Raw genomic sequence first — 72,089 nt, 5'->3', positions numbered from 1 at the left:
ACAGAACTTGTTAGAGCCTTGAAGTGGCTATTTGCACTTTATTCTGACACGCTGCAGCCTCTTCACAAAAACAAAGCTCCTCCAGAAGGGATGAAACCGTTGAAACCGTGACAGAGACATTCATAAATCACCCGGAAAAAAGGCAAAATAAGCAAAAAAAAAAACCAAAAAAAACCCATAAAACAACATTACAGCAAAAGGCTGCTCCTCAAAAACACCCAGCAAAACCAAAGCAAAAAAAGCCCTGGCAGCACTGATGATGACATTGTTTTGAGATCTTTTTTCCCCAGTTGTGTCTTATAATCACCTTGCAAGCTGCCAGCATCAGCTACCAGAAGGAAATTTGCCCTCTGCCAAGATAATTCCAGGGAACACCTGGAGAACAGAGAATTTAAGGTATAAATGAGCTCATGAACTTGCAGATGTATTTTGTGTCTGAGCTCCAGTGTTTTGTTTGGGCAGTTTTGGTGGGTTTGGAGGAAGGAAAGGGGGGTGGAATGATCCCAAAGAATCCTGCTGGGATTGACGTGGCTCACTGCAGCTCAGGGATCCGCGCTTCCACGGGGATGCTGCCCTGGAGCTCAGTGACTTCTCACAGTTCTATTCTCCAGCACCAGCCCCATCCCCACACCTTCCAACATCAGCTCAAATAACTCCATTTAATTCCAGGTATCGAGCTGGAATATCCCACTCGTTTCACTCACTTCTCACGGAGCTTTTCCAGAACGCGGGAGGCGCCTGCTGATGGAAACAATCCCAGCTTCTGCAGAACCTCAGGAGATAAACAGGGATGGGTGTCCTTGAGGGGCAGCCTTCCTGCCTGCCTAACTCCAGAATATGCTGAGCACACCCGGAATTTTGAGTGGGAGAAGCTGTGCCAAGGCCAGGTGTCGGGTGTTTGCAGGAATAAGGTTAAATCCCGGCACTGCGGAGCCCGTGGAACGCAGCTCCCACTTTCCATACCAATGAAAAGTAATCCAATTCATTTTTTCCAATAATTCAATACTAAACCAAATTCTGATTAGATTAATAGAAGGATGTCAGGAGCTGTCTTCTCAGGGTTGGGGCTTGGGTTTTTTTCCTGTTTAGCTTTTCCTGTTTTTTTCCTTTTAGCTGTCATCCTTGTTTTCTCTGCTCCCAAGATGGGAAAAGAGGACAAGAGGTCAAAACAGAAATATATTACATTTGCCCACTCTCTAAAAAATAAAAGAAAGCCCGACATCCCCAAGCTCTTGCCATGGCTTTTTTTTTCTCCCCCCCAGCTTCTCAGAAGAGAGAAATAGAGAGGAAAACAGGGCATTTCTTTCCTTTTAACAGGCTCAGAGCCAGAGGAGGAACACACAAAAATTTATCGCCGTCCCTTTCTGGGTAATCAATACACCTGAAGAAGCCTTTCCTATCGATCCCCCAGCTCCTGTATCCTTGTGCTGGCATCAAAACCGCATCCAAGGATCCTGGGTGGTGTAGAAACAAATGAAAGGCAACGTGTCTGTCGTGAAATACGGATTAGCTGGCTGTAAAACCATTGGGAAGAGCTCCCCGTGGGTGCCTGCCTTTTACTGCTGTCACAGGCTTGGTGCTTTGGTTGGAAGCCCCCTTGATGCTGGCAGAGATGGGATATTTAGGGAAGTCAGAGCTCTGGGCTGATGCAACGGGACATCTTTTCTACCTCCTGTGTCCCACCTTTCAGAGCTTACTCACACAGCAGCAAGGAACTGTGTCCTCTCCCCTAATTGAATTTATTCAGGTTCAAATGCCTTTCCTTCCTTTTTTTTAAATTTTAATTTGAGTGTTTTAACTCCATCTCAGGCAAGGGAGGGAGGCAGCAGTAAGCAAAGCAGGGACTCACCTTTCCCCCTCCCTGGCAGGATCAGGCACCCCGGGTGAACAGCCCCACAGTGCCACCTTGCTCATTTCTTCGGCAGCAGCTCCAGGCAGGGCACAGCTGGATCATTTCCCTCCTGGCTCGTACACACATCACTCCCCAGAACATATAAATGCATTAAAAAACCCCAAAGCAATAAAACAATCCCACTTTTCCATCCCAGCCTTGGGAATTGGCTTCCTGGGCAGTGTCACCAGGATTATAAAGCCACCCACAGCTTTCCCCCTGCTGACCTGTGAGAGGAGAGGGCTCAAAGTACCCAGAGGACTCTCAAAGAGCTCCTGGGAGCAGCATTTTCCCTCCTAAAATCAATTCATGCCCCAGGGCAGAGCTGCCACGGATATACACACACAACCTGAGGCCCACAAATCTACCTAGGCACTCCTTACCTGCCCACAAATAAGGCAGCAAAGCTTGTGGGGGGGGGGGGGGGGAAAGAAAAAAAAAATCCCTAAGAAATCCAGAGAAATATTGTGGCTATGAGCTGCAATCCAAAGAAGATTCCTGGATAATGAATTAATTAGAATTGAATGACTGAATATAGGTTTTTAAATTTTTTTTAAGTCCTTAAGCTCAAAGCTGTCATAAAGCCTGTGCCACCGCAGTGTCTGGAATACTTATAAGCTGCCAAGGAGAGAACCTGCCTTTATTTTTTATGGATTAATTCCGTGGTGCCGGGTAGGAGGCTTTGCTCTTGTAGGGCCACCTGCTAATCTCATTATGAAATGTCTTGTACCGAGTCAGGACCTGTGATGAAGCACCCAGAGATGCTGCACAGGTACAGAGGGGGTCAGCAGAGCCTCGTCCTGCTCTCTCTACTCACCTCCATCTCTGCGAGGAAAGCAGGAGCCCCACACAGCCCCCTGAAAGCCTCTGTTCACACCCAAAAACATCCACAAAACTCCATTTTTTACTGGGATGCTGCAGAGCCTTTTGGCAGCAGCGGTGGGGGGAGATGGGGCGGTGCCGTGCCTGAATCCTCATCAATCCCAGGAGCTTGGAGCAGCACTGAGCCTCCGAGTCATCCTCCCTGCCTCGGCTCCTGTGGGCTGGGCAGACCCAGAAGCTGCTCTTGAATCCCCTTTTGTCCTCCAGCAGTGAGCCAAAACCAAACCCAGCATTTACCACTCTCCTCCTCTCCCTGCACCGGCCCAGTGAGAATTTCCTCGGGTTTGTTTGCTCTCTGATCCAGCAGAAACTGGAAGAGGGGCTCTGGAAACAAAGTCACCTTTGTGGCACCTGTCAGCAGAGTTTTATTATTGTTTCCATCCCGATGGCTGTCGAGATAAGAGGAGGAGATCTTTCAGATCACACAATGGATGTAATTTAATAAGTGATCAACGCAGCGCTGGTGAGCAAGGAACTCGTACTGCTCTTTCTCCTCCCTCTCCTCTGTGGCCAAGTCATTCATCTCTCATCCCTCCCAATTCCCAGGGTTAATTCTTGTCTGCCCAGGGAGCAAACAGGAGGTGCTGGGCAGAGCCACGTTCCCCACTGTGGGTGGTTTAACGCTCACCTGAATCGGGAGCTCTTCTGGAAAACAAAGATGATTCTCTGGGAAAAAAGAATTGAGGTTTGCACATGAATTTTCCTTCTAATCAGCTATTATATCCCTTCCTTTCTGCAAGAAAGAGCTGTGGTATGTGGTGTCCTCCTGCCAGAGGGACATCCCCACCTGGTTTTGGATTTTTAGCACCCTCTGACACCCTCCACGCACCGAGGAGAAACCATAAACCCCATTTTAGCCTCCTGACTGAAGGCAGCCAGGTGCTGCCAGCTCAGCTGTGCTTGTGCATCCCAAGAGCAATCGGATGGAGTCAAGCACTGGGAGATTTACAGCTGGAACAGCAGCACCCACCCAGCTCCAGGGCTCTCATTTCCCACCCCCATCCAAACACCATCTGCCTCGGCCAGAGCCTGGGAGAGCAGGGTGGGATCACAGGGGCTCCTCTGGATCCTGATAAAACACGCCTGAAAAAGAGCTCCCCGAATCTCTCACCAAGTTTCCTCATTCTGGGCGCTTCACAACCCACATTGACCTTATCCCAAGGTGCTTTTGTCCCCGAGGCCTCCCTGAACAGATCCAGCAGCAGGAAAGCGCTGCCAGCATCCCACAGTAACACCTGAGCCAAGGGAAAGCTGCCAAGGTCCGAACACAACGGAGCTGTCACCCGGCAAATCGGGGACTGCACCAAAAATCCCAACTCCCGAGGAGGTGCAAAGGTAACCTGGGACAGGGAGCAGCTGAGCACCATTCCAAGGGAACAGGGAAGAGCCTCCCACCCCTGCAGGATGCTGCTGGATGTGTCAGCGTTGTGAGAGAGGGGTGGATTGTTCCCTGAATAAAACCAGCTCCCTCAGCTCCTGTGAGCAGAGCCTGGGGGATCCCCTGGTGCCCCACAGCCTGAGACCAGCTGGGCTTCCAGGTGGCAGGCAATGCCAAACCACAGAATCCTGGAATGGCTTGGGTTGGAAGGGAATTTAAATTGGGTCCAGTCCCAAGCCTCTGCCTTGGGCCGTGACACCTCCCACTATCCCAGGTTGCTCCCAAGCCCCATCCAACCTGGCCTTGGACACTTCCAGGGATCCAAGGGCAGCCACAGCTCCTCCAAGCACTCAGTGCCACAGCCTCACCACCCTGACATGGAGGAATGAAACCATGAAGCTCAGGATAGGGTTGGATCTCTGACTGTCCTTCTCGTTTTTGTCAGACACACCCCAGATTCCCCACTCCCTGTCCCGTGGCTCTGCTCCCGACGGATCCCCTCGGGCCACAGACGATTCCCATTCATGGCAGTTTGCAGCAGGGCCAATTTTGGAATCATTTTGGACACTGGAATACTTTGTTCTGTAAATGTTTCCCTGGCACATGTCAGTCTGTTGACTCCCAGCACGCAGGGAGAGCGATCTGCACTCTGGGAATGAAAGGGAAATGGAGACAGGCTCTGCCATACACACGCTCCCAAAATTGCCAGAGCTTTGGATCCAGACACTTGGAAGACATCGCCTCGTTCCCCTGATTTATCTCCTGTTGTTCCAGCCAGAAAAAATAAAACCTTAAATAATTCCATCATTTTTGATGTCCAGCCTTTTATAAATTCCAAGGGACATTTGTGGGAACGCTTCCCACTCAGCTTCTAATTTGATGGAGGTTATTTGAAACATGCTGAATATTTTTTTTTTCCTCCCTTGACAGATAAAACAGCCCCTCCAGGAGGACGTGGAAACAAATAGCAAGCGAGGGAGATGAACGGGAAGCCTTCACTCACAAGGTAAGGATAGGATTTTTGCACGCTATCATTTCTTTTCCCTATGGAATGATGAGCTCTGCAGCAGGGCTAAGTGGCATGAAGAATATTCCTTGTTTGAATCCCGCTGTCAATTTAAGTCTCAGAGCCAAGGGCTGGCAGATTTAACCTGCTTTGCTCCCTGACTCTGACTGCAGAGACAATCCCTGCAGGGACGTGAGCACCGGTGGCCTCGGCAGCTCCGAGCCATCCCGAGGATGGGATGAGCCGGAACAAAGCCCCGGAGGAGACAAAGCGCCGCTCTCAGCCGTGAGCACAGAGGCGATTCCAATCCCATCAGCTCCAGCAGCCAGGACTTCTCCCGAGGCCACGGGAATGAAGTTCTGCTCTAAAGGAGACAGACACACTTGGGACCATGGGAATACAAGCCCAGGCTCTGGAGAGACACAGCTCTTCTAAAACAAGGGAAAAGAGGCAGGGACACCTTCCAGTATCCCAGGTTGTTCCAGGCCCTGTCCAATCTGACCTTGGACACTCCCAGGGATGCTACAGCAAAAGCCCTGCTGTGAAGGACCACGGTTCAGGCAGTGCTTGTGCTTCCTTTTGCAGATGATCATTCCCCAAAAACCTGGAGAAAAACACACCGAAGCGTTTTCCACAGAGCAACAAAACAAACCAATTGGCCAAAGGCTTCCAATCCCTAAATCCCACATAACCACTGAACACCAAGGGATTTTGAGGGCTTTGCAGCCCCCCCAGGAGGGTGCTGGCCACCACCCTCAGCTCCCACGGCGCCTTCCCAGCTCCACCATCTCCCACACAGCACTCCCAAAGCACAGGGAGAACCTAAGCACTGTAAAAATCCATGGGGTTTATAATCAAACTGCTTCAGACAACGCAGAACCACCACAGTCACTCATTCTTTCCACCAAAGCACAACCAGTTGGTCAAAATGTGCATTTTTGGGTGCGTTTTCCACAGCACAGCCCTCAGCTCACTCAGTCTGACGCTTCCTTGGGGATGAATTCAAATGTAAAGATGGATTCTGGTTTATTTCTTCAGGGCACGCAGGAAAAGGGAAAAACCAGGAACCCACGTTAAGCCCTCAGCATCCCTAGGTTTGAGTAACTCCTTAATATATTTATACAGCAATGAAGAAATGTTTCTAACAGAATTTTTTCCATCTGCTCTACTGGGAAGCAACAGCAATTAATTTTCAAAATATTTATAAATTTTGCTATGCAATTACTCTGTGTTTTGGAATTATTTGTAAGCTGTCCATTTCTGTAAATATTTATTCTTAGAGATAGCGATTTGGCTATCCCTTAGGAAAATATAATTACTTTTCCTCATTTGTGCAGCCACTCTTAAAAAGAAAATCTCTTCTGAGGGGGAATCCCAGGATGGTTTGGGTTGGAAGGGACCTTCAAGACCATCCAGTTCCCAGCTCCTGCCACGAGCAGGGACACTTTCCACTATCCCAGGTTGCTCCAAGCTCCATCCAACCCGGCCTTGGACACTTCCAGGGATGGGGCACAGAGGGAATAACAGAGGCAGCTGCTTCCCTGTTTTTGCCCCGTGTCTCATCCCTGGAGCTGGTCAGACCCTGTCCCATCTGCTCAGCTCAGAACCTCCAATCCACAGGCTCACCACAATGCTCCCACTGCCCTCAGAGACAGGGAAGAAGGGAAAAGCTTAGCTCAGAACCATCTGTCCTCTTCTGGTACCTCCAGCAAAGACATCCAGAATTTAGATCCAGTGATCTGATGGAGAGCACCCTTGTCAAGTTCAGATGGAAGACCCGTGATTAATGAGGATAACACACTGGGAACTAGAGGAATTTCCGTGCACCCTAAGCCAACACCCCGGCTTCACCCCAGGATACGCAGCCCTGTGGCTGCTGAGTGTTCCCTGAGGCACTCCGGGCACTGCTGGGAGCATCCAGCAGGATTTTGCTGTGAGCATTGATGTTTGCCATCCCGTTTATTCCAGACAGATGCTTTGCCAGGGTTTCACCACCCCCTGACAAGCAGGCAGGCTCTGAAGGGAGAGCAGTGGGAAGCATTCCATAGCTCGGGCCCTCCCGCTCTCTCTGCTGCTCCCATTCCCATTCCCACCAAACTCTGGTGGCAGCCTGTCACCTTCCTGTCACTGCTCTGCCAGCTGCCTCCAGGGAATGGGAATGGGATGGAAAGCACAGCCCTCCTCCTGTGCCTGCCAGCACACCCCCAGATCCTCCACACGGGCTGACTGTCCCCATCAGAGGGGTCTCTGCCGTGGGGACAGCGATCCAGTGATGCTCCAGAGGATGGCGGCAGGCTGGGGAAGGAGCTGTGGCTCAGCACATGGGGCACTTCTGTCCTCATTTGAACACAAGCTTTGACTTTGGGTTTTGGTCACTTAATTCCTCTGTAAACAGAGGCACTCTCCAGGTGGCAATCCTGACTGGTAAACAGCTACTCCACACTAACAAGCCCAGTGCTATGGAGCAGCCTGGCCTAGTGGAAGGTGTCCCTGACCGTGGTAGGGGCTGGAACAAGTCGAGCTTTAAAACCCCTTCCAACCCAGACCAAGATTTTAGGATGTTACAAGAAAAAGCTTTAGACCCTACTGCAGGAAGAAAAACTGCAAATGTGAGTTCTGGCATGTAAGTCTTCCCCACAAAGGCACTCACCTCCTGATGTTTTAACCAATCCTCCCCAAAACCATCAGGTAACTTTGGCTGTGAGGCCACCAGACCTCCCTGGAGCACACGGAATGGCTGTGGAATGTGCTAAGGCAACGGGAAAAGAGCCGCAATATCTGAAATTCTGGTCATCTTGGGAGACCTCCCAAAGCTCAGAGCTCCTGCCTCATCCATCGTGAAGGCCTTGCCTACAAGGCAGCACCTGTGGCAGATAATCTCTGACTGCATTTTGCTTCAGAGAGCGCAGTGCATCCTGAGCAAATGAACCTTTTCCCCACAATCCATCTGCTCCGGCTCCGGGATGTGGCAGACCGTTTTGTAACCAGGGATGTGACCAAAACCATCTCTCATGGCCACACTGCCCCGTTCCCTCAGCCACCAACACCCCCAGGCTCCCCCTCCTCGAGCAGCAGGAGATCTGTGGCCACTCTGGAATGTATTTACGTGCCAGCTGCCTTTCCCAGTACACCTTGTGTGGGAGGAGAGCGATTGGAATGACTGCTGTAGTTGAGGAGCACAGCCCATTCTGCTTCTTCATTCTAATCAGGAGTTCTGACAAATCATTTTTCCTCCCAGCTTCTGGCTGGTAAAATCATTTAAGGCATCAGGATTTCAGTGAAGCAGGGTAAAAAAAGGGATTTTTCCCAGCCTGGAGCAATGGCCAGCACAGCCCCTGAGCATCGCTGTTTATTATCCACCTCATTTACTCTGATCCACAGCTAATACTGACCCAAAGCTCAGAGCCTGTCCAAGTCACATTTCCCTACATGGGCAAGGCAAATTGGGCTTGTCAGAAGCAAGCCCTTCATCCCTTATCCAACATCATTCCACCTGGGCTGTTCTTCCTTCCCTTCCCTTAAAACTATGGCTCTTGTACTATTTCTTCTCCAACCTACAGACCAAAAGACTTGGAGCAGGATAATTCAGGTATTTACAAAAAAGTGCTACTATGTTCTGTGCCATTTGGATAACACCTGGATTTCCCCAAGGCTTTTCTCCAGCCCCACCAGCTCCCTCACTCTTTAACCTCCTCCCTGTCACTTTTCCCAGGATTTTTGTCGGTGCCACAGGGGATTTCTTACCTCTTTGTGCATCTTCATCAACAGGACGTGCCCGCAGCAGTGGAACTCCAGGAAACACGAGGCAGAACGACACGGCTGCAAACCCTTGTGCTTCATTTCACAGTCCACTTCCCTGACATGGAAGACAGCTCTGTCTCCCTGCAGCCTCTCAGGCCCATGGCATTCAGCAATTTATATTCATCAACCACCTGACACACATTTTTATGGATTAAACTTCCAGCCTGGAGCCTATTAAAACATCACCAGACAATGCAGAAGTTATTAAAAGCTCTCAAGGCTCTGTCACTGCAGGTAACCCAACATCCTCTAACAGTGCTTTAATAGACACACACACAGTACCTGCACCCAAAACATCGGGGATTCACCTCAGAAGGGTGAGGATTTGGGGAACAACTCACCTGGAAGCAGCTGCAGCAGGACAATCTGGTCCCCTCTGTTTTCTCTACCTTTTCTGTCCTCTCCCAGGTGCCACCACAGACCTGCAGCTTTGCAGCTCCTGCCTTTGCAGGGCAGTTTTTCTAACAAGCTAAATGCTGCTGTGGGTGGAAGCCAGCCCCTGGAGCTTCTGGATCCCCAGGATTTGTTTTTATCTCCTTTGCAATAATTTTTTCATATATATATATACACACACATAAATAAAAAACCCATCAAATAGCATGGCCTGGCACAGGTAAATATCCCACGGTATTAAGGAAGCCTGAAACAAAAAGCATTGCTAGAACAAAGCCACACATTTACAAACAATCAGGAGGAAATGGGTCCTGGGGGGAATCACAAGAATCTTCCCACTGTATATGGCACCATGGATTGTCCATGGCTTACATGGAAATAGCAAGTTGGAATTCAACTCCTTCACGTCTCTGAGGGCTGGTTCATCTCTGCTGATGAAAAAGGACCTGAGGTGCTCAAGCTATAAAACCTGGAGTGCCTTTCCCCCCTGATTTGTGGATTGAAATCTCAGAAGAATCATTCATGTGAAGAACAAGGTCAAGCCAAGCTGAATTCCTTTCCAACCTTTCAAGCACTAACTCGCTTTTTAATTTCTTTTTTAAGCCATTGCAGAATCCATTTGGGTTGAAGCTGGATGTCAGAGCAAAGCCATTAAACAATGCTGAGAATGCTCTGAACAACCTCCAAAGTCGCCTTGGGGAGGTCAGGGTGTTAATTCATCAGGAAACAACATTATTTGTGACGTCTGCTGATTCCCACTCTGCGGCTCATTCACACCTTTCCTGAGTTAGGGATGCTCTGAGGAAAGGAAACACTGAAATCTTAAACTAGCAACAATTCCTCAATACTCACTGACTGAATATGCAATTAACTCCAGACAATCCACACAAATCCTGAAAGGGAAAACGTGTGGAGAAAACACGCTGGTTTCCCACCCAGGAAGGTGAGAAATCCCTGCAGGGGTTTAAAAACATTCCCAGTCCTCAAATTCATCTTTGAGAGAGAGGATGCAGCAGAATCAAGGGGTAAGACATGACCTTGCAGACCTTAAAAGTTATCCCTGCCTAAGGTCACCCTTATTTGGCAAGGCTGGGATGAGAGAAACGGGTGCCTTGGGGTTCTGTGTGCATGCATGGATGTTATTCCCACATCCAAAATAAATCCCTGCCTGCCTGCCCTGGCTATAATTTTATATCACATTTCCCTGCCATCACTGACTCCTTTCACAGCTGCATTTACATCCAGATTTTCTTTCCCTCAGATTTAAAGCCACGGAGAGGCAGCAGATTAGGGAAACAAGGCCCATCCTTGGCACAGCGCAGGGGCTGCAATTTCATCCCGGGATGGGGCTGCTCCACTTGAATCCTGCCTTTGTGCTGGGGGCACCAGCAGGAAACCTCTCCCCAATCCCTGAATCACCCCTCGTGTTCAGTTACAGACAGCTCCTTGCAAACTTGCTTCTCTGAAAGCCAGGGCTGGGCAGGCTCCACCCGGAGCTGCAGGAAGAGTGACTCGGTCCCCCAACTCCCACCTCAGCATTGGCACCCTCCAATTACAATCTGCCAGGGAGATTCCCTGTAAAATAGAGCAATTCCTCATCCTCCTAAGGAAAAACACACATCACCCTCCTCTTTCCCCAGCCTCCCATCCCAAAGCCCGGCATATTCGTGGCTGTGACTTCTGCTCCTGATGGCAGGGGCCTGGATCTGCCCTCAGAGCCTTGCACAACCCAGGAGATGTCAATATGGGAAATCAGTGGGAAAACACATCTCCTAAACCACAGGGATCCTTTGGGATGAGGGTAATGCATGGAAGACCCCACCTGATTTATTACAGAGATCAAGGCACAGGGATAGGGAAAAGGATACTGCAGAAGGGCTCAAATCCCAAGTGCATTATCCAATAATAATTTATAATAAAGAACACTTAACATCCAACAAAACCCCTTCCCAAGGAGGCAGCTGCAGCTCTCTGGGAGATGCCACAAACGTCACTGTGCTTCCCTTCTTTTGCTGTTTTCTTTTTTTTTAGGGGGATGTTATCTGGTGATGAGGGTTTTCTGAAGGTCGCACAGCCCCAGGAGGCAGCAGAAGAACACTTTTCTCAAGAAGCAGGATGCTCCTTCCCGGCTCGCCGGGATCGTGACGCCAGGTGGCAGCACAGCCCCAGCCACGGACCGCAGTGGGAAGAATTGAGGGACTGGAAAACGGGAGGAAAAAAAGATGGAAAGGGAAAAAAGCGGTTCGTGTCTAGCAGACTGTCTCTGCAGGGAAAGCAGCTCTGCTGCGGGAATAGCTCCAACGGGCTGCTCCAGCTTCCAGCCCTGGGAAAAAGCATCCCAAGATGCCCAGGAGCTGTCACAGAGGACAGGGATACCTGGACACAGATGTAGGATGCTGAAACATGGATGCACAGATGTGTTATTCCTCCTCATCTCCTCAAAAAACCAAAAATATTACTTTTAACCTGAAACACCTATTACTGTAAACCTCAAATAATGCCATAAACTTGGATTTGGGAACTCAAAACATCAGCCAGGCTGAGCAGCAGAGTTTGGCTTGGTTTAGGCCTTTTCAACTGCCTTTTAAAAGCAAACCAGCAGACTTTCTGAGGAAAGCCATCCTTTAAACAGACAGCAAGAAACTGGGAAGTACAGAGATATTTCCCAACCCAGAAATGCCCAGAAGTGAAGCAGAAAGGGTTTTCCAGCCACATGTCAGCCAGGAGGGGCTGGCTCCAAGTTTTTCAAGCTCCAGGGTGAAACTAAGGAGCGTTTTCTTCCTGTGATACAAGCAGAAAGCTACCAGCCAAAATCACAGAATGAACCACGGAGTTACTGAACTGTTTGGGTGGGGAGAGGCCGTAAAGCCCATCTGATTCCAACCCCTGCCATAGGCAAGGACACTTTCCACTAGACCAAGTTGCTCCAAGCCCCACCCCACCTGGCCTTGGACACCTCCATATTCCCCTGGTCAAATTTACCTTTCTGTTTTTATCTCACAGGAAAACTCTTTGGCTGAAATCCCTCCCCAGGCCCTTTCCCCACCCTGCTCTGTTGCTGTGTAACCACAGCTCCTCCCAGCCTTTGTCTGTCCACAGCACTGAACGAGCTGGGAATTGGCCTCTCCTTCCCTGAAACCGATACCTTCGAGGCCAGCAAACCCAGTGGCTCAGGGACAGCACTCGAACAATGGGGTGCTGGAGCAGCCTGTCCAGAGAGTCCTTCCCTGGGGATATTTCAAACCATCTGGACATAATCCTCTGGGGAGGACAACTCCAGCCAAGCAGGGATTTTTCTGGGAGATAGGTTGTGTTTCCATATTTCTCACGGAATGAGGCAAAACATTAGGAGGAAAACCCACAAATAAAGGCAGTGAGGAGAGCGAGGGGGCAGCAATGCTTCAGCAGTTATAGGAATCGTGGTGTCCAGCTCAACTGAACCTCCCCAGAAACGTCAATAAGAGCTGTACTGGCTCGCATGACCGGTCCCTTGCCATGGATAATAATCTCTCCCACCACACCTGACATACCTTTCCATGGCCCTGCACTGGGCAGGGACTGCTCAGTGTTCTCACACAGCTCCAGCCCTGAGAACAAATCGCTCTCTATTGGGAAGTCTCTGAACCGTGCAGATTTGGGAGGCTGAAGGAACTCTCCCTTGGCACCACCCACACTGTCCATGGACACTGAGGGGTGGCTACAACCCGGCCTCTGTTTTACACACATCATGGTGGTCCAGCTAATTCAGCCTCAAATATAGTTCAAACTGAGTTTGTAGGCTAAAGGCTCGAGAAAGCAGCCTTCAAAGAGTGACCAGAACTATACATTGCCTGAATCCCCCCAGCCTGAACACTGAAGTGCTTGCCACCCACACAGCTCCTTTATTCCCCACTCCCGTAACTGGGATGCAAACCATGTTCCCAGCCATGGTGTGAGAAAAGGCATCTCTCACCCCAGCATCTCCACCTTGAGAGCTCCTGCATGGCCCAGGGCACCTTGTCTTCTCCTGCACCCCAGCCAGGAGCACAAGGGAAAGGGCAGGAGATGAGGAGCCCCTCCACGGAACAGCATCCAAGATCAACCCGCAGTTGGTGGGAAAAGTCCTTCCTGTGCTGGAGCACACAGAGCACTGAAGACAACCCTTACATAGCCTGGCCAGAGGAAGGCCACAGAGGTCACTTGTTGGCCAGGGCAATGACCTGAAAAAGGTACAAGGACACAGCAGGAGCTTGAGGCAGAGCAGACCCCCAGCACCACGGGGGGACAGCCCCGAAGCGAGCTCCTGAGAGATTCCACAAACCAATTCCTCATGCCATAGGATGGACAGACAAAGGAGGTGGTCACACACTTGCCCTTCCTCCCTCACCCCTCAACAATTCCCTCTGTGTTTTCTCTCTGCCAGCACACCGAGGTGTGCCCTCACCAGGGAAGCCACCCAGGTGGACATGTGCTGACTCCTATGACACAAGTAAGAGCATCCAGCTTTGCCAGCCTTTCCTCCCACACCCAGGAAAGCAGGACTGCCCAGAAACCATCCATAGCAACACATCTGGTGAAATGGTTTGGGTCTGTGGGGTATTTCCTGAAGATGAAGAAATTACCCAAGAAGTTCGTAGCAAAAAAGTTGGTCACAGGTCTGGGAATGATCACCTGCCCTCAAGCTGCTCTTAGATTATTTGATCACTGATGACTTTTTGCTACTTCCAAAAATTGTTTTACCTATCATGTTACTTTAACCCTCTTAACTAAAAGCTTTTTTTATATCCCTCACCTTAATTTTATACAGCAATCCCATCAGGCTCCCACAGATAGACTGGAATGTGTCCGCTTGTTACCTTGAGATGCTCTTGTCTTTACAGCCACTAAACGCACACTTAAAACAAAAACACAAAGCAAAATAAAATTAAAGAAACTGATGAATCTTTCAGGAATCCCAAATGGCACACACAGGTGTGGATCCGTTTGCCTTTTTGGGAAAAGCATGGAGTCCCACAGTCCTCACCACATGTCATTCCTCATTCCTCAGCCCCCGGTTTCTTGGCTGCTCCATCTGCTGTTGTGAGGCTGCTCTGAAAGAGACAAACAAACAGGGAATGACCTCAGGTTTATTCCTGTAGGGTTATTTTGAACCTGGCTCTGTCTCACCTGGTTTGATCGTGGTGCAGCTCCACAAAAACGAGATGTGTCTGCAAAAACCAGGGGCCACTTGCAGTCCACGGCAGGAGGGGTGGCCAGTGGGAAAGAATCCTTAAAAAAGAATGGATGAAGCTCTTGTACCTGAAACCATTCCCCCTTGCTGTACCCAACCATCAAACACTCCAAGTTCTTATCATTTCATCTAGAAAACCCAACTCCAGCATTTTTTTCCAGTAAAAGCCATGCAGATTTTAATTCATGCGTCTCCTTGTCATGCTTTCCTCAGCACCACCAAAACTCCCAACCCTGCACCTCTAACCAGACCAGAGGCTGCAGAGCCAAAACCAACAAAAAAACAAAAGCTAAATCAACATTTCTTTCATCAAGAAGCTCATGGGTGAGGCTTCAAGTGTTGAAAGGTCTTATCTGCAGTGAAATCCCATGTCCAAACTTAAATCTCGGCTTGGAAACGTTCCCTGGGGCGAGGCTGCCTCCACCCAGGAGCCAACAGAGCCCAGGCAGGACATACAGGATAGACAGGAGCTTTCCATACCAGCAGAATTGGGAGGCAGCTATTGGAACAGCTTCTGGCAGAGTTACCCTGTCCCCAGGTGAGTTATCCTGGAAAGCAGAACCAGGAGGGCAGGGAAAGGCCAAGGGGGCTTTGGGGAAATGGAAAATCCACACCTGGCAAGCTCAGAAACTTACACAGAGTAAAAATGCTGCTGAGAGAGGCTGATGTACCAAAAAGGGAAGACATAGAAACATTCAGAAAAACATCCATAAAAGCATAAAAAAAGCAGGGCACAACAGAGTAGAACCTCTTACAGCTGCAGGCAAATGTGTTAATTCCTTACTGAACTCTACTGTCCAAAATGCAAGATTCTCTATAACAGAAAACACTGTCTTTATTTATGTATACAGCTATGTTCCTTAAAAGTAACTTACCTATTTTATGAGATCTGGGCAAGACTTTTTTTCCCCCCTAACAAATGAAACTCGTAGATACTAAATTGCAACTTTGACTGTCAGCTTGTTCTACGTGATTCTTAAGCATGCAGGAATGTAGTAAAATATCTCTAAAAATAAAGCTCTGGTAAAATTTGATCACTGCACAACAATATGACAAAGGAAACGAGACCAAGAGATGCACAGCAAAGTAACACTGTCTCCATTACCACCAGTACAGAAATGCACAAATTGAGATTATTTCAGTCTCTTAGTCTGGAACAAAAGTGTCTGTAGGTGTTGCCTGCATTAAGAGTACCTGGCTGCCAAAAATCTCTGTACTCACCTGCACAAGGCCAAGCCTGTGTTGTTTCTGGCCTTAGCAACTATTCCCCCCACCAGCTGTTACTCCCAGAGATACCATGATTTCATTAAAACATAATTATATTGGTATATAATTATATCTAACAAGTACCATGCAGCGCGATTCCGCCAAGTCAGTGCTTCTCTTTTCCACAGACCAGCACTCCTAAACTAGGGAATGCTGCTGTTTGTGCCTCAAAAACCCGCCTGACAGGCTGGAATCCTTCAATCCCAGCCCACACTGCTCTTTTAGGGAGCAATTCCTGAATTGGCTCAGTAGCAACCCAAGGAAGGTTCAGCATTCCTGAGCTGTTCATTTCCTTAACTACTACTTAACACCTGAGGAATGAAAGCCTCATGTACCTGAACAATTGGATGATTCTATCCCCTGCTCTAATAGTAAATTCCAGAATAGGAGTTGCCAAGGTTTCCCTAAATACTGTTCAACCTTCCATCCATCCCCTCCCTGTATGAGGAACACAATCTTCTCTACCCAATTTCTGTTTCGTTACAGAGTAACCAGGAATGCCCAACATAACAAGTTCCATCATTTTACAGGGAAACAAGATTCTGCATTTGCTGGCTTCTGTTGGAGAAAACACACACACCCCCACAAATCAGGTTTATAACTTTCAAATGGTGTGATTTTCACTAGGACAAGCAAGGCCCAACTGTGGCATTTCCCAATCAGTGGCAGAGCACTGTCTTGGAAGATTAATTCAGTTTCTTTTAAGTGTCTTCCCTGTTCAATAACTAACATTGATCAGAGGGGTGACTAAAGCCTCGGTCCTGATATCGTGATGCAGTCTGGAGCTACACATGGATTTTTAAACCCCTTTTTTAACATTCCTTCAGCCATCTGGCTGGTTTCAACACTGGCTGGGCACCAACAGCCATCACTGCTCCATTCTGTGTCTGAAACACAGGAACAATTTGCTTGCTGTGTGGTGAAAGGGAGATGGAAATAACCACAGTAACAGCTTGTGCTTGAACTCTGAAGAAAGTTGAAACACAACAGGTATTTCTAGAGATGAGGTGGATCAGAGTCATGGGGAATTTGGCAATACAATTAAGGCAGCAACTGCCTCTTCTTGCAAAAGAATTGCAGCAGTTTGTACCTACACAGAGACTACTCAAGACATCCATCATCTCACCTAACATGGCTGTGAAAAGCCTTCCAGCCCTGCTCCTGAAGGGATGAGCTCACCACGTACAGGAAAACAACCAGACTGAAACCACTGTGCCACGTACGTCCACCAACTCCAAAAAAGGTGACTTCTAGCTTCGAAGGAACGTAATTAACCATTTTAGCTTTCAATTCAAAGCTCCTACAGGACATGCACCTACACTCACAAAAAATAGCATTATTTTTGATTTCAAATAGATATCATGCACCACATGAAACACTGACAAGTTGTGTGTACCCCAACAAACATCCACATTTCTGTACACACACACGGTGGGTCCTTTGAGACAACTGGCATTCGGTTTGAACAAAAATATACTTGCAACAACAGAATTTCTCTATTAAATCCATGTTTATTGCTTAAGTTTTATCACAGTGGAGATTAAATTATGCTTAATCATCCGGTCAGTGCTTTTGTACCTTCTTTAATGCCAAAAAAACCCCCACATTCTAAACCAAGTCATTCATACACTCGAAGTCTTCTCACCATCCCACCATTCATCGCCTCTGTGTGCTCCTGTAGTTGCCACGGGCTGCGAGATTGTAAAAAGGTATAGCTAAGAGGCTTATATTTATAATACCATTTTTTTTTTATCTTCAAGTATTCAGAGAGCAGCACGAGTAGCCGCCCTGCGTATTAGAAACGTATCTGCACTGTTATTTATTGCTGTAGGACCGAGGCTCCTGATGGAATGGTGATGAAATATTGCATCACTGTGTATGAAGATGAGCTCAGCATCCCGTCATCATCCCAACTCCTCCCATGTTAGTGAGCGACACAAGGCAAAAAACGGGCTTCCCTCCTTTCTCTTTCAGCCACGGCACCTCCAACTACAAATAAATAAAGCGTACACTCACAACGTGTGTAGTGCAAATTCCAAGTAAACAGAATGACATGGAAATAAAACTCAGAGTTGCCAACTTTGGTTCAGCAGGGCAAGCAACGATTCCACGGCCGGCATTCCCGCCCAGGGAGCGCGCACCACCGCCGGCGTCCCGTGTCGGCGACAATGATTGAAGGAGATGGTTGGAGGGCAGGGGGGGGACAGGGGGCCACCTCTGCACTCGCCAGGTGGCCAGGCCTCACCCCACACACATCCCCCACCAGCCCCGGGCAGGACGGCTGGACACCGCCCGCGGCGCGGAATTCCTATTGGCAACTAGGCGGAACATGGATTGCGTGGCCCAGACTAATAGAAGGTAATATTTCTGTTTTTCCAGATACAACCATTGAAAGAGAACATCTACAACATTGCGATTCAGAAAGAACTTAATGAGAATTAACAGGAAAGACATTCAACTCTGGGGGGGCGCGGGGGGAGCGCTGTGTGGGGGTTGTTCCCTTGAAACAAACCCCCAGGAGTGGTTCCAGTCTGCACAGCTCTGGGCCAATTACAAAACCTTCTGCACTAAGCACAGGGCTAGGTTTTCACAAGTTCCTTTTTTTTTTTCCTTTTCCTTTTTTGTTGCTGTTTTGTTGTTTCACTTATTTTTCTTAATTATGCAAACCTACTTCCCACACAGCCGTATTTGGAACTGAAATAAGACTCCCTAATAATTTCGTGGCATCAATTCTGTATGCAGAGAAAGGCGACAAATCAGAATTTGTCTCGGTTAAAGTTAGGACACACTGTGGACTTGCTCAGAACCCTTTTCTCCAAAGTACTGGTAGCGAGCAGAAGAGTCATGCAGCTTTATCAGTAAAACAAATACATATTTTTGCCATTTTTCTTCAGTGCTCATTGAGATTATTTCTTTTTTTAAAATTTTTTTTTTAACCTCTGTGTTCTCAGTCCACAACTCGCTATTTCTCGCCTAAAGACTGGGGGAAATCCTTTGTGTTTTAAACAGCATTCTTGTACACAGCGGGTTGAAACCTTCCACAAAGGAAACATAGAACTAGCACTAGAGAGTTGTCTCAGCTAAAAGGATGGAGATATTAAAACGATAAAAAAAATAAAAGGAGAACACCTCTGCAAATAAAAAGAAACCTCTCCTCATTTGGGACACACACACTGAGCTTTTAAAAGCTGAAAATTCATAAATACGGTCATTGTACAGAACTTTAGAGAATTAAGGCTTCTAAAAACTTCAGTGCCAAAATAACCTCTCTGCATCAGTATTAAGAATAAAATATTTTCCATTTTAGGTTGTGCTTGCCTTTTTTTTTTTTTCTTTTTTCTCAAGACTTCTCTTAGTTCCGTAGAATTTTGTCACATAATATTACATACTGAAGGGGAGTGTTAGAACTGCTTATTGAGGTTTTAAGTAGTTGTTAGACTAAAGTTACAGCGATAAAATTCGATTACTGATCTGATTCATTGCTACTTTACACGGGGCTGTTGGCTCATTTCACCTTTTTTTCATGCTTAATGTGGCCGTTTCTTCTATACTTGCCATTGGGGATCCCGTTCTGGTAGTGTCCATTAACAGCGCTATGTTTGTCATTGCACCAGAGATGTTTGCTCTGCTTGCAGATTAATTTGGTCATCCTGGCCAAAACATAGTAAAGTAAGGCAGCACCCACTAGCAGGACCAAGGCAATATCCAGTAAGAAATACTGAAAGAGGGAGATGCTGTAAACAGCGGCACGGAGGTGCTGGGCTCCGTTGTGGCGCAGGATGTAATTGATCCAGTACACAGTCCGGTTCACGGGGTGGCCAGGCTGGTCCTTGTGGATCTCCGACAGCCTCTGCGCCCGCTGCCGGTAGCTGGGGGGAAGAAAGCAAACAAGGAAGAGAGGAAAAAGCTGTCATCTCACTCCGTTGTGCAATTCACACCAGAGAAATGCAGAGCAGCGAGAAACCCAGGGTTGATTTTGCAATAAACCATTTCCACCCGGCTCCAGGGTTTCACCCAAAACTTTTGGTTTTTCAACCCAGCAGCTGAACCCTTTCAAATTCTTCCTCTCCTGTCTGCAGGGTTGACAGGTTATTTACACAGCACTTGCCTTTACACTGAGGATAATTGCACAAGGGGAAGGTGATGAAACTCATGTTATCGAGGCTGCTATCAGCATTCCCCCACTCTGCCGCTACCCTGCTGCTTGCTCCTGACAACAATCTCCTTTCCCAGAAAGATTCAGCTCCCATGAAAGCAAGAAGCATCAACAGCTCCAACATTAGGGATATCCCACTTCAATATACTGCCAGCTAACCCCTCGCTATTTTTCATCTGGATATGAGAAGTATTACGAGCCAGAAAAGGAAAATAACACCTCAAATTATTTCATTTTTTCTTATAAAATCACAGAACTTCGAGTCCCTCTTTCTAAATGCCACCCCATTTTAGCTACAACCCAAACCATGTATGTCTATCTTGCTGCAGGCCCCGCAGGCAGCACCACAGCCACACTGCTCACGTGGAGTAATCAAGACAGACACAAAGGGAACCTCGGTGTGCAACACAGAATAAGTCGGGACAGGTTTGTTTCCCTAACCTCTGTGCCCTCCACATGGCAACTGCTACCAAGAGCAAGTGAGACAATTGAGTTTTGGTGCTGAGCAACGAGCCCAGCACCCACACAGAAACCTCAGCTGTTGGGTAATCCTGAGAAACGGGACAAACACCCAGACTTGCCTCAAGTGTAGGCACAAATAACAAAACACAGGTTTTTTTTCCACTGCATGAAGGCTTCACATCCATATTCATGCACAAACAATTGCTCATTCCATACCTGGGGTCATTAATAACTTTGACTAGGGCTTCGTACAGCTCGCTCTCAGTCATGGTCTTCCAGTTGAGCAGTATTCCCATGCCTTTGGCCTGCACACGGGTCATGGTATCGTAGTGGTCTCCAAAGAGGGGAATGCCCACCACTGGGACCCCGTGGTACATGGTTTCAAAAATGCTGTTCAAGCCTCCGTGACTGAGGAAAGCTTTAATGTTAGAGTGACCTGCAACCACAAGAGGCATCAAGGTTACAAAATACACTCCTGCCTCCTTTGTATTAAGCTACCCAAGCACCTGGGTATGACAAATTTATCACCATTCTTCTACGGCTGCAACTCCGGCTGGTAAAAAGGACTGCAGCCTGTTCCGAAGTCCTGCCTTAACCCACTCTGCTGAAATTCCTCACGCATTAAATCATTTCCTCACACACAGAGTAAGAGAGAGAGCAGCCAAAGCAAAGCAAATTCTCACTTGTATGAGGCCTGTAAAGTGATTAATGGAGTAATTATTAAGTATTGCCTGCTCCTGAGCAGCTGCAGGTGGTGACTCCAGCAGGTTCAGCTGTACTCGTGAGCACAGTTTTGTACGGAATTAACTTTTTTAATGGCAGGACAATCCATGTCACACTCCTAAAGCTTCACGTGCCCTTACTTGAGGTTAGCAAGGCCTGACAATCACAGCAACAGCCTCATGTGATGGAAAAAGCAGCCTGCCTCAGAGCAATCCTGTAACCAAAACAAATCTACCTGCTTCAGGAGGCACCTGCCTAATCACTACCTTGTGGGAAATTCTCCAGCTCACACACACACACTGATGTTTAATGCACTCATCAGCTCCCAGTCTGAGCTCTTTTGGGAACACACACACATCCAGGTCTCCTAGAAACAGTCAGATATTCTGTGGCCCCTCAGACCTGCAGGTACCCCCGAGAAAAACTAAACTATCAAGTTTAATTTTCCCCTGAGAACCTGTAGCACCTCGGCTCAACAGAAGGCTTATCAGCTTGTAACACGTGCCCAAGTTCTGGTAGAGCTTCCTTGTATTTATAAAACAATATTTACAGACTCCTAAAACTTATTCTGACGCTCAGTTTCATGACCCCTCCTTGAACAGTGTTTGAACTTAAGGAAAATGTGAAATTCCTATCAGGGAAAGACAATTCACAGAGGGGTATTCAATTCTCTCTTCAGATCCTAATTTAACATCCTTGCTCCATGACAGAAATTATCCTGGTCTGATAATCACTGCTAACTCAGTAGAGTATTTCTGAAAGAACAAACTGAACTCAAGTGAAAATAACCAATAAACAATGGAAGCAGATACTCACCAAGGAGGTCATTTTGTGGTAACCATTCGATCAGCTTGGTATTGTTGCCTAAATTCCTTGGTCTGTTTCCTGAAAACCTAAACCAGTAACATGAAATGGAAACAGTTATCAAACCCTCCAAAGGAACTACTAAAGGATTGAGCTGCTTGGTTCATTAAGAGCACTGGAACTGCAACTTCCCAAAGAATCAGCTACACACTCCCAAGTAAGCAAGACATGCACCTTTGCAACAGGCTTGTACTTCTGTCTGTCAAAAAAAAGCCTACATTATTTATGCTGGTTTAATAAAATCAATTAATTATGTTACTGGTTTGTCCTCCCTAACCAGAAGGGCATAAAGAGCTGCAAAAAAACCCCAAAATTTGGCATTGTGACATGAAGACTGCCAAGCAGTACTCACCACTTTTCTGTCCAACATACAGGTTCAGGATCTGAGGAACAAAACCAAACCCTGAATCCCCAAAAAACTTGAAGTTCCATCTGATTGATATATAAATTACCCAAATTTTAATAAAAGGCATTAAATGGAATTGTTGCATTGGCATTAAAAAAAGCTATCCTCAAGAAAAAAACCTATTTATTTTCTTCCAAAAGGGGATGCTTCCTAAAGAGACATAACCCAGTAAAAAAATAGTAAAAGGACAGCAGAAAAGCACTAAGATAAATTTGAATTATTAATTAGAAACCAAGCAGTGTTGTGGGATCCACAACAGTGTCTCTACTCCAAACAAAAACTGATGTTACCTTCACAACCACAGATTGTGCAGCACAGCCTGAATAATTCCCATTTTTCCTGTTCATTAGCAGGATTTAATCCTCGAACTACACGCAGCAGCGAGGACATTCCCTAAAAAATTGTGGGGAACAAGCCATCAAGACTGTTCATACAACTCCAAGAGTGTGGCAGGGTCTTGAGACACCCTTGTGACGTGTAAGACACTGAGTATCTGAAAATAAAATGTTCACATGAACTCCACCAAATTATATCAGCAATGCTTGACATGAAGCAGAGCTGACTAAACAGTTTGGGGATTTTTACAGGGAGCTGAGAACACTACTCAAGACGTTTTTAGAACTGAGAACGCTTCTTTACTGGTTCTGACTCCTGAAAATTTCTCTTCCTTCAGTTTCTCACAGAAGGACAAGCAAGTGGGAAAATGAATAATGAAAGCCTGTGTTTACACATGGAAGAGGAAAAGGGGCCTAAAAAAGTGAGGGAAAAGGGCAAGAAAAAAGAAAACTGAGGTTTTTCATCATCAGGATTCATTTTTGAGCCCTGGGGTAGCTCCTTCATCAAAAATAGTGTTAGTATATCCCAAATGTTCTGAACTTCTCACTGTCCCCAGACCTTCCAAGGGTATGAACCCACACCTTACTCTGCCATGACAATCACTGCTTCTCCTTGTTAGGAGGATATTGCAACATTTTCATGCCAAGTGTTTTTCCAGAGGATCACACCGTCTGTGCCACCCAGACAGGCTCCATTCCATCTTCCGCATCTCCAGGGGGAAACAAGGCTGCTCCAAACCACCCCAAGTTCCTCCAACATTGCCCTTACCTCCAGATAACCCTCTGGGGCAGCCTTGCCAGGGCGTGTGCCAACTTATTGGCGATCTCTTCCGACAGGTACTTGACTCCAGCGCCGAAGGAGACGAGGACAAAGCCGTTCTCGTGAGCGCCGTTCACCCACGCCTGGAGGTCCTGCGGAAAACAAAGTTCACGCTGAACACTGCAGAGGCAAAGCACAGCAACAGCGAGCAAACACGGCTTAGAAAGAGCAGTTGGAGGCGCCTTGGCTGCTTCAGAAGCAAAGTTCCACAAATCCCAAACATTCCTGGAGTCACCGAGAACAATGGCTCAGGATTCAGAGTCCAGGAACAGCAAAACCCTTCCCTGTTTGTTTTAGGTCCAGAATTAACCACCAGCAGCTTAAAACAATTTGTCCCTCCTTAACTGATCAGTTGACACACATTCCCAAGTTAACAGGCTGCATTTTAACTCAGCAAAGCATAAACAGATGCATCTCATAGTACCAGCTTGGAAGCCCTGCTCAGGAGAAGTGTGAACGAAGCCCGGGACTCATCTGTGTCATTGCCAGCCTTTAGTGAAGTGAGAGAGTGCTTTAAAAGCCTTGCTTTGCTTTCATTTATGGAAAAGGAATAAACACAACTCGAAGGAAGCCAGAGCTTCTAACGACACTGTCAGTTTCTACAGCTCAAGGAGTAAAGAGCACCCTTCACTTTTTAAAGCATTGATTTAAATTCTGGGTTTTCCAGAAAACCACTGTTAGCAGTGGAAACCAACAAAAAAACCCCAACTCTGCCACTGACATATCAATCATATGAAGAATATCTTCTGTTTCTCAGGATATTGTTTAATTCTGGTCTCATCAAGTTGAAGCACAAGCCTGCTCAAGGCCAGTGCAGCAATAGGAAATGAGCAAAGAGAAAATGAAGAGCCGTGCTCACAATGTGCCTCTTGTCCCGGCAATAAATAGGAGGGCAGACAGTAACGGAGTAACGCCGTGCTATCGTATCCCAGCACAAAACCCAGCACATCTCTCGATTCTTCCACATTGCACTGGGGGTTGTGCACCACTCTCTGCTGTAAAGCAAAAAAGATTTCCATTTTCTTTAAAATCCACAGATTGCCCTTTCCCAGCACACTCTTTCCCTTTTTTTATTCATGTGAAGGGAGAGGGAAAAGGCAAAAGAGGGGAAGTGGCTCTGACCTGCCTCAAAGCTGAATCATTTATGAGGGGCTGAACTCCTGACACCAAAGTTTCCAAAGTGGTTTTGTGATTTATTTAAAGCTCGTCCTTGAATCTTACTTCAGGACCTAAGGCACCCTGCAAATGTCATCACATATAGTCACTGCAGTGCTTGAATAGTCACACACCTTGAAGTCTTTCCCATCAGCTGTTTAAAGCTGAAGAGTAAAGAACTTTCTGCGGGCTCTAGGACAAACCTTTCCAGAAATCCCAAAATGCACATGCCCTGGTCTTCATGGAGCACTCAGCCAGCCAGAGGGGCACATTCCTGGAGGTTTCACAAGTGCTTTCTAGCTGACACCCCCCCGACAGAGGTGCTCAGGAAGCCACAAACAAGGTATTGGAGCTGGTTCCCAAATATTCAAACACATCACACCTTGGGACACAAAGGTGAGGGCAGCCTCGCCTGCAGCAACCATGAGATGGAGCTCAGGATACTGAGGCAACAGGGCAGACAACAGCACCATCTCCAGGGCTTCAACAAAGTTAATTCCAACCTCTTCAGAGAGCTGCTTGGAAGAATCCTGTGAGACACAGACCTAGCAAGACAGGCTTGGGAGAGCATGTTCCAGCAGCACTTCCTCCAAGCTCAAACAGGTCCATGCTGAGATGACAGAAAAGGTGTCAGGAAGATAAAGATATAAAAAAGGAAAAAAAACCCATCACACTTAATTCAGGTATGGGTGGAATATCCAGGCACTGCTTGAGCTTGCAGGGATGGGTTTTGTAAAGCCAAAGCTGAACGGGACAAGGGACCTGGCAACAAAAAGTTGAAGGTGCTTCCCGCTTTCTTCATTTTAGCCTTTGTTAGTTTGGCCTTCGGGAATGCCACGTCCCTCAGACCAGAGGGAAAGGGTAAATAGACCAGACACAGACTACTTACACAGGGTGTGATAGGATGCACCCAGAAATGCCAGGTGTCTGGTGGGGAATGGGTGGGGAAACAGGATAAATAGCAAGTGTCACTTGTGTTATTATAGAGGAAAACTCAAAGAGTGGTCTACTCAGCCCAAATTTGATCCCTAGAAAGCGATGGAGAATAATCCTCGATCATCCTGGCATCAGAAGGTCCTACCTGTGACTACCTCTCCCAGGCCAGACATGATTTCTGCTGCTAGAGGTGAGCCTGTTCTAGCTGAGAACTGGCTCCCAATACCACTGCTCCTCTGTGCTTAATGAGAAATTCTGGGGGACTTCACAAACCCATGTATTCGCACAGTAACAATTATACTTCATTACAGAAGCATAGAGGAGGTAGAAATAGTTCCCTGTAATGGAATTTCTAAAACAGCATTCAACAAACCCCCAGCAATAATAAAAAATAGCTTAGTACTTAGAATTTTATGTAGAGGAATAATAATGTAAAAAAAAGGAACTTCACTACGTCACCTACAGACTTCTGCATTTTGCTGTGGAACAGCCAAGCAACCTGCTCTGTGCTGTTACGGTGGTTTCACAGCCAAGCCTCTGTAATCCTTCCCTTTGAAGGTAATCCCACTGCTTCAGTGGAACATAACATGGACAAAGGTGAATTTAAAATCTTGACAGCCAAGACAAGATCCTAGCATCAAGGCTGAAAGCACAGGATTTGTTCATCATATTAAACAGGATTACATTAAAAAAAAAAAAGTGGAATACAAAATAAAATCGTTTCTATCAGCAGAACCTTAATATCCAGACCAGAGCTGGATGATGCCTGGCCAAATCAGAAGCAGAGGAACCTTTGAGTTTCTTTTAAAATGCTATATAAGAAAGCACATAATGAATTCCTCAGGGTCAAAACTGCCCAGTGCCAACCTCAGGGAGACAGGAAGTTTCATCTCAGCTTGCTGTGTTTTGACATCAACTGAAAGGTCCTGTGCCAGATTTTATTTATGTTTTACACCGTGCTGTCCTCTGACCTGCAGCCCCTTCCCCATCTGCTTCCCCAGAGGAATGCTGGACATCACTACTGTGCATGGGCTGCAGAAAATCAACTACAGACTTGTCAGAAGGAGGGTTCTTCCTGCAAACATCTGGGTCATTCGTGGCCTAACACAGCCTTGATTCAAGGGGATCACTACAAATGTAGGGAGCTGGGTAAAAATTAGGCAATGGCAAACAGGAAACTTATACCGCATCCTCTTAGAGCTCCCTGAGTTTGTGATTCTCAGGTTCCTTCAACTTATTATACTCATTTCTGTGACAACATTTTAGCACATTACTTCTAAACAGAAGGTCAAGTGAAACTGAATCCAAGTAAGTGGCATTGCCAGGCCTTTGGTTTTAAGGCACATCTGAACATCCTGGTACAATTAGCCAGGCCGTGGCACAAAGCCTCAGTATTTTCTTGTATTTTGCCTGTTCTTTGTGTAGTATACAAGGTGTAGCTGTGATACCCAGAGCAGATAAAAGAGCAGGCTGTGCTCTAGGCACATCTCTGAAAGGGACTGAATACCTGCCTCAGCAGCACTGTGACTGTGGCTATGTGTGTCATTTAATTCTTGCATGTACACTCCTAATGTTCACAAAAGAGAAGCTGGGAGCAATGCTCACAGAGCCTGAACACGGGAACAGCACACACTGATGCCACAGAACAACTTGGTCTGCCTACAATTTCAGCAGCCTTAAGTCCCCTTCCTACCTTTCAACTCTCTAGGGCCATATTAGCCCTAACATCCCCCACAGCAGCCTCGAGGAAACCACAAAAAAAACCTCAGAGACCCAAGTTCATCCCCCATGAACTCACCCCTCTCTTCCCCTTAAATCCACTTACACTTTTGACCTCCAGCACGCTCTGCCCTGGCGATCTAATTACACTCTGTATGAAAAGGCACTGAGTCAGGATGAGTCATTAGAGCTGCCCTCATTAAAATCAGCATTCCCTAATCGGGCACCACTTCACGGCTCCTGGCTTGGAGCACAGCGACCTCCTTTTGCCCACTTCAAAGGATTTTCAGGTTTCCTGTAAACTCAGGATGATTTTAACACAAGCAAAGGACCATTTTGGAGGTCTAACCTACAGAAAAAATATTGGGGGCGGGGGGGGGGGGGGTTTGTGACATGATGAGCTGCTCTGGCTCAAACTTCAACTGAGCACAGAATTAAGAATTTAATTACAACTTAAGACATATATTATCAGGACATGCACTTCTTTAAATGGCTCTCTCTTCCAGAGGAAGACAGCACCTAACCCTCTCCTTCACCCCCAAATAGAAGAAATTTTCAGGTTTTCTTTCAACTGAGGCAACTTGACAAACCTAGCAGTGAAATAGAAACAGAGGTCTGGCTTTTTCCCTTCCAAACCAGCGACCAAACCTTAAGGAATTATAACCCCCAACCCTTGGTGAACTTGACAGCAAAACTTGCAACAGAAATCCTAATAAAGAATCACAACAGACACTGACTAAGCTTGTGTACATTATGTCCATTACAAGTGTAGGCCTGGCAAGTCTAATGCAGCGCATTCACATTCTGAACTGAATTGTCAATGACATTTTCCAGCTCAGCTTTGTGTTTCATCCAGTTACAGCTTTATACATGTTTATAATAAAGGATCACCTAATACACATACTACAACCAATTCAAATTTTCACTTAAATGGTTTAAAAAAGAATAAATAATGCAAGTATCACCTAACACCTCTTAATTACCATTTTCACAGAAGCTGTGTTAAAAAATGATAAAAAATGCATACTGAAGTATAAAAAACTTAAAGGACCTCTGCTTAGAACACTGCATCCAACCCTGCCAGGTCTCTGCTTTGTTTCCATGTGAGCTCTGTGCATGTCTTTTGGGAGGAATAGTACAGGGCTCAGTGCTTGCATAGGGAGAAGAAGCACTTATTGATCTGTGCTGTACTATAGGAGCGAGGAGGGGAGGAATCAAGAAATAAACCCCATCTTTTGAGCGATGTGAGACAGGAATGCTATTGTGCCAGCCCCACTGTGTGGGCTTTGTTCTGCCCGGTTTTCTAATTAGCCATTCTCCGCAGGCCCCGGTGCCCAACACACAGCTGTGAGCAGGGAGCGAGGGCCCAGCTGGCAGTAACCAGTGGTGCCTAATACTGAGCTTTGTTTCAGATAAACAAAGTGCACAAATACAAACACAAGCGGGTGTAATATCCGAAGCTTTCCCTGTTCAGCTGCTCGATCCAAATGTGCAATAGCACAAACGCCTGTTCTTCCAACATGGTCGCAAACCACCCTTTCCCCAAGGCAGAGCACAGCCAACCTATGCAACTTCTCCTACAAAATGCTGCATGGAGCAGACAAAACCAGATCTATTTTCAAATAAGAAGCCACATTAAGCCATCTTTAGAAAGGAGTCACTCACCGATAAATCAACTCAAAGGTATAAAGACCATGTTTCTGAATACCCAAGCTTTTCCACCGTCCTCTGATTAGTACTTCCCTCACATGACATGTTTAAATTCCGTCTGAATACATTTTTATTTCAGATTTTACCAACACAACATATCAGAACAGGTGGTCTAAGGTCATACAGACGCCCTTAGACAACCTTTATATCACAAAACAAACAGAATCGTATAACCTAAAAGTTATAAAAACACATAATTCCTCTGCAAACTCAGAGAATCTACCACGCCAGGCAAAGACAGCTGTCTGTATTTCCTTGCCATGGATTTTTAAGTCAGTCTAGAACCAAAACCAGGAGTTTTTATTTGCTCAGAGCAGCGAAGGACACAGCACACCCAGCAAACACCGAGGGCACGAGGCAGAGGATGGAGTCAGCCTCCCTGATTCCAGGCACATCCAGGCGCTTGCGCCGGCTCCGCGTGGCCCGGCACACCTTGGGCACACTCCAAAGGTTATTTTCCACTGACTCAAGTCCTGGCTTTAAAAAACTATGGCTACCAAGCAAAAGCAGCTTTTCCCTTTTATCGGGACTTGCTCCTTTCTGTATCATCCATCTTAATTAAGTTCTTAGCGCAATTAAAAGCAGACACCCAGTGCCCAATGAGGACAGGATCCTCCCCCATTTCTCTCTGAATTAAAGACAAGTTACTTCTTTCTCTTCCCTGGGCTTTACTAATGATAGCTACCATACAAACAGGGCATGCAGTCAATATTCACACACTTTTCTCATATTTTGTAATTCATACTGGCACAGAGTAAGGCAACTCCAAAAGCAACACCTTGTGCCCATTAAAGAAGCCTACTCAGACTGTGGCATTAGATAAATCCCTGTTTTCTTGCTGGGTAAGAAGAAACTTCCTACCAGCTGGGAAACAAACTTAAGATCTGCACTGTTTCCTATCAGAACCCCAAGCAGTATTAAGTACAGTCACCACATATTAATCTAACAATGCTGCTCAGTTTTTCAGTATTAGACACAGATTCAGCCCTGCTGAAATACAGACAACTTTTTCCTTTCACATTTCTCACTAATTATTTGATGTTCATACATATACACACACACACTGTGTATCTGCCTTCTCTAAAACAGACAGGGCATTAAAAAAAACCCCAGTCTTTCAAACCTTACAAGGCTTTCCAGTGCCTACAATGTATTTTCTTATCCCAGACCTTGACTGCCTTTTCCCATTTAGCATCCAACAGGGACAGAGAGCTCAAGTCCATTTAAATTTGAAGAGGAATATAGTACACACTCCAAACCAGAGTTAGGAAATGCAGTCCCCCAAAGCCTTTGCTCCCATACCTGAGCTCCCTCTAGAGCTGCAGGGATATCCAGTGAAGCTCCGGGAACACGCTCTACCCAGAGCTAGAGGTCAAGCAGGAAAAGTGCCACGCAAGGACTTGCCTGATGCAAAAATCCATTACTCACCAGACCTCTGGCAAACACCCTGGGAAAGCAACCTTGCCTTTCAAATGAATGGGAGGAGTGGAAAACGAGGAGCTTGCCCTTCAGGAGAGGTTATTAAAATCACTGCAGAGAGTAGCGGGTGCAGCAGAGGGATCCTCAAACCCAGGGTTCCAATTAAAAACCTTGTTGGCATTACCCCACAGGCAACGTTCTGTTAAAAAGTACCCAAAAAAACCTCCTTCCTAAGCGTGAGCTTGCCAACATGCACAGAAAAGTTGATGATTGTCAAAAGGAAATGCAAACCAAGGTTTTACCAACCCTCTAAGTTGATCCATACAGAGCGAAAACCTCCACAGGAATTAGGAAAAAACAATATTAAGTACTGAGTCAGTTTTTACTTACTCTGTCTATAAAACAAAGTCAAATTAAATTGCTGCTAATACAGAGAAGAAGAAAATTGACAGGAAGCTAAATTTTAAATAGGGGCCTCTGTATTACAGATACTGACATACACCCCACCCATGAATCCACATGACAATCTTATTTAGGTGGGAAATTGTGTCTGCTGCTGTTCTAGTATGAGACCTGCACTCCGTGGATGCTAGGAGATAGAATTCTAACCTGCAGCTCTAAATCCTTTAATCTAATAATTGCAATTTCTCCTTCATTTTCCTCTTCAGATATAATAGCTTGTCTTTCTTCCTGGGTTTTATTTCCTCCCTTCTCTTTTTTTACAGATTTATAAGTACATGTAAAGTGTGTATATATATATTTACATACACAACACCTATATACTTTTACATTATATTTATATAAGCAAGCCATCAGTCACCACAATTTCTTTGAAAAGCCAAAAATCAGCTGGCTTCTGAGCCTGTGTAAACACCACATCCTTCATCCAGACTCCCTTTGGTCAGGGTGAGCAGCAGAACACACTGCCAACACAATTCCCCCCATGAACAGCCTGGGAAGGCTCAGGAAAATGTCTCCTTACAAAGCACTTGGCTGGAGACACCTCATCCCCCCCAAAACAAAGTATCAGTTATCCAAATTATCCACTTCACCTTTAAGCAACTAGGACATCTGAAAAGCTGTCTTGATTTAAGATTTATTTTTTTCCAAAGTCAGTAATATTAATAATTAGGCTTGCTACTTGTAAATGTCAAGTTTTGAGCACATCCCAAGGTCCCAAATTATAGGAATATGGTACCCAAACTCAAGGATGTTCCAAATACCTCAGGAAATAAAAGAACACCCTTTGAAATTAATTCCTATCTTCCTTCTGTATAATGTTATAAATCAGAGAAATATGGGAAAAACACTGGCTCATTATTTGCCCTCTGTAGAGGTCATTCCTCAAAACCTGGAAGAGGCACTCAGTTAAAACACTGCATGTTACCAAAATGAATAAATCTTGTTAGTTTGTGGGTTCTAATACCAACACAATAAATTAGAATATTTAAAATCACAAAGCCTGCTCACAGCAGCAGCTTATTAAAATGTTGGTTTTGGGGTTTTTTTTGCAGTATGAATACAAACAACCAAGTACCTTCTCTTGATTTTAGCCTTCATCATCTGACCTACCTGACATCTAAGGTCTGGAACTTTTATTTTCCATCCCCAACACCAACAAGTGCTTGAACTCAACAGATAACCACCCTGGACTGTAATCCATGAACCAAGTAAGCTTGCTTTTTGATAAAGCAAAGCACAGGCTCGCTGAAGGTTTGGTGCTCCTTTGCCCACTCATGGGATGCCAGCTTCATGTAGGACCTGCCTTCCCCAGGAGTTTAACTGGGGATGCCTAACCAACCTCCAAAATCAGCCCTGCACCCTTCCCCCCGTGTCCTGAGCTGAACAGACACATGCTGAGTCACATTTCTTCCCCAATTTCAAATGCAGCAGTACAGCAGAACAGACATGGGTCACCAACCCAGTCCTACTGGAGCAGCTGAGACCAGACACTAGAGTTGGACTGTGGGTACCCGGAGAGCTCACACAACCCTTGTCTGTGGATCAAAGGGTCAAATTTAGGGGAGAAGGAAAAAGCTTTATCTAAAATGCATCTCAGAAGCAAAACACATGATCATACAGCTCACTACAGAATTTATACAATGCTGTATCATCCTTAAAAGACTTTTTGCCTCCCCAGCTTACAGCCACACGCATTTTAGAACAGCTTTAGAATTGCTTCACATCACCAGGAATTTACTGTCCAAACAGGTCTGTAAGAACCATTCCCCAGACCTTAAAAATAATACTAAAATGATGGTGCTACACCAAGCACAAAATCTACTACTACAGCCTGCAAGGGCTTAGAGATGTGTCCTTGAATATGAACGAAGGAGAAAAGCCAAGTTTAAGGAATAAAACATCTCTTGATTCTTCCACCCCTTTTTCAATATAAATACCAGTATCAGCTAACAAACCTAGTTAATTCATAGCTGTCAGCAAGGCTCAGGAAGGAGAAAAAAAAAAAGGAAAAAACCTCAGAAAACCAAACAAACCCAACAAAATACTTTTCAGTGAAGATATTTCAAAGCCACCAATTTGCTGCATAGGCTTTGATCTGTATAATAACGAGCTCAGATAAGACATGTCCATGGAGGAGTGAGGAAGTTCCTGTAATTATCTGTTGACAGCTGTGGCTGTAAGGACAACTTTTTACTCCCAAATGAGAACAACCCTCCTCTGCAGCATAAATTTGGTTTACTCATGAACTGAGTATTTCCCCAGGCAGCTGCTTGTAGCACCCCACGGCTTCCTGCCCCGATGCAGGGATGTGTTTTATCAGGCTGATTAATGCCTAGTACACATCAAACCTGGTCACAAGGTACAAACCCCAGAGGTTTCCCTGTTGGTGCTTAAAAGGGTGTCCCTTGAATAAAGCCAGCTTCATTCAGGTTTCTCTGGAGAAGCATAGTGAGGAAGAGCAGAGGAGCCAGTGATTTTCCTAATGGCCAATGAGTTATCTGGAAAACTCTGCCAGGGAACACCATACCCTCAGTAGTTGAAGTCATTGATGACCTTAAGGGCTTGATAGCCAGTCTGTCTCTAGGCTTTTCATCTTTTAAGGCTAATTTTGTTCACACTGTCCTCTATATATATATAACTCAGCATACACTTTTATGAGTTATGAACACAAATCCTGGACTCTGTACCCATAAATAAGCTAATAAAATTCCACATGCCTGTGGGTTAAGTCACCTTCAGCATCTCCTCGTCTTTTGCTGAGCAGCACAGCAGGCAAGCAAGGAGCACTGGCTAAACCCACTTTTAACCAGTGAAAACGTCACACTGGCTCTCACAGAAGACAACCACAATCGCCTAGGCAGAGCTTCGCAAAGCCACCATCAGCCCTGCCAGCACGGCAGAGCCGAGTGACACGGAGGGCTCAGCTTCACCCACCCGCAGCAGGGACCCCAAGGGGGAATGCGCCGTGCCCGGGCACTTCAGCCGCTGTCTGCACAGGTGAGGCTGTCCCTGCCCTGCCGAGGAGGGAGCCGCAAGGCACCGCAGGGAGCCGGGCAGAGCCGTGACCTCCAAAGGACCCGCTGCTCCCCTCGCCGGCTCCCCCTCCCTGGCACGCCGGTCACTGCGACTTCCCCAGGGACACTGCGCCAAGCGCAGACCGACACCGGGAGCGGGATCCGAGCCTTCCCCAGGCATCTGGGCGAGCTGAGAGCCAAAGACACGCTCGCAGCCTGTGCGCCACAGCCGGGGGCTGCAGCGGAACTGCTACAGAGCTCGGCAGCAGCTGAAAATCATGCTTGACACAAGCGAGCTGTAGGATCAGCAGGGAGGATGTGCCCCAGGAGCGAAATATTAATGCAGATGGGACAGCAAAGCTGGGTCAGGTTATGTATATCTACACACGTACATAGGTAAAATACATAATATTAACACAGATGACCAGCAAAGCTGGGCCGAGTTTGTTTCCCCTCACACATACACGCTGTTACATGACATGAATATTCAGCACCCACTGCTACGTGCTGCCTTTAAAGCTGTGCTTTTCTAACTTTCCTTTCAAGAAGTTCAAGGAACAGGTGCAGAATCTGAGCAGCCACAAAACAGAGCTACCCCATGCCCTGGGATGAAAGAATGGCCACCCTGTGACACCTTGTAAGATCTTGACCTTTATCTCCTCATTGAGTGCTTAATTGTCACTTTGTGCCTCTTATTTTTAAGATGCTGCTTATTAACACAAAGAACCCTTAACTTATGCATAGGCATTCTATTATGGTTAAGCAAATTACTTGGTTATTTTTGGTGAGGGGGGAAAGAAGGAAACAACAGAGGGGTGCCACTACTGAGGTGCCCAGGCAACCTGCTCTGGTATTTTGGACTTGAAGGAACACTCCTGACTTTTTTTTTTCCCAATACTTCTCTAGCAAAGTGGACTAGGCTACTTGTAAGCAGTTTTGGTGAATTCAAGAGACCAGAAAAACTTGTAATAACAACTTTAGTGAGCAAATGGTAGTTACTGTGCCCAGCTACACACTCCCTTTTTCTAATCAGCATCCACAGACGAGAAAATTACTTGAGGGAGCTGCTGAAGCATCACCAATTCCAGCACAGAACCATGAACTAGCTTCTCCTTCTGGCTCACCCTAATGCACCAAACTAGAAGCTGCAGAAAATAAATTGGCCAAGGCTGCTGCCTTGGAGATGCAGCAAGAGCAGAGAACAGCCGCAGCACTCGCTATCTGCACTCGCAGTTTTCATCTGCCAGGACAGAGGGACAGTTGTGACTTTCATCCCATTGCTTGGAAAACACAAACTGATTGCCCAATAATTTACCTACAGGATGCACCACAGGGATGGGGAACAGCTTAGGCATGGATAAATTACAGGACAAAGGAGGAATGTGCTCACTTGGTCCCTCTCTCACATTCAGTGAGAACTCATGTTTTGAACACTAAGGATGCATTGCCTGATAAAACTGAGAAGGTAAATAATGTCTCAGCTCACAAATAATTATAGGTAGTTTCTTTCCCCCACTGTAACAAATATTTGCCACCATTTACTGGACGTACAGGACTGTTTCAAGGTCACTGTCACTCTCCTGTTACAGTGAACATCAAAAGACACAAAACAGACAACGTTAACCTATTACCCAAAACGATTACTCCAACACCTTTTTCTGCTTACTGAAAAAGGAAATAACAGCACTTTCCACAAAAAAAGCAAAGCCTCAAAGAGCCACTTAGAAAAGCAAACTGTTGGGCACTGCAGGTCTACCTAGCCCTTTTCATCATCCAGCCAAAAGCATCCATTAAAAATCACCTCCAATTCAAGAACTGTTTGTTTATGCACACACAAACAGAAGCATAAATGACATGGTTTTCTGTGAGATTGTTCTGCCTGTCGCTCACCGCTGTACTGCTCGACAGAGGCGTTCTTAGGTATAACATATCAAAGATCACTGAAGTAATCAAACTTAATAATTAATCTGTGCAGCCAGGATTTCTGGAGTCAGTCCAGTCACTATCACTGTTTCAGTCTGAAGTTCAGACCCTGATGTCCTGCACGTGCACAGTAAAAATTGGGATCTGAGTGCAGCCACGGTGCTGTTTATGTCAACTCATCTCCATTTCTCACTCAGTACAGCCTTTTCATCTTTATGTACACATCGTCTTGGTCACTATCAAACCTAAGGGAGGCACAGAAATACCATAAAAACACCCACAGCATGAAATTACCTAGTGTAACCTACCAGGCTTCTTTAAGCATAAACAGTACCCATGAATTCTACCCTATGTTCATTTTAGACCATTTTTACTTTGGTTAAAAGCTACTGATGTGATTTCCAAGACAGAACGCACTGTCTTTCACCTCTAGCACAGCATTAAGCACCTCACTCAGAAGCAAAACACTTCCACCATCCAAAAATGCCTCATTTTGTTGAATTTGTGACCCACAGTTCCCCTCAGCACCGCTCAAAGTGACTTCCATGGAACGTTTCACCAAGCAACAACAGAACATCTGAAAACCACTGCTTAAAACCTGCCTCTCCTCACATGAGGTCAAGCAGAAACCACAGAAATTACTGTAAAACTCAGCAAACCTTACTTCTGGCAGGGGGCTGGCCGGCTTCGTTAGGATTCCTCCCACATAAACAACGTTGGGTAGCGTCGGTCTCGGGAACTCCAGCGCTACATCAGTACAAAGCATCCACAGGCTGGATCCGTGGACCAAGTCATACATGGAACGTTCTGGAAGAACCTTGTGTTTCTGCATTATCCTTTCGTATTTTGGCAGAACCAAAAAACTGACGCCAAATCTTGAAATAAGATAAACAACAGTATTTTTAATCCTCTCGAATAGGTTCATGTGATCTGTGAGCAGCGAGTTAAATTCTGGAACGTAGGACAGGGGAGCTGGAGCGCCCACTTCTGCTGGATACCAGAGGCCAGTGGAAAACACGGCGTATTTAACCCCCAAAAGATGGGCTATAACAAATCCACACATCTCATTGGGATCTACCAGGAGCAGGTCAAATTTTTCCTGTTTGAGGGCACGCATGAGGTCTCGGTTGCCGACGATCATGTCGCAGTTCTTGGAATAGTGGTCCAGGATATCGAACAGTTCGAGGGCAGTCAGTCTCCCCGAGAAGATACTCCTCATCTTGGACTGGAGGAAATCATCCGAGGTGCTGCTGTTAAAGATCCCTGGGTAGCGCTGAAGTCTGTAGTGATTAGATGGAGGAATCTCTCTGCCCTCAGAGAGGAGAAACACTGTCTGGTGACCTTGGTCATGCAAGGCTGAGGCCAGAGTCTTGAAAATATAAAGATGGCTTTCAAACATAATTGGCGGCACAACAACGATTTTGGCAGCCCTCGCTATCCCGACAGCACTCCACAGGAGAATGAAGGCTGGAGCGTACGGCTTCATAGCTGAAAGGAGAAATAAGAGCATTACATCCCAGACAAAAGCACTACATTTGGCAGTTTAAGCCCACCACCCTTTCTTTTGCACGGTTATGAGCACTTCCAGTTGTCCTCCTCCAAGCTGCAGCTCTCTACTCTGATTTCAGCACAGTATTTTCTAGGGTTTTGCTGTCATATAAGCGGCCGGGATAGAGAAGATACAGGGCTTTTTTCCTCCCCAAAGACACGTAAATTCGTGCCATGTTTTTCTTTAGTATCAACGCTGACCCGACACATAAGGGTGGAAAGCAAAAAATCAGGCAGGAAAATGCTACCATTGACTAAGAGCCAACTTTGAGCTTCCAAAAACAGCATTCTGCTTACAGGAATGACTTTTATAACAGGAGTTAGTACTGCACACGTGAACACCAGAATTTCCACTGAAGCATTTCAACAGGTACTTGATTCAGAACCTACTTAAATCAGCACTTAAACACCCACTTGAGCACCAGCCCTACCTACGCTGAAAAACCCCACTGCCACCCTAAATGCACAGCTCCTGACAGCAGGAAAAGAGGAAATACTTGTTACACGTGGTTGGCCAATTTAAAATGCTGTATGCAGCAGAGGAAAGCAAAGTGCCTTCAAAGCACAATGAGGACATGTCAAACTCCTCAGTCACCATCACCCTCCTAGGACAGAGAAATGAGTACAAGCCAAACCAAACAATCTGCTCTTTTCCTCCTGCCAAACCAATCCACGTGGAAGCCTGAGTCTGTTGCAGTGTCCTTTATAAATAAGAACAACGGATAACACTGCTTGGTCCTTGCTGTCTCCCTGGTATTGTCATATAACCCTCTTAAAACAGATTGTTCAGGACTTTTCCTTACTTAATCTTACATGGGTTAGCAGCTAACAAATAGAGCATCTCTTATTTTATATAGCTACTTATAAATTACTATATTCCTATACGCTTATGATGTAAAAATTCAAGGGTTTTTCTGAGTTATATTACTCTGTACTAAGTTTTCTGAAGGGTGTCCCCTCCAGGTAGTTGTAGACAGCAGTTAGGTCTCCCAAGGAAAATGATTAATCCAACTCAGAAAAATTCCATTATTGATTCCATCTCCCAACGCTAGAAGCATTCCCACGGTATTGAGTTACTGCTCCTGTCAACAAGAGCGATATTACAAAACCATGAATGGAGGTGCAGGACTGGGAAACTCAGTTATGTTCCTATCAGCAGCAGAAATCAAAGGTTACAGGAGCCTAAGGGCTCATCATGATCCAGCACGTTGCCACAGGCCGGCTCTACTTCCATCTCCTGATCCGAGGCCTAGAGCACAGCACAGAACAGACAATCCTTAGCCCTAAGGGATATTTTCCATGGCTGGGGTGACACACATGCCACCAAAAGCCACGGGATCTACAGCCATCCTTCCCTAGGATGCCAACAGCATTTCCCCTTTGCTTCCCCTCCCCACACTTACCTGGCAGCCAAGTTATAAACAGGAATCACATGGGACATTTTACTCCTTGTGAAGGCATTATAAATTCTAACATGAAAACCTGGCAATACAACTAAAACCATTTACCAAACATTCTTTTTTATCCTCTTGCAGCAAATCAGTGTCAAGAGATGACACAACACACTTCCCTGGCAGTCTGCACCTTGTGGTATCTTCAGAACTGGTAAAACAATCACTTCTCAAAAACCTATTATGCAACTCCCCTCTTCCACACAAGCACCTTCCATGGGAGCTGGAAAATATATGCACAGGATCTGCCAAGTCATAGAGACATTAAACACATGATGCTGTTAGAGAAATGCCGATTTAAGTGACATTTTTACTGGGAAAAAAATCGCATTGACCTTCTACTGAACTTCTGGCAGGAACCTGCAGCCTCATCATTTCATGCCCCGGCCAGACAGAAGCAGGGAGCTCAGGTTTGAATTCTGCAGGAACAAGGGCAATAGGTAACAGCACTCTGTAAGCCAATTAATCATGAGCCTAATTCCCATTTGGCACACTGGGACTGGGGAATGGGTGGGTGCCCAGTGCCATCAGCAGGGCAGCAACACAGCCACCCAAGCTCAGCTCCAGGTTCTCTCCCAGACACTCCCCTGCTCCCAGGTGCTCTCAGCCATGAGCTCCCCCAGCACAGCAGGTATTCCCAAAGGGACAGACTTGCCTATTCCAGTGGGAGTTTCCGACTCAGCTCATCTCCCAAAGCAGCAAGCAGTGCCCAGGCACAGAAGGCTTTACTGGACAATGCCAGGGTGGTGCTCAACTGGAAGCCAGCTCATCACAGCTCCCAGGGGTTCTTCCTACTGACTCCCAGCCACACTCCCGCAGTCAACTCCCAGAACAAATCACTTGCCAAAACAAATAAAAAGGATCAACGTCCAATGCAATTGCCCTCCTTTTCTGCACAGCAGGAGCACAAAAAGGAATTGCCAGGTGTCCTGACAGAAAAGAGGAACGAGAAGCCCAGAGACACAATCACACACTCCTCCAGGATGGTTAACAATATAAAACCATTTTGTACCTCTAACTTAAGTCCTTCTTGTTAGGGTTGGCCTCCATTAAACAAGACTGTTTTGGCATTTGACCTGGCATGCAACATCCTTTTATTGCAGAGGGCAAAAAGGAAAATCCAAATTTGCTAACATTTTAAAAGAAACCCCAAAACATAACATAACCCCCCATCCAAACAACACCCACAAAATGATCATTGAATCGAAGCCATTCCTTTCAGTCAAAAGGCCCTAAAAACAAGGATATGGAGAAGAACCAGATGCAGAACAGCTTTATAGTAGTGAAACCAGCTGCTGATTGGAAAGGGTTCTCCTATTGGAGCACAGCAAGAAAAAGTTAAAGGCATACCATGGAGTTAAACATTAACTTTATGAGTAGTTGTTGGAGTAGGTTTAATGACCTGCATGTGGGGGTTTTCAAATGAAAGAGAAAGTATGAGTTTTCAAGAGTTGCAGAAAATCAAGCACACTCCTGACAGTCAGATTGTTGGAGAGGTTTTCAGCCAACCAAAACACTTCTAAATCATGATTTATTGGTTTCAAGGAAGCGTTTTTCCATTCACCCAGAAGAACCGAGCAGGACCTACAACAGGAAGTGTGACTACACAGAAAATAATGACTTTCAGAAGAAAAAAATAGGAGGATTTTCCACCCCCTCCACTTCCTTCACAAAGGTGTGACACCTGAAGGCTGGACAATGTGGAAATGAAATGAATGGCATTGAAATAGGTGTCGTGCTAGTGGGCCTTTAGAATAATCATTTAAACATTAAGTCTTAATGTCACGTACATAAACATCAAACTTAAATTATTTTAGATAAATTCCAATTAATAATTGGTGCAACAGTCAATTACAGTCCTGGAAGAGGTACCCAAGGTTACATTTAGATTTGCTGCCAATCCTTAATCTGCTAATCACTGCTAATAGAACTTTTTGGCACATCTGCAGGGTTTTTTCTGCTTTACACCCCTGGCTGCCTAGCTGCTATTTCTGACACTCAGAAATAGCTATTCTCAAGCCAGCAATACCATTGCCCATGTTTTCCTCCATCGTAGAGAGATCCAGAAGCAGAAAAGCCTCTCAGTCACCTCCACCCAGCACAGCCTGAATGCAAACTACTCCCACACTTACCACTACTCAAAAGATTACACGGTTCTTAGGCACTTTACACGTAAGGATATAAAGAGTCCTTGTTATTCACTAACCAAGAACAGTCCTGACTTCAAAAGCAGCAAAGGAAGTTTTACAGAGCCCGAGTTCAGGGATGCTATTTGCTTTTTTAAGTTCCTCCCTTGTGTTCAGCCTTTCTTTAAGGTTTGTTGAGTTTACCTGGGCAGTTTGAGCTCCTGAGTTTGCTCTGCCTGGAAAGGTGCCCTTCATCCCAAACAGCAGCGCTCTTCTGACAGCAAAGGAGCAATCTCTGAGCTGCTGATCACTCTCACCTTACCCAAAGGGCTCAAATTACTCATTACCATTTCACAGAGACAGCACAGGTTAAAGGAACAGGCTGCCACCTCTGGAAGGCCAAATCTGCAAGCGAATTAGCAATGAAATAACGATGCCCAAATGGAAAGCTAATGTGTGCATCCCAGGAATATTATGATTGTTTAAAAAGGAGAAACACGAGACTTGCACGCATTTCAGCAAAGCCTGCATACTGCAAATTGCCACAGTTGTGGTAACATGCAGATTTATTCCTTCATCTTCCTCTCACTATTGTCCCAGTCCCTCTACTACGCCTCATAGCACAAAATTCAGTATTTTAGAAGGAAGAACACAAACTCTGCTCTTGGAGCCGTCAGCTCCCCAAAACTTCACTTCAGTGTCTGAACCATTTGGAACAAAAAGGCAGAAACACCACTTAATTTTTTTTTTCAAAAGATGTATTTAATGAGCAACTATACTTACATTAAAAGCTGCAGATCTGATGCAATTTCCACATAGGTAGAGGGCCCTTGACCAGTTTTCAGTTACGTACAGCAACCCATGCCGGGCTCCAGAGCCAGTTCCTGTTCTCCCACTAAGGCATGTCTGACCTGAATTATCCCATCTGAGGTCAAAAACTGGCACCATGAGCAGGGCAGCATCACCTCAGGAGCCAATCCCACCCCTACCATGCCTAACTGCAGCCTCCACCACAGATAAACAGGGTGTTTAATCCTCTTTAGATCAGATGTACTGTAGCTGTTGCAAGACACACATGGTCAAAAGCAGAGCAAGAGAAACGCTGAGGGAAGCTGAAGAATGACTGCCATGGAGAGAGCACTACAAACTGCCTCTGGGAAAAAAACAAAAAAAAACAACCTAAGCAGCTGCTGACTGTGGTTTACTACTGCTCCTAATAAAAAGGAAGCATTAAAACAGGGAAAGAACCAACCACTGACCTCAGATTGTTAGCTGACATTACCCAATTCACTGCCACTCCAGCCCTGCCCACTCCAAACCCCACTGACACCAACTCACTCCACTTCTGTTTGCTTTAGCTGCTATTAAAAACTGTTTTACAGGTAAAACGTGGTACCCATCCTCCAGAGGCTTGTGAACACCTCAGTTATACAAACACAGAGCCAAGCCCTACAACCCAGCTTGCACGACCAAAGGCCCTGTAAGCAAAGCCTTTTATCAAGCCCAAGATAGCCAGGAATGACTAACAGAAGGCACTTGCAGTTAAGCAGAGCACTGAAAGACCAAGAAAACATTTCAAGACAAAGGGAAGGTTTCACTAATACTGAGCACAGGATGATTCTAGGCTAAAAATACTCATGCTCAACCTCAATCTTAGCTGTGTCAGCCAAATGCATGCAGTTGATACTCAAGACAAAATATACATGTACACACAAATATGCAGGAAGTGCATTGATGCCTAACTGTGGAGGAGCCATCAAAGAAAAGAAAAAACTTGCCTTTTACACATCCTTCAGCATCTCTAATTTTTCACATACCCCCCCACCCAACATTTTAAGATTTAAGAGCAATCCACACCAGTGTTTTTTTGCCAAGCACCCAGAAATGCTGCCTAGATGAGGAAATGCACTGACCAAACAACGTCTGACAATGAATCTCAGAAAATAATTTCATCATGAAGACAGGAAGGTTTTAATTAGTGGCACAACAGAGGACAGTAAGGAAGACCATGATCTTAAAGCTAAAATGTGCCTCCTTAACCATTCCATCCATCTGGGAATTGTAAAACATGCTTAACCCATAATACTGTTTGCTCTGCTATACATATTGCAGTGGAAATCCAGAACACTATTCCCCTAATCCTTTAGGAGCATTACAGTAAACCAAGCAGACTTCAGGCAGCAAACTGCAGTTGAAAACTAGGAAACACTTGGTACTAAGCAACCCACATGCTGGAAAAAAAGCACCAAAAATGCAGAAACGTGCAGAGTCTCAGAGCAACAAACCAGGAACTTGACTGGGAAGAGACTCTGGTACCAGGTATTGTACAACCTTTGGATTTATGTCCTCAAATTTTCCCTATCGCACATCCTGTTACTAATTGCTGAGGCACAGTGCGTGCTGTGATTGCAATTCTGTGTTGCAATGTTTTAGATGAGTAGTGTGATCTGGCTTTCAAACACAGGCTCCTTTTCCAACTAAATGAATAAATTAAGAAATTAGTAAGACACGTGTATCGACAAGAGCAGGCTTTTGCATTTACTTCGTACAGTCTCCCAAACAACATCTATCCAGTGATTGAAGCATTTCAATAAGTACAAAAAACATCCCATCCCCAGACAAAAGAGGAAGATCTGTAGGCATTACAAGGTCACTGCAATCCCCTGTCAGCTATGCAGACAGAAAAGGAACGATAAAGAGGGAGTCAAAAGGATATGCAAGTTATAAAATCACTTTTAGTAACCGCTTACTGTATGTGCAACGGGTTTTATCAAACTCTGAAGGGTTTTCCCTATACTTTTGTACTCAACCACAAAGGATTGTACAAAAAGGATTTTAGAAACCCTCACTTTGCAGGTAGCATGGCAGAGGAGGCGCTTCCTCAAAACACAGGTTCTACAGTTTATACACAAAATCTTTTCAATAAGCATGCTAGCAGGTGGAGCCTTCAGAATTCACATGGGAATACAACTCTCATTCTGTCCTACTAGTATGACTTGAAGTGGCCAAACACTCCTGGCAACACTTCACTCTTGCTTTTGGAAACAAGGGCTCTGTGATTCTTCACAGCTACAGAAAACTGTCCCAAACTTCTGAAAAGACTCATCACATCTAAGAAGATTAAATATTTACAAATATTATCTTTATGAAGTGGTTATATTCTAAACCTACTCAGGAGGTCCAAATCTATTAATAGCAATAATTTGAACTTTTAATGTCTAAAGCCAAGCAAGGCCTGCATGCTTTGGGGTCCTAATGCTGCAGTAGTGACCCTATCAGCCAGGACCTGATTTCCCTGAGTAAAGGATTCCAGTCTAATTAAATATTTTCATAATGTGAACTAAGTTCTACCAGGGCAAAGGCACCTTCCATTCCCGTGACCTACGCTCCTTAACACTCTATATACTAAAACTGAGCAAACAACACACAATAAAAATATAAACTGTATTGAAGGTCAGTATTTTACAAGTATCCATTTTCCAAGTTCAGCCCAACTAACTGCATGGAATTGAGTTTCATCAAGATTTTAAAACCTGTGAAACATTAACCTCTGTAGACCAACCAGGTAGGGTAGTCAAAACAAATCAAGAGACATTCTTGAGTCATTTTAATAACCCAAATAAAAACAAATAGAGCAAGAACAGCCAGGTCTTTTTGTCCTGTTTTGCACCGGCCATCTCAAACGGGGCGTTTCAAGATCTCTATAATTTGTAACACTTTTCAGAGTGAGGATTACCAAAGCCAAGGACTCACACATTGCTCTAAAACCCCCGTGCCTTCCACCGAGGGCAACCCGACTCCGAGTGCCGGCGGCTCGGATTTCTCCGCATTGCCGCTCTCCATTATCCAGCTCCGCTCCCCGTTGCCCATGGTTATCCCACCCCCAGCACCTTGGAAAGCCAACTGCTCCCTGCATGCAGCCAAGAGCCATCTGTTTGCAAGCCAGATACTCGTACTCCTGGTGGGGAGATTTGTCTGCTTCGTCCAACGCGACGTGAGAACTTCTCCTGACAAATTACGCCTATTTCAGCAACAACGTTCGAGTCCCTCGACAAGGTCCCTTCAGCTCCTGGACACCTTTCCTCCATGTAGGTCCCCAGACCTGAAACCCTAAGTTCCTCGACCTGCTGCAGCCATTTTGCACCATAAAGAACCAGAAATCCTGCCATGACATCAGAGCTGGGGGTATTAACAGACAGAAGCCAGCAGGTTACTCCACATTTCCACAGGACACCAGCGCTGGTGAAGATGTTTTTTTACCAGCCCTGCTCCTGCTGTGTGACCACCATGACCTGAAGAGCCCAGGAACAGAATAACTCACCACAGGACTAAGTGCTGGAAATAAAAGCAATCTTTCCACCTGCAGAGAGGACGAGGCATCAGTGCCACAGCAGGTGATGAAGACAAAGATGCCTCCCACTGAAGGGTCAAAGCTGCCCACCAAGTCTTTGCTCTCACACTGGCTGGCATCAAAAGACAGGCTGAAATAGTGGCTGAATGAAGTGCCAAAAACATGGAAAAAGGAAAAAAAAAACAAAAAAAAACCCCCTGACTCTGATTCTCAACACTTGAATTAAAGACTGGATCTCCTTTGATATAATGACCCTCTGAGGAAGGGGCTGGAAGAAATTGCAGTGCACTTTGTTATGACCCTAATTCACTGGTGCCTGTAGTTATATGTTACTGTCACCCAAGCATGAATTTTGCCTCATGAACAAGCCTGAGGACCTGAAACAACATGAGTTTTCAACTTCAACCCATTTCACTGGGATTTTCACTTAACTTCAGTGATTATTGGGGGGATGCTTTGCTTTTCACTCCAGCTGGCTTCAGCTTGGTACAACCTCTCCCTGGTCACGCCATCACATGACACCCAGAAGCACTCAATGAATTTCTTTGTTCCGTTTCTGACTTCATCCTATAGCAAATAAGCACATTTTAACAAGCCACACAAACACAATCACAAAGGAAACTATCCCAGGTTTGTTTCGGCAGTGGGAAATACAACTTGGAATAAAGTAAAAGCACTTGGTTTCGTCATGTTTTGCTCTTATTCAGCTCAATTAAAATAATTGCAGCAACACCACACATGCCAAAAACACGTAGCTTATTCAGTCTGTTCATTAATAAGCTCTGTTTTGAAATGTACAGGTTGGTTTTCTTCAAATTCAGTTGTCGGCTGTAGCTTTCAAATTTTTCAAAATTTGTATTTTGAGTGCCTGCTTTCAACTATCTCCTGGTAGAATCTGGGCCTAGAGTAAGGATAAAAGTTGTGTAACAGCTTTCCTGTATGGTTTTAACCTGAGATTCTGATTTTAAGATCAATTCCACATCACTTACCAGAGCTGCAGGGAACAGAAACCAACTTGGCAATCTTCTAAAAGGTGCAAAATACACTCCAGTAAGGTTTTGGGCTATTTTTTTTTTTTGATAGCTGTATAAAAATTTTTAAATACACATCGGCTTCCTGCAAATTTCTAGCACCAGTAGTTGAGTAAGACTAGAGTATAATTCAAGAAAGGAATGGCCTAGAGACAGGGTTTGTAGATTTTTCCAAGACAGTCTGAGACTTAAGTACAATCTGTTAATCCACAAATATTAAGGAAAAGACAAAATAAATCCAAGGGGTCAAGACAACAACGGTTCCCTTATCCAAGACTACAATTCCCAGAAGGATCTGGGTGTAAAACCAAAACAAATTAACAGTAACCCATCCAGGCACACACCAAGCGGTTCTACATAGGCACATGTTTGTTCCCACCCACCAAAAAATGGCACTTCCCAGGTATTCCTTCACTTCAGGAAAACAACTAAAACTTGCTCAACATCAACACTACACAGTGATAAATACCTGATGGGGGTTTAAAACAGCAATAACTTTATAGCCTGTACCTGTAATTATTTCACCAGTAAACAGCTTAAGGCAGGACTGATTGTCTAATAAAAGTATAGTGTGAGATAAAATTATTTGGAATACTCCAATCTTCAAGGGTACTTCCATGAAAATAAAGCTAACTGATAAACAAGTAAAATAATTACCAAAGTGTCACAAAGCACAGTAATTAATCACTTATCATTAGGAGTGGTTAAAGAAATATGACAGCTTTACTCCTATATTTTACACACTCAGATCTGTTATTCAAGATTCTCAACTTGCAAAAAAAAAAATCAATTCAGATAATTATCAACTGTCCTTGGGCAAATTTCCACACAAGTCCTCACAAGATTGACACCAGCAGCTCCATTTAGTTTTAGCCCCACGAGTCATGGATGCCCCAAGCACTATCCAGACATGCCACTGAAACACACGTGGAATTTTGCCCAAAATTTAGACCAAACAAGCATTTTAAGCTTGATTGCTTATGATAAAGTTTTGTGCCCAGGAACCAGGCACCACAGACATCACCACACACCCCTCAGAGTTCAGTTTCAGGAATTAATGATCTTCTAAGGACCAGCAAGGCTTCCTCAGGGGTGCAATTCCACAACAAAGCTCTGCTGGCATTAACATGCAGGTTTTAAATGAACTAAGGTTACTTTGGACTGCGCCAAACCCAGCTCTCCAGTGGCACCAACCTCACCAAATCTCACTCTGCAGTGTCAACCAGACCCCACTTTGCCTCAAATTTGAGTATTTCTCAGTTGAAACATGAAACTGGCAAGACAACCATCATGTCCTGAACATAAAGCTAGAAATAAGCACAAGTAAGAACATGTGAGTACTGTCCATGTGTTTTCTTGAGGTCTTCTTGTTTCTCTTTTTGTTTGCTTCGTGCTAGGCTCTTGTGATTTTTTTCTTTTCAAACTAGTACTTAATTTTAATTGAAAGTATACACAATACTTGTTAAAATGTGTATGCCATGAATTGGCATTAAAGCACCTTATTCATTTATGTCAAACAGCTTTTAAATAGGATGGGAGCAAACAAACCCCAAAACAAATCAAATATGAAATATGCAGATGCATTTTAAGCTAAAATTCTGGATGTCTAAATTTGATGATTGAAGTTTTGGTTACACTTATGCACTCCAGGTATAACAAATAAATTAACTTTTTCCAGACTGCTGGTGAAACTAATTTCTGCAGTGGAATATAGTCTTGAATTAAGCAACTCTGAAGTTCCTCTAACTTCTACACTGCCACTGTCACCTCCCTCTAAATACACTGAGGCACAGCCTTAACATTTGAATTTTTTTTAAAGCATGCTGTTTCTGCAGGGCATCAAGGCTCACTTCCAGCTCAGAATCAGAGGCTGACTCAAGACTTCCCATTAACTCTTCCTTTATTTACTGAGTAAGAAGGGAAAATAAGCTCAGATTGACTTTTTTTTTTTTTTTGTGAAGCTGAACCATCCATTCATAGGAGGAAAGACCAGCAAAGAAGAAAGCTATGCTTGTTTCCCTACACAAAATTATGGGCACCACAACTCTTCTGCTTATGAGAAATGCTCATAATAAACCAGTTTATAGCCACAGTTTGGGCTACAAACTGTTTAGATGCTTATTTTTTACAAGGAATATCAGGACCTCACACCCTGAGCATTTTAGCATCCATCCATCCAAGTGTCATAAAAGATCAAAAATAATTCATCAAAGGGTTCAAGAAACCTTATGTCTCAAGTCTTGGAAACTGCCTCCCAGCAAAGCTGCCCCTGGGGAAGGACAGTGAATCTTATTATTATTATCTATTGAATCTTATGCTTCCAGTGTATTTTATTTACTTCCTGGAACACAGGGAGAAGAGCCCTCTACAATACCTATTCACCAACACTTGGAGCTGTAGCAGAAGGTCAGTTTTCAGCCCAAAGATCCTTTCTAAAACAATAACAGATAAATCCATGCTGAAATTTTTCTGAGGACTAGAAATACCAACAAAAGAGGTGGAATGATGTCAAATGGTTCTCATGTATCAGCATTTCTCAAACACAGTTCTGTTCTCTTCACAAATATGACTCTCTAATAACCAAACAGAAATAAAAATATTTGTTGAAAGTACAGAGCTGGAGAAAAGAAGTTATTTCATTTGCTAAGCATCTCACGAATTTGATCTCACCACAAACACAATAGGATTTAATACTGCAGTGGTACTTCTCTTGTCAGTGAAAGAAAAGGGACTCGAACAGTAAGGAATAAACCAAGGTAAACTCCTGTGCCATTCCAAAGGGAACAACCTGGCTGAAACAGCAAGGTCTACAAAAGAGCCCAACGCGGAAAGCAGCAGGAAAAGTAGCCGTGGGCAATAAACACTCGGCAGTTTAAGTCATAACTAATGTATCTCACACCCAAGAACATCAATTTGAAAATAACCAAGGCAGGCAGACGTTGTTACACTTTTAATTATTTCACGACACTTTTCGAGTGGTAGGAAGAGTACTCCAGCAAATCATACCCTCTGTGCACATCTCAAGAGGTACAGAGAAGGCCATGACACAAAGCTGGCAAGGCGCAACAGCTATTAGCCACGGACCAAGCTGAAAGTGCCACCAATTCAATCCATCAAAACCAACCCACTGCCTCATTAGCACTCACTCAGCAGGTCACTTCCCTCCAATCCACTCACACGGGCAAGGACAGGACTGGGAGCTCAGGTGACATCACCCGGCACAGAAGAAGGATGCAGGATCGTTTCAGATGTCCTCTCCTCCAGCCCTGGTTAATGCCATGGGTTTCTCCACCCAAATCCTGCTTCAGAACAACCCAACTGTTTAGAAGCACCCTAAGAAAATAGAATCTACAGTTTACAAAACACTGACTTGATTCTCACCGCTGAATGTCAACATTTAACAGACACACCGCAAAACAAATATTTTACTTTGTCGTGCCCTACAAAGGTTAACAGGTAAAATGAGAAAAAAGGAAAGAAAAACCAGGAGCATTTTGAACCAAATACTCGTTTCCCTGTATTTCAACTGAAATATTTACACAACAGCACAAAAACTGCCTCAGAGCACAACACTCCAGCACAAACTGGTTGGTCTTTTGGAAAATAGAAGCCACTGCAGTATCCAGTGTTCGGCCTGGATCAATGACTGAAACAAAGGAAGAAAAACAAGGAAACGTGAAGCAAAGGTCAATTGCACACTATGTAGTGCAAGTGCCTCAAAACTAGCTCAGCTAAAAAATCTGAGTGACCTTGTGTGATAATTGCTTGGAAAAGCAGGCAGGCAGCTTCAGACTGGGAATGTTAACCGAGAAAACTGTTGGCAGCAAAAGGCAGGACATAAGTAACATCACGTGAATTATTCCCAAAACTAAGTTACTTGGTCATAACATGAAACAAAAATTTAAAAAAAAAAACAAAAAAAAAAAACCATTGATTTCAAGGTGTTTTCTTTGGGAGAGAAGACCTTCAAGGATGCCTACTACTAGAGTTGCTCCCTGCTGTCCATCCCCAGGGCACTCTGATGAGCATGCAAAACGGGCTGCGCAATTCCCAACGATTGTTCCACGGCTCAGACGGGCAGGCAGGCAAGAAGAGACAAGATGCCACTTGATACCCGCTTAAACACCGCGACTCCAGCGCGGTGTCGCCCCAGAAGTTCACACTTGACCGTTTTCCTCCTTTTTCAGCCCAACCGCGAGGCGCAGCAGCAATTACGCAACGCTGTTCCTCCAGAGGCGGCCGGGATGGAACCTTCGGGCGTTATCCAGGGACGGCACCGCGTCCCAGGGGCTCTGGGAGCCATCCCAGGTCTACCTTGTCCCTCACACCACGTCCCCAAGCTGACGGCCGGGTGGCAACCCAACAAGGCGGGGTGGGGGGGGCTCCGCGCCCGCACACCTCAGTGCTACCCCCGCTGACAACACCGCGGGGCGGCTGTCGGCGACAGTGACTACTTAGCCGGGCCCCACCGAGACAAGCCGAAATTCGGGGGCCGAATTTTTTAAATTTCTTTTGGTGCCCGAAATAAGTGGCGACTTCCCGCGTCCCCCCCGCTCCCACCCCTCAGCGCCCCGCGCGCCCCCAGCGCCGCGCGCGCGCCTCCCCCCTCAGGGCTGCGGAGCCGCCGCCGAGGAACCCCACGGGCAGGGGGCCCCCCTCAGCCTTCCCGCTCCCTTCCTTCCCTCACGGCGCTCGAACTTCCTCAAGGAGCAGCGCCGGCACCTGCCGGGCTTCCCTGAACTCGCCGCTGCGGCGCCGGACGACGACCATGCTAGAGCCTGCCCGATGAGTGCCCGCCTGCCGCGCCACGCAGGTACCGTGCGCACCGCCCCCAGGCCCCTCTTGTCTCCCCGCCCGAGCGCCCCTCAGGAAAAGGGCGGGAAGGGACGCGTCCTTCTGGCACCCCTCAGGACATGGCGCTCCTCCACACCCCTCAGCTCCCTCCTCAGGTCACACCGTCCCCTCGCTCGGAGACACCGCATCGACGCGGCTCCCCTGCGGCTCCTTCTCTCCCCCACAGCTCCCCGGTTCTCATCCCCACTTCCACGGCTCTTCCCCTCAGCCCTCCGGCTCTCATCACCCCCCACACCCCCCACCTCTTCCCCTCAGCCCTTCGACTCTCACCCCACCCTTGAACGGTTCTCTCTCACCCCACTACACCTCCGCCGCGGGCGGCCAGAGGCTTCCCCTTGAGCTAGGGGAGAGAAGGGAAAGGAGAGAAGGTAGACTAGGTTAAGCAAAGAGGTGGAACGACAGCCCCTCTTCATCTCCCCCCCCCACAGACCCTCTGCTCCGCGCTACAGCCGGGACCGCCTGGTCTCCCTCGGTACCGCCGAGGCCCCTCACCGCTCTCCCTTCAGGGCCGCTCCTCCGCGTCGCTGCCTCTGGTAAGGAGCCGACGACCGCAGCTCCACTCGGGGCTCTTGTCCTTCAGCCGGGTCCGCCCGGCCCGGGCTGCGGCGCTGCTGCGGCGCCGAGAGCGCCGGGCCCGCCGGTGCCTCCGCCCGGGCTCTGCTGCACCTGCTGCGGGGCTGGGCTGCCCTGCGAGCAGAGGAGGCTCCCTCGCTCCGTCCTCCCTCAACTTCGCATCACTCCGGGCTGCCCCCGCTCCGCCCCACCGCATGCACCGGCGCTGCCGCTCGCCCCCGCGTCCGGGGAAAGGCTCGGCCCCCCCCGCCCCCCCCCCCCCCCCTCCCCCCCCCCCCCGACCCCCCCACCCCCCCCCCTGCCCCCCCCCCCCCCCCCCCCCCCCCCCGCTGCCGGGACGGCGGGCAGCTCCCGGCACAGGGCAGGTCCCCTGTGCCCGCCTCTGGCGGGAGGGACCGGGGCCGCCTCCGCCAATCAGCCCCAGCGCGGCCGCTTTTCGGTTCCAACCCCGAGCCGTGGGCAGGGATACCTTCTCCCGCACCGGGTTCCTCCGGGCCGCGTCCGACTACCTGGCTAACTAAGAGCAAACTAAATAACGTATTTAACCCGTCCTACCGCACACGACAGGCTTTAAATACAAGCGCTAATTACCTAATTGGTGTCGTGTGTGTGTGTGGTTTGGGTACATGTGGATTTAGGGCTTTTTTTTCCCGTGCTGTTTACTTATTATTTAATAATGATATAGCGATCTACAGTAAAACTGTAAGCTCATGGCTGACAGACAGTCAAGCTCATTGAAACAGCGAAATTTGCCCCTCACCTCTCCCACACTAAAATCCAATTTTTTCCCTGTTTCTTTAGACTTACACGTTTGCTGGAGTTTTTGCGATGAGCTTTAAAGGACAAGAAGTGCCAGATTGTCTTTCTGATTTGACAGATCAAGTTATTCCTTTAATACAAGTTAAGCTTTGTCAGACAAAACAAAAAAGTTAATGAAATTGGAATGATAGGTTAATGAAATGGCATGGTAAGAAAAATTAACATAAGCTTTAAATTGATTTCCATTCCAGTCGAAATGACTTGCAAAAGAAAATGAAACTTTACTTTCATTCAAATTAATACATTTTATTTGGGATGTGATTTTTTTTTTTTTTTAATAGAGCCTTTTAAGAGATCCTCTGTTTCTCACATAGAGAGCAAATCATTAACGTTTCTCAAACTTCACACCCCTTTGGATGTCCAGTTAACATTAAATCGTGTTAAGCTTTCATGGGTGGTACTGAAGCCTGACAAGCTAATGGTGGCCCTTGGCTTAAGGTAAAAACTGAGCTCTAAAAATGAAATTCTGAAGTTAAATGTCCCAAAATCAACTCTATTTACACTGTTGTGTCGAAAGGTTTAGTTACTTACAGGCAAAGTAAATTTCAATTTGTATTAGGTAAGAATTGAAAAAATTCAGTTCCTCTGCATATCCAATATATCTATGATTATAACTCTAAGGTGTATATGGTATACAGCAAAATACTGGAACAGGGATTTTTTGTTCTCCAGTATATACCAGACAAAGAAATTCTGTGCTGCATAAGTTTTGGAGTCTTGGAATCTGAAATTGTGATAAGGAAATCAGATTCAAAGGAAATTAGAAAGATTCACAAAATGCTATAAATATGAAGCATTCTTAATTTTTGTTAACGTTTACAGAGCTAATAAACACTTGAAAGTACTTTTGAAGAACCTTCTCTTGTCCAAAGGGACACCTTCATATTATTTTTCAAGCGAGGAATTTAATTAATTTGCTTTTAATTTGGTCAGTGATGTCATCAAAGTTATTTTTACTGGCTGAGGAACAAGAAATGCCTCTCGACGTGACATATTTCTCCGAGGCTGTAGAGTGCCTTCAGTCCATCAGAATTAAGTTAGAACTTGATTATGTTGGAGGAAGACAATGGTTCCCTGTTGCATTTTCATCCTGGTGAAGTTTTTATCATGCTCATAAGAATCAATAAGAAATACTACACTGTTAATTCCAGATCTGTGATTCTGCAAATCCAGTTAATTGAACTGGACAATATGTGTAAGTTATATTGAGGATTATGTTCCTTGTGCTTTTCTACTGATTTGCCCAGGTCTGGCAAAAGAGGAAGGAATTTCTCCAGCAGATTTCTGGATCAGGATGATTCACATCAAGTTCTCTAAGTGTTTTCCCCTCAGCCTTGATTGTTTTGGCTGTACATGCACATCCCTCAAGGGTTTTTACGGAGTAAAATACAAGTATCACCTTCCTTTTAACTCAGATTCCAAGACAGTGTTAGCTGCTCTCGCTTCCTAATTGATATGCAGTCATAATCAGCCAAACTAATTTATTTAAATAGGGTTTGCAGTTCCTTAGCCTTCCCAGTATGCCAGAAGGAACTAATCATCTGAAACGTATAGTACTCAATTTAACTGCACTGTTACCAGACAACCAGCACTTCCAGATCTGCATGCCACATCTCTGGAACCTGCTCACAGATCCCCATAAAAGCAAGAAAAATGCACAACCCGGTCTGCCTTTGCTGTAGGCAACTGTTGGCCTTATTATCTCACACAAGTGACACTAACACACCAGTTAATTCCACCTGAACGGGTGAGCCCCATAACAGTGTGTTACAGCTATAAACTTCAGCAAAGGACTCGTCAGCCCATGCTTTGTGGCTCATGTAGGTGTGAAGTGGTAATTTCTAGTTAAGTGATGTATATTTGGGTAGCAGCAGACAGTTTTTCTCCTAGGTGAGAGATCTGTGATGCACCTGCAGTCGTTCTTTCAGTGTAACCCGTGTAACTACAAAACACAACGTTTATCAATTTTATCAAAGGAAGAAGGACTCATTTATGGACATATTTAGGTGATACCTCGTGTCTTATTCATTCCTTGTCTGGCAGAACTGTAAGTTTCTGAGGAGGTTTGTTGACCATGGGAAGAAAAATGTAAAAACCATAAATGCCACTTTGCTGTGCCTTGTTGTGAGGGATGTAAGAGAAGGCACTTGAAGCGTTTGAGCACATCAAGCAGCTCCCTTATGAGGAAAGGCTGGAGAAGGTGGAACTCTTCTGTATGGAAAGGGAATACCTGAGAAAGAACTTGGTCAAGTTGTGCAAAACCATGAAGGGGATGGAGATGACAGCTACACAGCTGCTATTCACTAGAAGCTATGATTCAAGAGCAGGTGACAGTAACTGCAGCAGGTTAAAGAGATGAGAGGAAACTTTTCATGAAAAGCAGCTGACCTTGATTTCCTTCATTACCCCCAAGAAGTTAAAAAGGCAGGCTGGTTGACGAGAAGTAGTAGTAATGTAGTGAGTGGTTTTGTGTGTCTGGGGGGGGCCTATGTTTTGTTCCTGAAGGTTGTGTTTTTTCTGTTATGTCCCTGTGTGGTACAAATGCAGTGGTTGTGCTTTGTGAGTGAGTAATAGGGGAGGTGGTTGTCAGACTGGGTTATGTTGTTTTTTTGGCATTTTTCCTGTTGTTAGGAGCAGGTTAGTAGCCTAGAAGAACTGTGTCAATTGCTGGGGTGTTTCTTGTGTTGAGGGCTCTAATCTAGAGGGCAGAGACACTTAGAGAGGTTTGTTTGGGTTTTTTGTTGTTTTAAGGAGGCTTCTGTGTGTTAAAATGTAGTCAGAAAGTCTTTTAGTGGCTTTCCTGTGAATTGGTGGAGACAATGTCTTTACAGAAGCTGTTTCTGGAAACTTAAGCTGTATTTATCCCTGAGCATTTTCAAGTGTTTGCGTACCGTTGTTGAAACACAAATTGGCAGAAAGTGTTAAGTACTTTTTATGTGTGAAGTAGTTAAAGAGAATTGTTTGTTACTTGCTTTGGTAACTTTTTATTAATTTGATTGGTTTGTTACACTTGATGGCGGTTTAGTGAAGTAGGTGCGAAACCTGTGTAATTCCCTGTTTTATTTCTGTGTTATTGTTCCTTTTCAATTGTTCAGCCGCTTCCTGAGTTGTTGTGGTAGCCTGTTCCTCAGCACGCTTTTAAAGAGGAATTGAGGAATAGAAGAATGAATGTTGATGTTCTCACTTCTGTGGAAGTCGTTTTAAATTCCATTTCATTAAGTTAGTCATGAAGTTTGTTAAAAATCTATATGTGAAATCACTGTTCTCATAGTTGCAGTTATAAACTTTTGCACGTGTAGTTTGCTGTTTTATAGGTTTTTGTTAGCTTAGCAAACAAAGCTGCATATTGTTCTCTTCATTCTTCCAAGAGCACCACTAGGACTTCATCTCTTTAAGTCTGAGGAAAACAACCTGAAACAGGTGGTGCTGGTGGTCTTTTTTCAGATTAAAATACTAAAAGGTTTTCTAGCTCTGCGGGGATAGTTTATTCTAATTAGTTTATTAGACAGGAAGAGGTAATTACAAAAGGCTGAGACGATAATTCTATTTTACAAGGCAAAAAGGTTTCTAACATATTGAAGCTTGGCGCTAGTAGTAGTTTTATACCTAGCTTTTGCAAGAGGCTTTTTCAGACCCCACTGTCTTTATGTACCTGTTTTAACAAGTACTGAGTTCAAAACCTGGCTGCAGAGAGAGCCACGCAACTCAACAACTTGCTTGGTTTTATTCTGTTTTCACGCTTCTTTGTGAGTGACTTCAGGAAGCTCTGCCTAGTTTTATTTTTATGTTTCTAACTTAAGTTATCCATGATAATGAGCTATGGTTTGTGCATCTTTCTTGTGTAAGTAGAAAGGGCTAGTTTGTATATAATAAACCAAATAATAATAGTGCTTGGATACTCTACTAAAAAGTGTTGCTGTTTGAATGAAAGGAAAAAAAAGAGAAGTAAAATAAACAAATGTATTGCTTCACAGTATTGTATTATATTGGGTTCTTGCACCATCTATCATTGATAAAAGAGCTCTCACCACACCTGCTAAGAAAACACCAAATGTCAAAGCTCTGTGCATCTTGTTTGTTCTTCTCAGCCCATCTGAGCGGGAACTGTAAGGAGCAGAATGAGTGTGTAGCACTTCAAGAGGGCTTCAAGGAAATACTTAAATGAACTGAAATCTATTTGGTAATTCCATACTGACACAGGTGATAGGGGTGCGGTACAGACCGTGCATGTCTGTTTTTTTGTTCTACAAATCATTATAAGAGAGTCTTCATAGCCTTGTAGAGAGGCAAAACTGTGACAAAATGTTAGTTTTGAACCTCTTTAAATCAAGTTCTGCATTTCCTTTGTGTCTCATCCAGTTGGCTCCTTCTCTCTTTTTATTTCTTTTTTTCTTCTGTTGTCAAGCCCTGCTGGTTTTGGTGTTTTGAAGTCTTTTTGGTCAAAGATGGCACTAAGCAGCAGCCTGAAAATATTTGTTAAACAGTATTAAGAGTCTGCTGGAAAGGCATCACGTCCTTGTTTCATCTGATGTGCTCTGTCTCCTCAGGTAGTGCTGGGCTGTGCTTGGTGAACTGATTATGACTGTAAGCCATTGTACAGCTTTCCTTGTCAGAAAGCTACTCTGATTTGGAGATGAACTTGGTGTTTCTGTTAAAGCCACCATAGGACTGGGCTCTGTGTGAGTTAGTAGCCCCAGCCCAGGAGGTCCCTTCCAATCCTGAGTTTCTGATGGGATATTTCTGACAAATGAGAGGTGAAGAACCAGAGCATGGCTCTCTAGCCTTCTTTTTGGGATGTTTGCACGGCGTACAGGGTTGAGATCCTGACTGCAAGCTCCAGTGCCAGGTGACTAATAGAAATACTTTTATATACAAAGGTGGGAGGGGTCTGGGACAGCAACTTCTAGCAATAAGTAAGAAGCAATGACCCAGCTCTGGTGAATCCCATCTGCTGTGGGAATCGATTATGGCCATTGATGTGAGTCCAGAGAGGGGAGCATTCCCATTCTCAGCTCTACAGTGCCTTGAGAAGCCAGGAGCTTCTAGTCCTGAGCTTATTGTGCAGCTGTGGGCCTCACCAGCACTGCTGGTTCATCTTGTTGTAACTCGGCTGTGATTGGGAATTGTGCCAAAGACACTCCATGTACCTACCACATGCCCAGAAGCTCTTTCCCAATGTTTGGGTTGCCACCACCACATCCTTGTGCCAGATCTTCCAAACAAGTTCCTCACTTGAGTGTCTGTGTGTTTCATTTTGCAAGCGTTATGATAAGCTCTGGGAATGTCGTGCTGAAGTCATGCCAATATCAGAAGACCTCTTTGTGCTTCAGCTGGAGAAGCAGGCTTCCCAGGAACTCGTTCTGCTTTTCTATTCCATCTTTACAGTTATGGACTTTCATCTTGATGCATTCCTGTCTGCCTTACAAGCTATTTCCTCTCTTCTGTGCTTTTAAGTAGCCCTAGTAATAAAAGCGTTCTGTCAAGCTGTTTTCTGAATGCTGCAAAAGCCTTTTTTACCTCGGTATCACTTCTGCTCAGGTATAGGAAATGTACCCATTCTGTGCTATTCCCCCATCAAAGTCTGTTTAAGAGACCACAGCCTTTTGCAGCTGAAGTTGTGTGTTGTTCTTACAGCTGCACCTTTTAGAATCCTTGCTGGGTCATTTTACTTTGTCTCTTTTGTGGCTTTGCCATTTCTTAGGGGCTTATCTGTTTTTAAAGAGGGTGTCCAGTACTGTTCCCTGCAATGTCAAGTTTTTCCTTGTTGTTGGTTTCAATTATTTCGTGCTGTCCTTGTGCTGAAGGCAACCAGAGAGCTTGGAGGCCTAAAGTGTAGAATGAATCATTTAGGCCAGGCCATCGGCTTTGGAAGAGAGATGAAATTGAAAGTCATTTTCTCTCCAAACTGCTCTGGATAATTTAGTTTTCAGTGTAGCCTTTCTTCTTCCCTTTTATTTAGAAGATGAGCTAAATACCAAGAGAAGGATGGGAAAGATACTTCTAAGAATGTCAGGGACCCATTTCCATTCCTCCCAAAAGTAGGGAAAAGAACAGTCTTAACAAATTAGAGCTCCAACAAGCTAAAAAGAAATTTTTAATTGCATGTGTAGATATTACAAATCTGTTGGTGCACTGTGTCATGCCCCTGATGACTTACTTGTTTCTTTCAAGTCAAAGGTCTCCAGTGAATCATTTTATGTGTATTTGTCCAAGTTTCTCAAGAATTTCGTATGGAATAACTTTTGAATATTTCGTGCATTTGACAATTTTGGTGTAATTCTGAATAACGTAATGTGGAAGGCTGCATTCAAATAACAGCATTAAATAGAAGGGAAATATCTTGAAGCAAGTAGCAAGTTTGTACAGAATATCAGTAACACAATTTATACAAACTCAAGGAAGTAATTTTTAAACAACTGCAGAAAAAAGCAACTAGTGTTTTGTATTATTGAAAATCTGTTCTTTCCTTTTCAAATAAGGGGTTTTTGTCTGCTTTTATTTTTTAAGACTATTTTCTTCTTTTTCCCCTCTTGGAGGGGAGATGTGCCTTGCTTTAATCCTCTGTTTTCTTTGCATTGTTTATTCATTAGCACATCCTGAAATGGAATGAACTAGCTTGTATCTTGATTCTGTGGCTATCTCCATAACCCCAGCTGTGCTTACGATGCACCAGGTACACCGAAATTGGATGGCAATAACATCATTGCTGATGGATGTGCTGGCCTGGACCTGTGACGCGGGGGAGAGCAGATGCTGCCTCTCAGTACAGAGCTCTTCATTTATGTGCAGCCCGGGGCTGATACCATCACATAATGATGTGCTTCCTGTGTTTGTCTCCTCGTATCCACCATCTTCCTCTGCAGGACCTCAGTGATTTCATTGGTGCCGTTGTCTCTTGCTGAGTACATCCATATTGAAGCTCTTCTAGGAATGTTGAATAATACATGGAATGATTTGCTAAGGGAATCTTATTTCATATCAAGAGTGTGTTAAACATATGCACGAGCATGAAAATGTTGGGAGCAGTGAACTGTTACACTTGCATTTGTCCCCTTATGCTATTACTATAGCTCTAATGACTGAGCTGCATCTGGTCAACGTGTGTGTTCAGGGGAGAAAAAATCTGCCATTTCATGATTGACCTCTCATTCTACGCTGTAGTTTTACCAGCAGTTTTGGAAGGTTGGTTCTTTTATCCATAAGGCATGGTAGAGCTTGATCAGTTTGCAGGGTAATGTATTTTTTTCCTTTTGTTGTGGTGTAAGTTGTTGTGGTTGAGGGGGGTTGGATATTTTTACGTATGGTATCATTAACTGAGATTTAGTAACTGACTGCTGGGATTTTTTATTTTGTGTGCTGTGAATGGAGAAGCGTACTAAAATCCATTACAGGTCTGTCACGTGTAGATTTGAGTATTTGGGAGCCTTAATCCATCTTCCTTCTGTAGAAGTTTGGGAAGACAGTTTTGGAGATGGTTACTGGCTACAGTTACTCCAGATACAGGCATCCTTGAGCATGGGAATCCTAAAATAATCCAGATTGGAAGATATGTCTGGAGGTCTAATGTCACCCCTGCCCAGAATTTATCATCTTAGTTTTGGGAGCTTAGGGCCTGGCTACTTCAGTCTGGAATATTTGAGTATCAGGGTTCCACAACCTATCTGACAACCTTTTTCAGTGTTTGACAACAGTGTTGTTTTTTTTCAAGTATCTAGGCAGCTCTTCTGGTCTTGGCTTTTGTGTCCACTGCCTTTCATGGAATCACTGAGCACTTCCCAAAAAGCCTTGCTGTTTCTTTACCCAATCCCAGTGGACAACTGAAGACAATAAATATCATCTAGGGTCTCTTGAGATGTAAGACACTTGAGAATCTATTCACCTGCATTGCTTCCATCTGGCCAGTGTGGATTTTGGGGGAGAGTATGGAAATAACCCTCCACAGCTACTGAAATCATGGCTTGTGTTGTAACTCTGGTGCTGTGGGGTTCATGCGGATCAGAAAGAGTCATTCCCAGAAAGTGTTCCTGACTCGGATTAGATGTTGAAATCTGCTAGGGCTGGAGGGAAGGTAGATGGGGTTCCTCCCTTTGATTTTGAATCTGTGAAATGGGTGAGAACACACTTGGGAAGGAAACTCCTTGCAGAGGAGGCAGGTTGAAGGGGTGGAGTGAAGCGAAATAACGATGTAGGATTAGTGAAAACGAAGGCATCGGTAGTAGCAAAACCAATAGCTAAATAGAGGTGGTGCAGATGCAAAGAGCAAGTTGGGTTTAATGTGTTGCAGACAAGGGATCGCAGAAATTTCTGTACATGTCTTAATTAGCTCAGACTTTCTCTTTTTAATGCCACAGTAACGTGTCTGTGGACAAGTTAAGAGTGTAAAAATTGATACAAATACTGCTAGAGAGGCATCACAAATACCACAGGGTTTGGTTTTTCTGGAGTGGAGTGGGAAAGATTATTGGTTGAAGGGGGAGGAGTTGTTCTGCTTTTTCAGCCACTGCTTTGAATAATGAAATATTTATTCCCTTGGAGAAGAACAGCTGAAACAATAGAGCTGTGTTTATAGAAAAATGGTCATTTGTCCAGACTCTGATTTCTGGTTCATCAATACCGCTTTGTGAGAGGTACTTCCCTCAAATATGCCTTTGTTTGCAGTGGAATGCAACCAGGGGCGTATAGTGCAAGGAGTCTCAGTTGGGCTGGCTTAAACAAACAATAAAACAGTGCAAAGACTGAAATTAAAATGTATATATTTGTTCTGTGCCATGTTCTATTCATTACCTGATTGGTGCATGAGGCAAAACAACATATCTTGAAGCTTCCAGCTGGCTGAGCTGTGTATCTGTACAGCAATGTTACATGTGTTTTAAAACATCATTAAAAAGGCAGCTGCCAAGCTTTTCTTATGGTTTGTTTAACGAGCTTCTGAATGGTAGAAATAACCAGGAAAGTTCTCAATTCTTGCTTATTTGTAAAGGACAAGCACCAACTTTTTTCACTTTTTCTTTCCCCAGACCACTGAGCCCAGTGATCCAGTGTTATGCTTGGAGGGACTATGACAGGTGGTAAGTGAGATGGCTTCAGGTCACTCTGAGTGTAATTCATCTCTTTTCTGAAAATGACATCTGCTTGCCCAGAGGGTGCTGGAGTCTATTTTCTTCTCTCCATGGCCTGGTATCCTTTGCTGGAAGCAATCGAGAACTCGGCATCGTTTTGAACACGTCATTGTTCGTCATGTCCCTGTTGTGATGACAGGGTGTGTTAAGGCTCCCTTTCTCTGCCAGGGAACCACAAAGTGGCCTGGAATCCAAGTTGAATAATATAAGGGTATGTTTTTAGTTTGATTTGTTGTGCTTTTTTTTCACTCTGTTCTGATGCTTTGACCTTGCCCAGTGCTTTGACTTGAATTGTTTGGCTCTCTTGAAAGCACCATCTAGTGGTACGAGCTTATCAAGAAATTAAGGAGTAGGTTCTGTTGCTTCTTTCTGAGGTTAAGCTGTCTCTTGTTTTGTCTTGGCTAAAATTAAGGCTCAAGAGCATTTCTCCAGATTACCTTCCAGCCTGGTTTACATTTGGAAAAATTTGGCATCCCTTCTCTGTGGTGCCTTTTCTAAAATTTCTTTTGACTTGGGGCTTAAGTCAAATGGGTTGATCTCCAAGAGGTGATCACTACTGAGTGTAAAAGATGGTTGCTGTGTTAGAGGAACAGGTGGTACTGCACTGTGGGCTGCTCTAGAGGCAGAGATGAGTCTGCAGGAGAGGGGTAAGTGGAGGAGAGCTGCTGTTCAGGGGGTTTTTTCCCCAAGTGGATTGTGCATCTTTTGGATACAGCCAAATGCTAAGAGATGAGGATATTGCCCTCTCTGCAGCAAGAAGGGTGCCATTCAAGGAACACTGAGTGCACACTTAAGCAGGACATGAAACAAGGACAAGGATGGCAGCTGCAGAGAGACAGCCTATTGCAGAAGCAAGCAAGCACCATGGGATACAGGGTTGGAAGTGACCAGGAGCCAGAAAGGAAGGAACTGTAGGAGTGATTAATCATGGAGAATGTGAATGTGAAGTCAGTGAATTAAAAGCAGCTGAATACAACAGTGCTCATGTGTGAGGAGTCCATTGAGAAGTCACCAAAGAATTTGTGCAATGACTTGCACATGTTGGTGACAGGGCTGGCAGTAGCTGCTGTATTGTGTCCATATGACAGCCTGGGTTTAACAGGATGGATATCATTGTTCTACTAATTTATTGGCTCTGGTTGCTGAACAAAACACAAATACATGCAGCACTGTAAAACGAGTAATGTTTCATTCTGACTCATTATTAGTGTTGTAGTAGCAAAACAGAAGAAATGTTCAGCTTTTGGTATAGTAATTTTGGTTATTTCTTTACTTTGGACAACCACAGTGATGGGCAGATGGTGTCACACCTTGCTGTCTTGCCTGGATCAAACACTCTGTGACCGATAATGGGAAAATCTCTCTTGGAAAATTTCTCTTTCCTGTCCAGATTAGCACTACCTGCCCTTCTTATTGTCACCATATTACAGAGCACCAGAGGCATCTTTGAATTTCCTTCAAAATATAAAGGAAAAAGTGTTTACTGATGCCTAGTAAATATGCCAATATATGAGGGCAGCATCTTGACTGTTCCATCATAAAAGACTTGTCCTGTAGTGTGGTATAACCTGCTTGATTGAGCATTTGGAGGGCAAAATCTGAGTTGGATCATCTTTAAACAGGAAGGGATGTGGAATCCTGTGCTTTTTGGCCCATGAAAATCACACATAATAACCAAGATGAAAATGACACCTTTAATGTTTTTGCTTGTAGAAACATTTTCAGCCTAACCTCATTCAGATTTCAAGCAACTGATGTGAGGTTGGTGGTGAAGTCAACAGTCAGAAATGAAAGAAAAAAGTTGCTCATCAGTGTCACACTTCCCTGTGAAACTCGTGGTTACAACAGAGCCAAGGTGGTTTTTAAACAGGCAGCTTAACTCCAAAGGTACACTTAATAAGCAAGAGGGACCAACTGTTTGACCACAGAGGGAATGCCTCTAGACTGATAATGAAGGTGAAACAGATATATTTTTGTGTGTGTGTGCAATTCCTAGCATTACCACCAGTTAATGCACGGCATTAGCAACATAAATTGTTCTGTTTTATTCCATATTGTGATAGTGGATGTCCAGAAAGAAACACAGAAGGAGAAAATCTACAGACAGAAACAGGGAGGACAGTGGGCAAATTGTGGTAATGTTTCCCGTCTAGAACATCGCTGAGGTAAGTGAAATTTAAGTATGTGAACCGTGCCAGAATAAAAGTTACCAGCTCCTTTTCCAAAATTGCAACATCCTAGTAGATGAAGCGTTTTGTAAATAGTGACATAACTGGGAAGAAATGAATACTAAAGGTTGGGAGGTATGATGGGATTCAATTTGCATTAAGGAAAGGGTCACGTAGTGATGCAATATCAAATTATGTGTGAGAAAAGGAATTGATTTAGATACCAACTGTATGAGATGGGAAGCTACAGTTCATGCTTGGAACTTCCTGTTGTAGACAGGTTATGTTTGTCTGGTCAAGGCTAGGAACATTTGGGGCCTGGAGCAGTACAGGTTAGCCCTGATAACCAAGGATCTCTACTGTTGTTGTACTGGTATGTTGCTCTCGGTGTACCATGTGCACACAAAAACTCCAAACCAAAAAAATCCCCGAGTATTAAAAACAGAAACAAAAACCCAAACAATCCACAAGCCAACAAACCCAAACACTACCCAAAAATTAAACCAAATAAAAAAAACCCCACCAAAAAAAACCACAAACCAAACAAAAGTAATCACCAAAAAAAACCCCAAACAAACCAAAAATACCAGGGAAAAAAACCCCTTGGTTTGTAAGGTGGAATTATTTGTTCTAGCTGACACTTGATATACTTGCTAATTCTGACCAGGTTAAAGACTAAATAAAAGCAAATAATTTATTTAAGGTCTGTAATTCCAACAAGGTGAAGTATTCACTGCTGTGGTCCTTGGTTGTGTCTCTTTGCAAGACAATCAATTATTTTTTTTCAGTTTCTTATTTAGTCTGAGTGGAACTTCATCTGTGTGGTGGAATTTTCAGTACCTCACTGGCACCTGTGCCATGGTGCTGTAGCTGATGAATAAGTGTGTTTCCCAATCAGAGTTGTATTAGTGTTTTGGGTTTTTTTTTTCCTTGCCCTTTCTTGGGCTGTTCTGTGTAATGGCTGTCAAATTCTTTTCTTTCCTTTCTATAATGCTGCTAATCTTCTTTTGGAGGAGGAGATGTGACCCATTCCTCTGAGTCCCATTCCACTGTAATGCAGCTGGGCTAATAGAAATGTTAAAAGAGCTTTTAAAAGAGCAGGTTTATTGGCAAAGGTCTTCCCAAATGTGGCTTTAGTGGTGGCTATGTTCAGCCTGACATGAAGAGGACATGTACTGATATTTGAAAGGGTAGCCATTGAAAAATGGGTGAGCCCTCAGAAATGCCTGGCAGCTGTTTGCCATGGAATGCCCTGTGTGCCAAGCAAGAGAGCAGCCTTTGTGCCATGAGAAGTAAATTGCTAAGTATCGTTTTCTGAGTTGGAAGATCCTGAAGCAGTTTCAGCTTCTGTACCCAAAGGCCTCATCAGATAGATGATATCTTGCATGTGTGTCATTGTGTGCAAAGGGTTTCAAAATCCAGCTTGCAGGACATCTACACATAGGAGTCTGTAGTTTTATTGTAATGCTGATGGGACATGAATGCACCTTTTTACATACAGGGCAGTACTCAGGTGTGATCCCATTATTAAGTTTTGCATTGGGCAAGAAATTTTTGCCTCCAGAGTCATCTTACTGTGGTGTTTTTCAGTCAGAGTTGACAAAGGTGACCTTCTCCTCAGTGTTCTGTGACATTGTGCCCAAGGGTTTGCCCAACAAGACTACCTGTCCCTACAAGCCTGACCTCTCTTAGATCACCACAGCAATAGAATTAGTGTCTCAGTTTATTGTGGAAATCCTGGATTGGCACAGCTTTTAGGACACATATCTCCATATCTTGCTCCCAAGAGCCTATTATCTGTCTGAGACACTGCCTTACAAGTGTGTGGCAATTAAGGAGAACGCAAAAGCTAACTTTGAAATTTTATTAAGTTCAACAGAAGGATTTGGGGCAGAATAAGCTGGTTTGGTTTTTGGATAATCCACTTTGCTCCTTACAGTTTTTTCAGGAACAGAACTCTAAACCAGTTTTATTAATGTGAGAATTTTCAGCATGCAATTCTCCAGGTAAGTTGTGGATCCAAGGTCATTTGCTTTAGTATGTGATGCTTGCATGTGTTCCTAGATGTACATGAACTTTACAAGTTGTGGTTTTTCCACTTTTTTCAATATCTCTTCAGTCAGAGTTATTAATGTGTTGGTATAAATGAGAGAAGTGATATTCTTCTGTTCTTGTTCTTCTTAAGGGGAATGCTGTGAAATGTGTGAAGCATTATCCACGGGGGGTTCTCTATTCCTATGCAATTCCTCTTTTTATTAGACTCTGTGATAATAAAGATATCCCTTTATTATAAGCTAGGATGTCTGTGCCACTTTTTACTTGGTCTGTTAATTCTTTATTCTTCCAGCTCAACCTGTCTTGCTATTGGTTCATTTTTAACTTCTTCAGGACTTCTGTCAGTTACAAATTATAAATGTATCATATCTGTAAGAATCAGTATATGTGTGTATTTTAAAAGATAATCTGAACCCAAGTGTTCGATCTTTCTCCCCCCTTCATTCTGAAAGATAGTGGTGAGGGAAATTAGCATGAGAATTCAAGCGCAGGATCCGACAACTGATGGTGACTTTTTGGTGAGCTGTGTCAGTGAAGAAGGACTTCAGTGAGGGGTAAATGTGTGTTTAACTCTGGTTTGGCACCGAGGCAGACTTCCTGCTGCTATAATCCATTGTTTTAATCATCTCTCAGACTCTGCAGGGGAAGGAAAGGGTTGGTATGTGATACCATGTAAGGAATACTACAGTAACAAGCTCCTGTGAGCCACGCCGAGCGTTCAGATTGCCTGTACAATCAGTGTTCAAGGACATCAGACACTGGCTACCACAGACATTTCTTTGGCTTTTCAGTAACTGTCACAGTGAGGGAATCTCACTGTGAATCACAAGGAAGTTGTGGCCAAATATTTCAGTTTCCTTTATTGATGGTATGGGAACAAAAGCGTGCTAAATACAGTTCTCATCATCTTCATGCTTGATGTGCTTCCTCTTAGGCAGAACGACTGGGTTGTGTCATGGCGTTGGCACTTGCCTTGGCAATGAATGCCAGCCTGACCACGGTGGCTGGGCTGGATTCTGCCCCAGACAGGTGTGGGGATGTCAGTGCACAGATAGGCATCTCTGCTAGATTCATATCCCAGCTCAGGCACCATCAGGTGAAGGGTTATTAGTGTTGGTCTGTGTCTGGACCTCTGGGTTCACAGGTACGCTTGGGAAGCCATTTGTCTGTGTGCCAGAGCATTTTGAGGGCTTGGAGCACAAGCTTGACATGCACTACTTATTCCTTGCATGATAACTTGGAGGGAAAAAAGGGCTAATGCATACCTGCCCCCCTCTCCAAGTGTTACTGCAGAACAATCATGGCTTAGGAAAGCATTCTTAGTGTATTTCTGATGGAAGCTACCATTGTCACGCACAATTCAAGTTGCTAACTCAGGTTTCTGTATGGTGCCTTTGGTATACAAATGGTAAAATCAACTAACTTGTAGCTAAAGTTGAAAAGGCTCCAGGTCAGAACTCAGGAAATAAAGTTCTACTTTCTTCCTTTGCCAGATTTTTGTGACTCACTCAGATGACTTGATCTTTTACTGTTTCAATTTACTGCTTTGGAAATTAACATAAACTCACTTATTTCTTCCCTAAAGTTTTTCCAGCCATTGCTGAGGCATAAAAGATAATGACTAATTTCAGATGGTTTCCTTAGTAGGATTGGGAAGGAGTGCTATTAACTTTGTGGTGTCATTCACAAAAGTTACTGAGGAGACAAATGCCAAAAGTAGAGCTTGTATCATCATCTGAGTATTGCACAGTGATTCCTCTTGGTGTGTGACAGGAAGAGATCCTCAGCCAGTCAAAGGCTACGTAAACTTTATGGAACAGACCTTTTGGAGGTCTGCTTTCAACATTAGGAGGTTACTCTAGATGTGTAAGAACTTCCTATTTTCAGTGCTAAATGGCATTTATTTGTTTAAAATGCAAGGTGGCCAAAACTAAGAATCCAAGGTGGTTTTGAAGTTATTTTATTGGAAAGTAACTTGATGCTAAAATGACGTTGATCTTTCTCTGTTGAACTATAATGGTAAGGACAGATAATTTTATTTAAAATCTGGGTCAGTAATGTGGTCAAAGATCTCAAAGCTAAGTCAGACAATGATAATCTTGGGTATTAGGAAGCCTTTTGTGCGCTGGCATGCTTGAAGAAAAGTTGACTTAGCTTTACATACTTCCTGTAGTAGCAGCTTTTTCCAAAAAAAAAAAAGGCCTGGTGGGACCAGGCCTCGGAAGCTGTGGGCTCCTCAGCACAGGAGAGACATGGACATAGCGGAGCGTGAGCAGCCAAGGGCTGTTCCAGGAAAAGCGCTGTCCTGTCTGCAGGGAACGGCTGGGAGCAATGTCCCTCTTCAAGCTCAGGGACATCTCATCAATGGCCAAATAGCTGTAGGGTGGGTACAGAGGAGACAGAGCTCAGCTGCCTTGCTGCTTGATGCCAGAATCGGAGCTGCTGGGCACAAAATGCAACAGGGGGGTTTGCTTCTGAGCATCAGGGAACGTTTTTTTGCCATCAGGAGTTGGCTGGAGAGGTGTGGCATCTACTAAGTCACAGCCAGATCTGAGACAGTGCCTGGGACAGCACAAAGTACCCTCTGAAGGCATCAGAGCATAACTTGAGGAGTTCCCTTCCAACCCCAGGCTGTGATGATGTTAATGATTGATGAACAGGGACATCAGAGGGCCAAATCAGTTATGCTTTGAAGGTTTAAGCTCTGACTGTCTGCCATAGCTCTACTAAATGGACCTATTAGTGTGGAGAAGTGTGACCTAGCCACTACCCATAGCTAAAATGGTACTAGGGCTAGGAGTGCCTGGTTGAGTTTAGCTCACTTCTGTTAATCTCTCAGCCGGTTACTTGGTATATTTACAGAAAAACATCTTTAAAGGTACTTATCAAACAATAAATGAAGTTATTTTGGGTGAAGGGGACTGATGTCAGGGGAATCCAAGTAATTTCTGTCCTGAACTCTGAAACCTTTTTCATCAACTTGTGAGAATTAACTTGTTTTTCTTGCTGATGAAAATTGTATGCAGCCTTTAGGCCTATGGAGAATAATTGTAAGAATTTAATAATCCAGTATGGAATCAAAATCTAAAATCCCACCCATGTTATACTATTGTAGTCTTCTTCTCAATGGGTTTTTTTAGGTTAGTTTGAAAGGCTTTTGTTGTCTCTGATTTCACTGTGTTGTTCAACACTGCACTCCTTACCTGACACCGGGAAGTAGCACTGCTCAAGGTCTTCCAAACAACAGATGTATTTTGATGTCACTCATTAACCAGTCGTATGAGCCATTAAAAGCCCACTTGGCAATTTGACAGCTCCACTCCTCCTAAGCAGGACTCTGAGAACCCTTGAATTTACCTTAGCTATGGCTCCACAGGGCAATCTGTGGTGTTTGTGCCTGGTAAGGGGCAGGTTGCTGAATAAAGACTACAACCTTGAGTATGTTTGTGAACATAGGAAATCATATGTATTAATAAGGCAAAATAATAGGAAATAATACATATTATTTTTGTTCTAATCCCAGAACACGCTATTTAGTCAGGCTGTTTATAGATAATGGAGACTATTGTTTAGTTTTTCTTAGGGCAGTTATTGTCTGAGGATTATTGTGGGAGTGCCTGGCTTCATGATTTAATTCTCATGTTGCTTCTTACGTAGTAGATTCATTCCTCTGTTACCAATTACAAAATTGGGCAGTCCAAGAAGTGAATTTTCCCTTTTTTTACAGCAAGTGCTTCCTACTTGTACAGACGGCAAACTGATGGTGATTTCTTCTCTTCTGGAAAGGAGAGATTACCTAGCACTATGTTATCCAGCTATCATGGGAAAAAAAGGGGTTTCCTTTCTGTTTTTTGACCTTAGGAAATTATTAATGAGAAGCCATTCAGCTGATGTAATAAAATTTTTCCATGGGACAGCTGTGAAGTACCAACCCTGAAGATTTCCGGATGAATGTAAATGCAGATATTTAGCACCTTATTCAAAATTTGCTTGGTTGGAAAGGCACACTGAGTGGGAGGATGAGCAATGAAAACAATGAGATTAAGTACTTGAATTAGTTAATTTCTCCTCGTTTCTGAGCTTTCTGGGAGGGTTCCAGAGCAAACTGAAGTAAATGACGGGGGTGAGAGTCAAGCAACTTAAACCACTGTCTGCTTCGTAGTGATGGCTTGTTAGATACACTACAGAGGAATTGTGTTTATGAAGAGAGTTCATGACAGGAAAACTGTGATTTTAAGATTCTGAATCCTCTTTTATCTATTTTTCTTATTACAGTGAATTCCCCTTCTTTCAGGATGTTTAGTAGCTGCCTGCCTGGTTTGTTTGCTGGTGGTCAGCATGTACAAGACCAAAAGCACATTTGGTCTAGGCACAGATGAAGCACTGGCTTTAGCAACAAATCATCAGAGGGAAAGGTGTTAAATCATCTTGAAGGTTTCGGGTTCTTCTGTCCTATGCTGTGTGATTTTCACAGCTCTGTGTCTCTGGCCTTGCATTGACTACTGTTGTGAATTTTGTGGTAGGGAGAAGCACCTAAGAATGTTGATATTGAGGTTTTCTCTCCCTCTATAGATACAGATTTAAGTACTGTCATCTCAAATACTCTGGGTTCACTAAAGTAAAATCACTTGTGTAACAGAATGAATGTTACATTTCACAATATTTGTCAGGCGAGTTTAAAAGAAAATAAGCAACATGTATTTTTCCACAGCAAATGCCAAATGGCATGGTAGATATTGGTAATAAAAAGGCTGTGTTAGATCTACATACATTGTTACAAGTTTCAGTATTCCCCAAATTAATGGCACAGAGCTTTCCTGTGCTCGTGCTTTGCTATGAAGTCAATTAATGAAATACAAATTGTCTTAGATTTCAATGTAGTTAAGCAGACAAGTTTAATGTGCTCTTGGCTTGCATTATTTTGCTGTTACACCTCTAACTACCAGTAATATTTTCTAACTTGATGCTCTTTGATGTGCTCCTGAGAAGATTTAAAAAGTGTTGCTCTGGTGAGATGGGCAGTTACATCTAGTAGAAGAAGCTCCACTTAAACATGGGATTCTTCTGTATAGTGTCCCTCCACTTTGGGTTTTTTTCTCATGCAAACAAAAAGTCCTCTTTATGCAATAGAAGTAATTTCTTCATCTCCTGTTGCTGTCGGGAAGTATGAGTGTATGCCCTCTACACAAATCCCACAGTGGCCAGGGAGGTGCTGATGGCTTACAGAGTCCCAAGCTGTTGGAGAACATCCCTTTTAGGCATCCTTTTGTGGGAAAGAAAGATGCAGAATTAAGTATGAAATGAAGCACTGATGACAACTAGCTTTTACCTTACCTTGTCCATGGAGAGCTATCAGGTTTGGGTTTATCTCCTGTGAATAGGGTCTGTTTTTAAAGCGGTGGTGACCCCTCATGGGACCACAAGCTGCTTTTAAAACTGCCAAATGTCAGAATATTGTGGCATGAGGCTTGGCTTTCCCTGTCACACTCTGAGTGTTCCCTTGCCGTTCTTGTTTGTAAGAGACAAGCCAAGGCGTGACTGATTCCAGTGGTACAACAGTGCAGAAGGTGAAGCTGAGGGGCAAAAGAAAAACCAGCTTCATTTCTTATGCGTGAGCAGATCAAAGCCCCTTCCTAAAAGGGAGTCTTCCTGCAGTTTTCTTCTACAAAGGAAGCCATATATTTAGCTTAATTGCTGCCAAATTTTATGATCATGGGGGTGAATAATGAAAGTTATAACCACAGGGCGCAAAGTGATGGGTTTTAGTGATGGAGGGCTTCAGGCAGGTGAGCTGTACAGCTATAGCAAGACATTTTCTCTGTTTGATGAACTGCCATAGATTTAATTGTAAACTTTCCTTGGGAATTGGATGGAGGGTTTTTTTGGGAGGTGAGGGGTAAAGGTAAGAGAAAAGCCAAGACAACCCTAAAGCTGACTCATTATGACAAAACTAAATTGTTTCTACTTTGTTAGTTTTCTGTTGGAATTTTTTGTTTCTGATACTTGCTGGGTTTGGAATGTTTGCAATGTCAATGCTTAGAGGTTGAGTAGAGATGTTATTACA

At 44.6% G+C, this 72,089-nt stretch overlaps 1 protein-coding gene across 4 annotated transcripts; it reads right to left on the bottom strand.

Annotated features, from left to right (window-relative positions):
• Positions 1-17,317: 17,317 nt before the first annotated feature.
• UGT8 (UDP glycosyltransferase 8) lies at positions 17,318-52,113 on the bottom strand. Of its 4 annotated transcripts, XM_058838522.1 has the most exons (7): positions 51,784-52,113; positions 36,595-37,418; positions 23,542-23,684; positions 21,984-22,060; positions 20,661-20,880; positions 19,341-19,695; positions 17,571-17,815 (listed from the first exon to the last, which is right to left on the bottom strand). In XM_058838522.1, exons 2-7 carry the CDS (start codon positions 37,414-37,416, stop codon positions 17,717-17,719), a joined length of 1,716 nt encoding a protein of 571 aa, XP_058694505.1. In that variant the 5' UTR covers positions 37,417-37,418; positions 51,784-52,113; the 3' UTR covers positions 17,571-17,716. The 4 variants fall into 4 exon arrangements, with proteins under 4 accessions (XP_058694501.1, XP_058694503.1, XP_058694502.1 ...); XM_058838518.1 differs by having other exon boundaries at positions 17,318-19,695; XM_058838520.1 differs by lacking the exon at positions 51,784-52,113 and adding an exon at positions 41,260-41,319 and having other exon boundaries at positions 17,318-19,695.
• Between the last annotated feature and the right edge of the window lie 19,976 nt (positions 52,114-72,089).

The sequence above is a fragment of the Poecile atricapillus genome, chromosome 4 (assembly GCF_030490865.1).
Source record: "Poecile atricapillus isolate bPoeAtr1 chromosome 4, bPoeAtr1.hap1, whole genome shotgun sequence".
In the NCBI taxonomy this organism is placed as follows: Eukaryota; Metazoa; Chordata; class Aves; order Passeriformes; family Paridae; genus Poecile; species Poecile atricapillus.
This window is presented reverse-complemented; position numbering and strand designations above follow the sequence as displayed.

Coding starts and splice junctions, on each gene's coding strand:
- UGT8 (XM_058838522.1), bottom strand. CDS start 37,416: ATGAAGCCGTACGCTCCAGCCTTCATTCTCCTGTGGAGTGCTGTCGGG. Junction 23,685..36,594: donor CGGCCAGCCCCCTGCCAGAA/GTAAGGTTTGCT, acceptor TGTTTTCCGCAG/GACCTCCAGGCGTGGGTGAA. Junction 20,881..21,983: donor ACCACAAAATGACCTCCTTG/GTGAGTATCTGC, acceptor TTGTGGTTGCAG/GTCACTCTAACATTAAAGCT.